Genomic DNA, 57,412 nt, shown 5'->3' with positions numbered 1-57,412 from the left:
AATACATTTGAATATTTTGGTATATCCATGGTACAAACATGTAGTTACATTGATTCAATATAATGCATTTCGGTCAATATAATGCATTTCGTTACGTACACTTTGGTACACACATTTGAATATCGACTTTTAGGAACATTAATTCAATTATTATATTTCGGTAAATACATTTAGGTACATACATTTTCGGTATTGACATTTAGGTACATACATTTTCGGTATTGACATTTAGGTACATACATTTCGGTATTGACATTTAAGTACATTAATTCAATATAATACATTTCGGTACATACATTTAGGTTCATTATAATATATTTCGGTACAATCATGTAGGTACAAATATTTCGGTACAAAAAAGTCAATTTTATATATTTGGCACAATCATTTCTGAACACTTATGTATTTAAATATTTTTGTATCACAAATTTTTTTTAATATTTTCTCATTTACATTCATTTCTAATTAAAAAAAAACTAAATATGTGCATATTAATAAAATTAAAATTTAATATGGAGAGATTAAATAAAAATACACATTAAATAAAAAAAAAATGTAAATTTTGATAAAAGTACACTCAAAGGATTAAATTGAATATTTAATCTAGCACCAGGTTTTTTTTTAAATTTTAATCTTTTGCAAGGATTAATGTTTATATTTTGCCATATGACCTTTTGGTCCTCGGTTGGAGATGATTTTTTGTGACAAGGCTAAAACGAGCCTTATAGCCCTTTGACCCTCGATTGGAGATGGTAAGAAATATAGTCATGCACAGTTCATTAAAATATTAATTTCTTAAAGGGCCAGAAGGCTAAAACGATCCCTCTGGCCAGTCTTGGATTGGAGATGACCTTACTGAGTGACACTACGATTCACTCAAAACTCATCTAAATCTTTTATCATTATTTTATATTTAAGATTCTCATCATTATTTTTCTTACTAATTAATATACAATCAATTAAATGGTTAACTTTTTATTATTTTCCCCTTTTTTCTTCCCAAATATTCCATCCGTTTGTGTTTTGCTGGACTCTTCACTTCTTTCTCTCTGCCCTTTTTTTTTGTTCATTTCCCCATCTTTATTCACTAGCTGAAGTAAGGCGGCTTAAAGTGTAGGGATATTCACACTTTGTTCAGTTGCTAAATGAGGATTTCTACGTATCACGCTATCAGATGCTACTGCTTTAAACTGCGCAGGCCATGCTTTCCTTAACGTGCAGAGCTCTTGAACCAACCAAGAGAGGGGGAATTGGGACTAATGGGTAACATATGAACCCTAATATTAGACTAACATATTAACTAAAACAAATAAAAAATTAACCCTAATATGCCTGTATATATATATATGGGTTACTTATGTTAAGTTCACATGATCAAATCAACTATTGTATAAGTAAATAAATAAACTTACAGATTCTTAATTGCTTCCTATGATAAAAGTTGGAGAAAGTGATTTTTTTTAGGGTTCAGAATTTCTTTTTAAGAAAAGCCGGAGGAAAAACTGGGAGAGAGGAAGAAGTGGGAGATCAGAGAAAGTGAAGAGTTCAGCAAAACACACACCAGGGAATATTAGGGCAGAAAAAAAAAGGGGAAAACAGGTAAAAGTTAACCGTTAGATTGATCTCATGGTGTATATTAATTAGTGGGAAAAATAATTATGAGTCTTAAATATAAAAAATGATAAAGATTATATTTAAGACTTGCCACTTGGTGAGTTTTGAGTGGATTAGTGTCACTCAGCAAAATTCAGTGGCAAACCAAGCCCCACACAAGTTTTTCTCCTACAACTGTATTGAGATTTGTGTTTATTTTTGGTGCAATTTTAATATTTTTTTTATCAAGAGTATAATTTCATGATTACAAATGCACCAGAAATATAATACAAAACATAACCTCACATAAGCACATTGAACCAAACGGAAAGATACACTTACGAGGACAAAAGCTTGCATTGATAAACTTGCAAAAGACAGCTCATTCGGCAAAGAAGCCCTATTATGAGACATAACGAAGATGTCCTCATAGCCATTTGTCAAGTAAACAGACAACGAAACCACAACAACAACAACAACAACAAAGTTCACTCTCCTGCTATGAGTCACCTCCAACAAACATTGAGCTTCCTCCGCATATTCATTACCAAGCGCATAAATCACGAAATCACCACCTTTGATTTGAACAAAAGTTGTCTCTCTAAAATCCGGGGTTAAGCAGTAAGTCAAAACCGCTACAAAAGCTCTCCTCTCTAAAAGAGAGAGTGACCACAATCATAACCACAAACGCTCTCCTCGACAAAACGAGATAGCCACCTTACTAAAAACATGAAAGAAAAAAGAAGGATCGAGAAAGATTGCCGCCAATCCTAAGAACAAAAGCTGAAATCAACAAAAAAAAAATCTCTCTAACGGCTAGGATTTTTTTTCTTGCCGTTTGAATTATAGAATTTTTATACTTAAGAAAAGGGATATTAGGCCAAACTCAATTTGTTCATAAATGATATGTTAATTTTTTTGTGCTAGGATAATTACATCGGCTAAATTTATGAATAAGATGATATGTTAGTATATGTTCGGATTTGCTCATTTAGTTCATCAAAGTTGGTGAAAAAGTTCGATAGCATAGTAGTATACTTTGTCATGAATACACTATCTATGTTAAAAGAGTTTCTTTTAATGTTAAGGAGGACATTATTTCACAAAAATGGAAACACATCCTTTCTAAAACTATCGTCTAAAAGAGAGAGAGAAAGATAGGAAAGCTGCCAATTACGTGAACAAAGTTGTCGTGTCCGAGTGTCGACCACACAATATGGTACAATGGATCTATCTCGTGTTCCAAATATGTGAAAAAAGTTGGAGGTAGAGGGAGTGAAAAGAGCCGATGAAGAACCTAAAACAACAACACTGGGATTGGAGATAAATACGCAGTGCTAGCTTATTTACTACTAAATAATTTTTGAACTGGCATATGTTCACCAAATTGGTGGTAGTGCGAAGGTGTTCAATCATTCGCAGGGCTACCCTAGAATATGCAGTTTTATTGTTGAAATTGTCTATGTTTTAGTCTTTAGGAGTCACATCTACAAGAAATCATTCAGTTCTAAAACTTGTTAACTTATTTAAAATTCGCAAAACAACAAATGTTGTTAGAGGAAATTTGTAACGAAAAATGTTAATAATCACAATACTCAAAGTCAAAGTAGAACATAAAACCTCAACAAATCTCATTATTATATTATCCTATTACATTCAGTGCCTTTCTTTTTCTTAAATATAGACATCCTAGCTAGTGACGAAGCCTCAATGCTCTAAATATAGCACGGCTCAGCTTTAACTTTATACAAAATGGCAACCACTCAGTGGGTGTGACGATTGATATGAACATGCAAGTTCACTTTCAACACCCCTATAAAAAAGAAATCAATATAAACAAGAGAATCAACAAAAATACATGTTGTAGTTGGATTCAATAATTTTGAGGTGAGCCTAAATTAAAAACATGATAATATTGGTACGTAGCAATGAATGGTACGTAAAATGAAAGATTGATATTCAAAATAAAAAATTAAATAGTTGCGGAAGTCAAATTAACGGCTAACATACCAGTGTCATTGAGTAACTTTTAAAGTTATTCTCTAAAAAAACTTCGGTCGGGACCACGTGTCCAGTCTGCCCACACACATATAAAGCATTCTCACTGCTTATATTATATCTCACTCATTGACTCATGGCTCCAGCCTTTATATTTATTAGTTAATGTGACGGTCGCACCGAATACTCTCTTGTCATTCATTCACCGGCTTAAATAATCACGGTTTGAGTAACGGGGCTTTTGTCATTTTCTTTCCTTTCTACCTAACAATCTGCAACCTGTGACGCTTTCACTTATGAAATCTGTTATTATATTACCAAAAAGAAAACACGGCCCATGGGGTTGATCTTCGCCACTAAACATGTCACACAGCTTTGCCTCAGCAAATCGGTTGAGTCATGACTCATTGCCACGTGGCTGAGCTCGTCTATTGGGTTCAGTTTACTAGAAAGAGATTCTCTTCGGATTTCTTACACTAAGACCACTGGATCAAATGATCCAGATCTTTGAAATTTCATTCAACAACCTATTTGTTTTGATTCTTTAAAAGTTATAATAATTTTTTATCGTTAGATAAGATTTCAAATGTCCGAATCACTTGATCTGGTAACCTTGGTGGAAGAGATCAAAAGAGGATCTCTTTCCTAGTTTACTAACTCTAATAACAATTCCACTCGTTTGAGAATTGCAAGAGTAAGGGGAAAGACAAGGCAATTCTTATTATTCATTTTGAAAAGTAATTGTCATTTGGCACTCTAAATTTTCTATAATTAGAAAAAAAAATACATTTGTAAATAAGTGTAAAATGAGATTTTTGAAGTGTTAATAACAGTTTTCTTAAAAAATATATTTTTTTAATTTTTTTATGCTTTGTTAGCCTTATTCTCCACCTGCATCAAGTAGATGTTTGCACCTATTAAATAAAGATTGTTCGTTTCAGAATGTGCTTTGAATAACGAGTCGTGGTGTAGGGAACAAAGAAATAAACTCATTTTTTTAAATAAAGTAGATGTTTGCACCTATTAAATAGATGTTTGCACCTATTAGATAAAGTTGCGTACCTATTAAGTAGATGTTTGCACCTATTAAATAAAGTTGTGTACTTATTAAATAAATAAATAAACTCATTTTTTTATTTTATATTTTATATTTTTTTAGCTGGATTATTACTGATTGTTGATCTTCATATTCTTTGAAAATCAAATGCATCAAGTGGCACAACGATCAAATTTCAGTATTTGTTTACCGTAGGAAATTCAACGGTCCAACGAGCTTAGTGGAGCCCAGCAATTGCCTTCTGTTTTTTGGGCCGCTAGAGCCACATTTAGTGTGTTTTGGGCAATTTTCTTGTCCCTACCCTTGCCTTTGTCTTCTTTGGATGGATGGAAATTCTTTAAGTGCCTACTCGATTGGCACAACTTGTGTTACGTCTAACAGCTATTGTTTCCAATTTAACTAATATTTTTATATTAGGCAACTTGAATCAACCGTTTGTCAAATTTAATGATTAAACAGATTTAGGTTTGAGCGTGATTTAGATTCATGTCATGATACAATGATTTTACAATAACTTTAATAGTTATATTTAATTTACAACTCCTAAGAGATTAGAAGTCCAGACCTAGGAGATTTGCAATTGAAGTAATGGGTTGTGAATCGGTTGAGTTGTGATCATGGCCATGTGGGTGAGGTGAGCTGAGTTGGTGTTTTGAATTTACTTTTTACTGACTGTATGAGCAATATAAGCATGCCAATCTACGAAGACTCTTCCTACCCAACTGACAGTTTGTGTAACGTTGCTTGAATATTGTCTCAACTTAACCAATATTTGTTTAGTACATGATGCATATATTTACAGTTTTGTTAAATTGTGAACTTAAGCCAATGAACAAGTAGATTTTTATTAGAATGTGTGGTTGGAATTCATAATCTGACACAATAATGCTCCCTAACTTATACAAAGTGGAACTACTATATTTTAAGCCAATTCCTAATAGTAATTGGTTTCGGAATCTTGTGGTCCTTGATTTTTCGGGTGTATTGCTTAATATAGTAATTAGTCATGGTGGATGTGTCACTCACTTAACCTAATTTTTGAAGAATATACTTGATTAGTGTTAGATGTTCTACACTACAGCATTTTGGGTAATTTAATTTAAGTGGGAAGGGGTGGTTTATATCAAAGGATGCAACTGCAGCCAATGGACTAGGCTATGGTGCAATGATACCATAAAGACTTTATATTCCCCCACCCCTTATACAAATTGATAAATAAATATATGTTATGATAAGCCACTTAGACTTCGTTTTGTATGTCAAAATTGTACTAGATATTTTAATCGAATGGACCAATCTATGCATTGGATAGTACTGAGTCTACTGACTACATAGTCAAGCATGACTAATCCTACCTAATATTTGGGGTTGAGACATTGATTGAACAATGGAGACCGCGAGAGGTGAGAGAGGGACGAGGAAAGAGAGGGAAGGAGATTTGCGAACGATGTCCAAGCCAGATTCGCAAGAAAAGGATAGAGAGAGCGAGTGAGCGTGTTTCTATTGGCTTGTTTCCTACCGATTAATTGTACCAATGTTTTGGAGAGGATAAGTAAGTGGGTGTGAGGTGTATTAAATTGATGGGGCCGAATTGTTTTATCCAATTGATGTTTCACACATAAGGGCACCAAACAATCGAGTCCGTATTATTCATACTATCCAGTCCCTTATGCAAGCTGTCAAATGAGGCCCATACCACTAGTATTACAGTCTAGAAGTAGTCACCTTCATTGTTAAGTGACAGGTTGTAGGTTCGACTTTCGTGAATGATAAGTATGATACCAATTTATTCACTTACCTCTTATTGTAAATATATCGTTGTATAAAAAAATTAAAAAAAAAACCATATATGCTGTGATATAGTTTGGACAAATGATGACTTAGACGAGATTCAGCAATTTTGAATTTCGAAACGCTCAATTTTCATTTCGGTTGTAGGTATAAGCAACCTATTGTTAAGGATAAAAAAAGTTAGAAAGATAAAGAGTTCATTACAAATAGGCTCTTACAACTCACTTATGTGTGAACATCCAACAAAAATCCAAAATTCAAATAAACCGCCAAAAAAATTAATTCTTACGTGGCAGTTTACAACTTATGCCACATTCCTTCTAAACTGTTTCTTACCCACACATGAATTGGCTCCAAAGAAGGCATTGAAAGCAAACTAATGATGTTAACGTTTTTTCAGTATTTGTTTTTTAATTTTCCCAACATACTAATGCATTGCCATATACAACATGAAATTTTTTAAAAATGTCATATGAATTTATACATATTTTTTTAATTTGTTATAAGACTAAAATTTTAAGGAAAACTAATGAAAATGGTTTGAAAACTTTGAGTTTTAACGAAAATGACAAAAATGTGTTGTAATTGAATAATACCAAGATTGACTTTTTAGAGTAAAAAATCATTAGTTTGTTATCTCACTCTAACTCTGTTAAGTTTTTCATTCAAAATAAGTCATTTGCAAGGCCCTTGACTTATTTTCATGGTTTATTTTGGACATTTCAACTCCCCTTTTTTTAATGAACATGATTGACCATGTTGAATTCTCAAAGCTTGTAATTAGTTTAACTCCATGTTAGTGATCTTTTTTTTTTGTTTTGTCAAACAATACATTTTGTTATATTAGATGTTAGATTAGTCATCAACGGGGTTTGAACTATCGGCATCATCTAAGGGCTCAACACCCTTCCACCACTATTGTAAAGGGTCACTTGCTCCATGTTAGTGATCTTAATGTAATTTTTTTAGTAGTTCACCATAAGTTTATGAAACGCACATGGCATATTTTTTCCATACCAAAAGATAAGTATAGAACTTATAAAAAGGAAGTCAAAAGTTGAAAACCAATTTATCACCCACCCCAAGTGTACATATATCTTTGTACTAAAATAATAAGAGTATTGTTAAGCCCACCCCGATATCTTATTTCCCCACCCACTTTGAAATTATAATTTTATTGCCAAATTTATCCTAATATAAAATGACCTTCAAAGACTTAAAGACCAACCAATCATGTTTTGGCACATAATTATTAGATATCTTAACAAATAAAAACCTAAAATATCATAAATATGAAAAAGGAAATACATATCATAAACCCCACCTCCACAAGCTTTCCTGGGTAAGGAAGTTCGAAAATTTATCAGGAGGAGGGGGAATTCGAACATGACAGAGCAAAGCCTCGAGACTCACAATAAAGTGCATGTTGTGGAAGATGTGATGAAGCTTCACACGAGGAGGGGTGCAGGGTGTTGGGGTGTGGTGGTGCATTGGCTGGGGATTTGGGGGTGTCGGGGTATTTATGGTTGTGGGATTACTTTGGGGATGGGGTTGCTGGTGGTGGTGATATTTGGAGTTCTTGGTAATGATGTTTTTTTTTTAATTATAATAATTTTTCAAAGCAAGGAAAATTTGAAGAAGAAATACGTAGGGTTATTTTGGAAATAATAGTGGGTGGAAAAAGAGTTTATGTATTTTTTAATTTTTTATGATAGGTGTAAATATAAGGTGGGTGGGGAAATAAGACATTGGGGTGGATATAACACTACTCAATAATAAATAAATAAATGAAAAAACTTGTGAAAAATGAGATCAAAAGTCGAAAATAACATTCTTTTAGATAGAAAACTTAACATAGTTACGGTAAGACAAATTAATGGTGTCAAAAAATTCATACGATAACTACTTAATACTACGATTTAATAGTATTCATCTTCATTCAATATTGTTTAATGGAATCGTTTTTCATATAAATTAATTTACCCACTACAGGAATTTACTTACTCATTATATATGTAAGTAGGTAAACTAAAATAATTTACCTACTCCTTATTATATATGTTCTTACGACTAATCAAATGTCAAGTATATAATATATATATATATATATATAATAATTTGCACAGTTTATTTGTAATGAAAAATTCAACAACAGCTACGATATATCAAAATATAAACACTTAATGAAATTGCATATAAAATCACAAATCACTAACTTGTTCTTTGAAGATAGAGGCTTGCAGAAGCAATCTCCTAAGACAGAAATTCGTCCCTACACCAGTGCAGCAGTTCAATGGACGTTTATCTTGCAGGATACAACTATCTAACCCAAGTTCTTGCACTCGAACTTGGATTCTTGGCGAATTGGTTGTTCTGTGAAGTATGAAAATGAAGCAATGGAATTGTTGTTTGGTTTATGATATGACTGCCATATATAATGGCGTAATGGAGCAGTTAAAGCCGTTCATGTTTATCTTTAAGAACGATTGTAACTGTTCACATTATTAGTTTTATCCTTTCGGAAAAAACTGAATGCAAAAATCAAAAACTTAAAAATGATATTTGTGTTTTTTGTCTATCCGAACCCCAAGATTCATTTAATATAAGGAAAACTAATGAAAATGGCTTGAAAACTTTGAGTTTTAATGATAAGGACAAAATAAAGGGTAAAGTGAATAGTACCAGGATTGACTTTTTAGTGTAAAAATGTGGTTTTTCGTTAAAGTGAACAGCACCAGGAGCTTTTCGTTAAAGTTCCCTTTAATATATGCACCCAATTCCCTCTAAGTCTAAGACGCAAGGTCGATGGCTTTGTATTACAATATTCTATGGAAAAACATCAATGAAATGGTATAGATGTGGAAGGCTAAGAGTAAAATGCATGGGGTAGTTAAAGTAGCCTTACTAATACTAGCTTATTTTTAGGGAACTTTAATGAAAAACTTTCGGTACTGTTCTTTTGAACGAAAAACCACGTTTTTATACTAAAAAGTTAATCTTGGTACTATTCACTTTACCCTTTATTTTGTCCTTATTGTTAAAACTCAAAGTTTTCAAACTCTTTTCATTAGTTTTGCTTAAATTTTATGCGAAGACCAATAGCATTAATACCCATTTTCATTAGTTTTGCTTAAATTTTATGTGAAGACTAGAATCGTTAATTTCATGTTTTTCTTTCATTTTTTTTAAAGGGAGACAACTGGTGGCAAATTACTGTTATCCACCCCTTCCGAGGGGCCATGAAGACTCACAGAGGCATTTCATGTTTCAATTTGCATAGTTTGAAAAATATTTCATGACATTAATTCACATAATATCCATATAATTAATTGTAGATAACAAATAAGTAATTAGGGGTATTTTAGGCATCTAGAAAATACAAATTGTGTAAAGTCCAACTTAATTAAGAAATTTTCCTGGGTGGAGCCTAATCACTGGATATTAGTCAAAAAATTAAAGGCTTAAATGTCAAAATGGCCCATATGTTATAGTTATTTGGCCAATTTTATCCTTGTGTTGGTCTCCTTTAACCAATTAAGAACATTTCATTCAATTGCTCTTAAAAAATTCATAAAAATATTATAACCTATTATAGACAAATATTTTTTAAATTAAAATAGAAAGAAATATAATTTCAAAATGAAATTTAAACAAACCCACCATGACGTCTGCCTTGTTCCTAGATGAAATTGTGAAATTAGCGCGGTGACAAGTGGGGTTGAGGTGGATTTATTATCCCTTCTCTTTATTTAAATTTAAATTTACAGAAAAAACAAATTAATGAGAAATAGCACATATAAGAGATAAACTTTTAATCTGAAAAATTATTAAGGTTGTGACATAGAACATAAAGAGGGGGGGGGGGGCAAGAAAATAGGGAGTGGAGAGAACGTTAGGGAGGGGGTCGGGGAGTTGGGAAGAGACTAATTTTTCTTTTAATTTTTATTTTATTTTATTTTAAAATCAAATAGATAGTTTTTTTGAATAAGTTTATAATGAATTATGAAATTGTTAGTAGAGATTAGATGAAATGTTCTTATTTGGTTAACAGAGATAAACACAATGACCGAATTGACCAAATTGAAACACGGAGACTAAATTGACCTAAGGACTAAAACACAAGGACCATTTTGACATTTAAGCCAAAATCAAATTATGTTGGATTTTAAGTAAAGAAAATTGAATTTCAAGAACTAACGTCTTATTTTCATAAAAATAAAAGCATGACACGTGTTAGGTCTACCTTCTTTACCAATACGTTTGCAGGCAGACGTTACCACATTCATGGAACTCTTAAAATGCTTGTGAATCGCTCATTTCGATTCTTCCTTTGTAACAAACGCGTCTAAAATAGCTCTTTTTTGGGACAATTTGATCACACTTTCTTAAGTTTCGTTGACCTATATTCTGTGATCTTGTTACTAGAAATGGCTTTACCGACTGAGATCAAGTGGAACATCCTGTTGTGCGGAAGCGGCATTCGACTGTAAGTGAATAGCAAGACAGAACAGAATAAAAACAACACCAACAAGAACACCAAGATTTATACTGGTTCGGCAATGCCTACATCCAGTTTGGAGACGACGGAGTATTCCACTATAATCAATGAGAACATACAATAGTGTTTATCACTCAATTTCCCAAAGACCCAAATAACCCCAAGCTCTCACACTTACAATAGGAAGAGAAAACCAAAAATACAAAGCAAGACAATTTGAGAAAATTCTTCTCTATGCCAAATGGCTTCTTGCTATTTTTCTCTCTTCCTTGTTCTTCTCTACTTCTCCATTCTTATGAGCTACACCTTGCTCTCCTTTTATAGCCAAAGAAAAGCTTCTCAAAGACATCAATGGCCAAAGGCCTACCATTAAGTCAAAAAGAATTAGGCACAAATTAGGCATAAGTGCATCCAATTTTGGTTTCCCACATGTAGCATGCCATCCAACAATTTTGACCACAAAAGTAGCCCAAAGATTTGGACTTTGTCTACATGTTTGAGTCAATAATCAACAATCTCCACCTTGACTCAAACCCTCTAAGTAGAACTCCAAATAGTCATCTCCCAATCCCCCATGGGGCAATCAACAAATTTTACAAATGCCAATCAAGTCTAAGCAGTGCTTAAACTTGTGCAACGAAACTGGCTTCGTTAACATATCCGCAGGATTGTCAGCGGTCCCAATCTTCTGAAGAAGAATATCTCCCTCGTCAATAACCTCACGAACAAAATGGAACCTCACGTCAATGTGTTTCGTACGTGCATGATGAACTTGATTCTTTGCTAAATGAATAGCACTCTGACTGTCGCAATAAACATCCACATGGTCTTGTTGAACCCCTAAGTCATCAAGCAACCCTTGAAGCCAGATGGCTTCCTTTATAACTTCTGTCACAGCCATGTATTCTGCCTCAGTAGTCGACAAAGCAACTGTAGATTGCAGAATCGACCTCCAACTTACTGGACCTCCAGCAATAGAGAATACAAAACCAGTAGTGGATCTACGCTTGTCCAAATCACCTGCGTAATCAGAATCCACATATCCAACAACACATTTACCAGTAACTTTATCCTGCTGGAACAATAAACCAATATCCACAGTACCCAGAATATACCGTAGAATCCATTTCACAGCTTGGCAATGCCCTTTTCCTGGATTATGCATATATCTACTACCAATGCCCTTCCCAGCAACCTTAAAACCTTCTGGTTGAGACATATAAATCTCTTCCTCCAAATCACCATGTAAGAATGCAGTCTTGATATCAAGTTGGGCCAACTCAAGGTCAAACTGCACAACCAAAGCTAACAGAATACGAATAGAAGAATGTTTTACTACAGGAGAAAATACCTCATTGTAGTCAATGCCTTCCTTCTGAGCGTAGCCTTTAGCTACCAATCTGGCTTTGAATCTTACATTGTCTTTTCCCAAAGATTCCATCTTTTTGGCATACACCCATTTACAACCAATTGCTTTCTTCCCCTTTGGTAACTGAACCAGCTTCCAAGTTTCATTTTTATGAAGAGATTTCATCTCCTCATCCATAGATTTCTTCCACAACTCGCAGTCTGAACTCATGACAGCTTCTTTGTAGGCGGATGGAATATCATCTTCAATAACGGGAAGTGCATATGCCACAATATCAGTAAATCGAGCAGGCTTTCGGATTTCCCTTCTCGATCTTCTGGTTGCAATATAGTCTTGTTGCTGTGGAGGCTCTTGGGTAGGTGCCTCCTCTTCATCATCCTCGTCCTCATCATCAGAATTAACTGTAGGACTAATGTTTGAAACATCAGACCTTACTGGAACAACTGGAGTCTTCAGTAACTCCACCTGCTTTGAGCTCCTCATGGTTTTGGTCGCTTCAGTTTCACCTTCATGCTTGTTCTGATTAACCATAGCAGCCTCATCAAAAGTCACATCTCTGCTTACAACAAATTTCTTCTCATCTGGACACCAGAGTCGGTATCCCTTCACGCCAGTGCTAAAGCCCATAAATAGAGCTTTCTTTGCTCTTGGATCCAACTTGCTTTCTCTGACATAATAGTAAGCAGAACAACCAAATATGTGTAAAAACTTGTAATCAGTACAAGGTTTACCAGACCATACCTCCATGGGCGTTTTGCCCTCGTTCGCAGCAGCTGGCAATCGATTAATGAGATGGCTTGCATAAGTGAGTGCCTCAGCCCAAAACGCCTTGCCTAATCCAGCATTAGACAACATACACCGAACTTTCTCAAGCAAAGTACGGTTCATGCGCTCTGCCACCCCATTCTGTTGCGGTGTCTCCCTAACCATGAAGTGCCTCACAATACCCTCATCTTGACAAACTTTCAAGAAAGGATCAGACTTATATTCACCCCCATTGTCTGATCTGAGAGTCTTGATCTTTCGACCGCTTTGCGTTTCAATCATCTTTTTCCACTTCAGGAATATCTTCAAGACTTCATCTTTATGCTTCATGGTGTACACCCATATTCTTCTAGAGAAGTCATCAACAAAGGAGACAAAATAATGGCTACCTCCCCAAGATGCATTCTTGGAAGGTCCCCAAACATCAGTGTGAACATAATCAAGAATGCCCTTAGTGTGGTGAATAGCAGTGCCAAATTTTACTCTAGTTTGCTTACCCAACACACAATGCTCACAAAATTCCAATTTGCATGCCTTTGCACCTTTCAATAAGCCTTGCTTCACCAATCCTTGCAACGCTTTTTCACCAGCATGCCCAAGACGCATATGCCATAACCTCGTGGTGTCTGTGCTATCTGCGTCAGCAGCTTCGGTGACAGCTGCTCCACCAATAACTGTACTCCCCTGCAAGAAATACAAGTTATTTCGTCTTGTACCTTTCATCACCACCAGTGCCCCGTACACAGCTTTAAGAACTCCACCCTCCATGGTGATCTTGAGACCCTTGGATTCCAATGCACCTAGTGAGATGAGATTTTTCTTCATATCCGGTACATACCGAACATCACTTAATTCTCTGACTGTTCCATCATGCATCTTCAAACAGATTTTGCCTATCCCTTGTGTTTTGCAGGCATTATTATTACCCATCAAAACAACTCCACCATCCAGCTCCTTGAAATTAGAAAACCATTCTCGAATGGGACACATATGATAGGTGCAACCTGAATCCAAAATCCACTCATTTGAGTGACCATCAGCATATGAACTAGCCAAAGCAAACTCGAAATCATCATCTCCAGATTTTGCAATATTTGCTTCAGAACCCGCTTTCTCCTTCTCTTTGTTCTTCAATTTGGGGCAGTCTTTCTTCCAATGCCCCTTTTGGCGACAAAAAGCACATTCATCTTTAGCAGGAAACTTCCCTCGTGACTTTGAACGAGATTTTCCCCGCTTCCCAGATTTTCTTTCCTCTGTTCGACCCCTTGCAACAAATGCCTCGGTTTGTGAATTGTGAGTCTTCAGTTCCTTCTTACGACACTCATGATTCACCAATGCCGCAGACACCTCATCAAGTTTCACCTCGGATTTTCCATACAACAGAGTAGTTGTCAAATGATCATAATCATCAGGCAATGAATTTAACAAACATAGTGCCTTGTCCTCGTCAGGAATTTTCACATCAAGGTTTGCTAAATCAGCAAGTATTTTATTATAATCATTGAGGTGTTCGTGCATAGAGATACCTGGACGATACTGAAATCGGAAGAGTCGCTTCTTCAAGAAGAGACGATTTTCTGCGCTCTTGGTCATATACTTCTCCTCCAATTTTGTCCATAACTCCTTAGCAGAAGTTTCCTTCATATACGGGTATTTCAACTCCTTATCAAGGAACGATCGAATAGCAGCACAAGCATGAAGATTAATTCGCGTCCACTGCTTGTCATCAATATCTTCTGGTTTATCTTCCAGAACCATATCCAACTCTTGTTGATACAACACATCCATAACTTCACATTGCCACATACCAAAATTATTAGAGCCATTGAATTTATCAACCTCTAACCTTGTAGTAGTGGTTGGATGTCTATTGGATGAAGACGATGTTGACCCCTTCTTTACAGATTCATCTTTATCTCCAGCCATCTACTCAGCACTATTCACAAATACAGCACTGTTCACAGGTACAATACTGTTCACAGATACTGTAGCAGTTCACTGTTCACGGAACTGTAGCGCCAACACTATTCATGGAACTGGGCTCTGGTACCACTTGTTGTGCGGAAGCGGCATTCGACTGTAAGTGAATAGCAAGACAGAACAGAATAAAAACAACACCAACAAGAACACCAAGATTTATACTGGTTCGGCAATGCCTACATCCAGTTTGGAGACGACGGAGTATTCCACTATAATCAATGAGAACATACAATAGTGTTTATCACTCAATTTCCCAAAGACCCAAATAACCCCAAGCTCTCACACTTACAATAGGAAGAGAAAACCAAAAATACAAAGCAAGACAATTTGAGAAAATTCTTCTCTATGCCAAATGGCTTCTTGCTATTTTTCTCTCTTCCTTGTTCTTCTCTACTTCTCCATTCTTATGAGCTACACCTTGCTCTCCTTTTATAGCCAAAGAAAAGCTTCTCAAAGACATCAATGGCCAAAGGCCTACCATTAAGTCAAAAAGAATTAGGCACAAATTAGGCATAAGTGCATCCAATTTTGGTTTCCCACATGTAGCATGCCATCCAACAATTTTGACCACAAAAGTAGCCCAAAGATTTGGACTTTGTCTACATGTTTGAGTCAATAATCAACACATCCTCGCTATACACTAATCCGCATGTAAGATTGTTTATGGACGAGTTTAAGTGAAACACCCTCATCGTACCCACATGTTATAAGAGGGATTGGTTGTTAACCGGTTTAAGTGGAATATCTTCGGTACCCTAATCAACATGTTATAAAATAAAGGAAAAATTAGTATCAGATTCCTAATTTCTAATGTTTATTGACTAAAACCTTATTATTTTTTAGATTTTGATCAAAGTCCTTATCACTAATATATTAATGAATTACATGTAAGTTACATAATTTTTTTATAATAAAAATTAGTAATTGATTTAGAGTTTTAATACTCACACTCTTATTAAACTCCTAATTAATTTTCAATTCAAACATTTCCAAAATATAAAAAAATAAAATTAGAATAAGTTTGTACCCATTAAATTTTTACAAAAAAATTTCAATTTTTTAATCTTATATGTACCCATTCTTAAATATACCAATTTGTTATATGAAAAATGTACCCTTTTTTTTAATATAAAATGCACCCATGTTTTATATAAAATTCATTCAATCTTTTCTCTAGTCCGGTTTTTAAACTTATATGAGTATATTCTATTTCATTGATTTGAAAATGTATCAATGTCAAGTTTAATAAAAGAAATTTAATAATGTTATTAAGCTTAATATTTTTTTTGTGTGTTTTTGAAAAATATACTCATGTTTTGGTACAATAATTGTTTGGTTAATTTTGATGAACGTGCCCATGTGTGTGTATATACACACACACAATACATTGGAGAATATAATTCATCTTTAATATTTTTAATCCCATAAATTACGGTTTTTATTTAAAATCTCATTAATATAAATAATTACAAATTTCATTTTTAATTTAAAAATGTATATAACCTACATAGAAATACATTATTCTATTAATGTTAAGAATTTTGATCAAAAACTAAAAATGTTTAAATCAAAGAATATTGATAATTAAAGAACGCATTCAAATTGGATGGAGACGCCGAAAACAAAAATAGACTGATAACACCACATGTAGTGTTACGGTAACACCCAAAACGTTTCACCATTATATTCCCTCAGATATGTTAAAATGTAAATTCAAATCTTTAATTTACTGCACTATATATAACAACATGGTATTAAAAATTTAAATTTCTGGTTAAAATATTTAGCAGGGCGGAAGAACTTTTTAACTTTTAAAATTTCTATTGTGCTGCTGTACATTAATGATCATATACTTGCATACAAGCACCCTCTATACAAATTGATACGGTTATATTTTCGGTACGTTTCGGTCGAATTAATGCTACTTGAGCTTTGATCTGTATTCATTTTTCCGCTCAGAAACGTAGCCTCGGTGAAAGGGCAGAGAATAGCAGATGCCTAGCACATTAACTGAAGGGCATCACGAATTCGGCCAAGCAGAGTTAACGCCGTTGCTGCTATGTGGTGTCCGGTTAGTCCAGCAATAGCTAGCTGCTCATTTGGGGATGCATGCTCAATGTAGTTGTCCGGTAAAACAATTGGTCGCCACTGGAATGTCGATTTCAGGCAGAGAAAACAAAATGAGGAACAATGTCTGAACATATAATGTGCCATTGACAATCAACATTGAACTGAAAAAAAGAAAGATTACCTTGATGTTTCCATCAAGCTGTCCGTCGAGACAAATGAACTGTGCAACATGGGATCCAAATCCTCCAATAGATCCTTCCTCAACTGTGATCAGATATGAATGGTTCCGACAAAGCTGCCTAAGAAGCTTGACATCTAAGGGCTTGCAGAACCTTGCATCAGCAACTGTTACATCAATGCCCAGCGTTGAAAGAAGAGACCGAGCCTTGAGGCAGTTCTGAACCATTGATCCGTATCCAAGCAATGCCACATCTTTCCCCTCCGCAAGAATTTTCCCTTTTCCAATCTGCTCAGCAGCACAAAGAAGTCAAATTAAACGCATAAGAAATTAAATCCCTCTCTATTAAATGGTACCAAGTTTATATACTTATCCGTAATGATTAATGACGGTAAATACTTATTTTTAAGCAATGAAGCAGAATTACCTCAATGGGGGTTCCACTGCATACGGAATGGTCCATCCCAACAATGGCGCCCCTTGGATATCGGAAGCAAACTGGACGATCATCGATGTAGGCTGCAGTGGCCACCATGTTGGCAAGCTCATCCTCATCAGATGGTGCCATGACGATCATGTTTGGTAAGCATGACATAAATGTTATATCAAACGCTCCACACTGCATGGGACCATCAGATCCTACCAACCCTGCACTTGTAATGACAAAACGCACTGGAATTCTTTGCCGATCTACGTCATGAACTACCTAAACAGGCCATGAGAAGATAAACTTCAGATACATTATCATCGTATTGTTATTATATCATTAAATTATTTATTCCACAATTAATTAAAATATAATTACTACCTGATCATAAGCTCTTTGTAGAAATGCAGACGGGATTATGCAAAATGGCTTTAGTCCTCCACATGCCAAACCAGCAGAAAAAGTAACTGCATGTTGCTCAGCCATTCCCACATCAAAAAATTTGTCAGGAAATCTTTCACGAAACAGTTGAAATGCTGTTTCCATATGCATTCCTGCATGAACAGTCACAATATCTTTGTCCTCCTCTGCCTCCATCACTAAAGCCTCCACAAAGCAGTCGCTATAAGTTCTATGGTGAATTTTGGACGGTAAATCATCAGAATTACTCAAACCTGCAGGTTTGGGAAGTGTAAAATAACATATATGTCAGACCAAATTACACATGGCTTTTCACCCTCTGCCAAATGAGAAATGATCTTTGTAGTCGGCAACTTCTTATACTCGCTAAAGGCCTGAACCAAGGCCAAGCCTCAGATGAGATATATAAAACCAAAGTATATTGGGCTGAGTTTGCCCACTTGCAAGTCAACTCATGAATCCTTAAATTTACGGCAAAATTTTGCACAGAATATTGAATGAACATCAGAGGAGGAGATGAGAGGTAACATACCTTGTACCCCACTCTTTGGGTTGTTTTCAACTTCCCGATTTTCCTCTGTTAGCACATGAACCAAAACAGGACCCATTGAATTCAGAGATGCCACTTCTTGTAGAACGCAAATCAAGTCTTCAATATTGTGTCCATCAACAGGGCCAATGTAATACAATCCGAGCTCTTCGAAAAGAGTTGATCCTGGTGGACCGACCATACCACGTGCATACTCATCAACTTTAGCTGCCAATTCATGCATGCCTCCTCCAATTCTTTTAGTAACGCCCTGAAAAAAAGGGGGAAGAAAAATAAATACTTCATAGAACAAAAGGCACAAGGCACAAAATCTTGATAATGCTCATAGCAACAGAAAATGTTTGATATTCTCCAAATACCCAAAGCCCACTACGTCCTCTCAGATGAATGCCACACAAAACCGAATAAATTTTCTATACTCAGATTGTCTAAAAAATTGCCGAAAGTTATATAAATTCTTCTATAAAGATGTCTCTCATTTAAACAAATCCAGTATATCTAAGTTCTAAGAAAATACTTGAACAAATTTTAATGTCTCGAAATCTTCCAGTCCTAGAGGTAGGATAATAAAAACCACGGAAATACCTTAGCAGCTTCTCTAAACCTGCGAAAGGATTTACTTGACTGGAGCTTGCTTAGGGTACTCGACAGAGCACTAATAGCTGTCTTCGGGCCCTCCTCAGTCTTTGGGTGTAAAGAGTGCCGGCTGTCATTTAAAATAACTACCATATTTGAGTCCAAATAACCTGCATTACCCATCGCCTCATAGACCTGACCGGCCATCGTTGTCCCATTGCTGATGACTGAAACAATACGTTCCCGCTTTCCTTTAATATCCCGTGCAACTGCCATGCCTGTAAATATTATAATAGCAGTCCAGTTAAAAAAGATACTGTTTTAAATCCAATTTAGCTGGCCAAACTTGAATCAATTGCTTTTACATCATAATAAAGAATGCTCAGAGGAAAGACCATATACTATTACTAGCAGCATGCCATCGGCTCTAAAGCAGCATATAAGGTTACAAATATCCAGAGAAGGGTGTTGCAAGTCATGTTGAATAAAAACATGAACTTTTTTCCGAAGACAGTGATTTCATCACAGGAGAAATGAAAAAGAAGCATACTGGAAGTAGACATTACCCAGTCCAGCAGAAACGCTACTGCACCCATGCCCAGGCCCGAATGGATCATATTTACTCTCAGGTCGAGATGAAGGACTAGAAAAACCATTATTTCGTCGAGCTGTATGTACGAGGCCCCGCCTTCCTGTAAGTATTTTATGTGCATATGTCTGCCAGAATATGAGAAATCTTTCAAAATTTATATCATACAATGACAATGTATAAATGTGCAGCGAAACTACCCATGAATGATTTCTTTGAGTTCTGTTTATATGTGTTTATTCTGGTATGAACTATGAACAGCCTAATGTAAACAGTATCAAAAGTTATCCATAACCTCAACCGCCACTCTTAGAATTAACCATTACTTCAAAGAGAAAGGTATGTATTTATGATCTTACTTGTTCTACGACATCCCAAATTATCTTGTCCAAGGGAGCATGAAAAACACGGTGTATTGCAATCGTCAACTCCACCACTGCCAAACTGGCTCTGAAAGACTTTCGTGTTCTCAACATTATAGATGATAACTCTGAACGGATTTCATCAGATAACTGTTTCAGTTCCTGCACTGATCGTTCTGCGATGAGTAAAGAAGTTGGGAACTGAAGTGTAAGCACACAAAGATAAGTATTTAAATGCCTCGGAACTAACTTCAACAGACAAGTTCTTCAGGTGGATAGGATTTTCAACTGAATCAAGAATTGGGGTTAAGACTTCTTCCAAGAACCACTCATCATCATCAGGTAGAGAACATATCCGACTTGCAAATTCCTGCATTGAGAAAACAACACACATTGCTGCCTATGTAACTGCGGACAAAATAAAATTCCATCTTTTTAATAGATTCATCAATTCAGATCAAGCTGTGCATGTGCTTAGTGTGAAAATACGAAATCATATGCCTCATAATCTAGACTTTAAATTAACCTAAAAAGCAGGAGAAATGCTAATGGGACCCTCCATGGAATGTCTGTCACCTCATGTTTTTGGCACAATGATTTATAATGTTAGCACAAGAATTGACGATAAACTGTGAGGTGGCTGAGATCAAAACACTTGATAATAATTGTGATAATAAGATTCAGGTTTTCGGGTAATCAATACTTTAGAATTGCCATTTTAACTCCAAACCATTTCAAACTACTTAGTATTAATCACTACTTTGCCGTATCTGTCTCTCAGCATCCTAGAAACAAGTTCTCATTCACCAATAAACCATTTTCTATTTTCAAAACAAATATTTTCTAAAATTATTGACAAATTAAAAATAATAAAAAAGTCGTAGTCGTACTAGTGCACAAGGTTCCTGCTTTACGCAGGGTCCGCAGGGTCTGGGAGAGTGAATATAAACTTCCACTCACTCAACTCAAGAAAAATCTCTAATTACTAAAATCAATAAATTTACAAGCACCTTACAAATTTACACAAAATTTAACAATTCAACAAATCATAGATTTGCTTATTCTGCAACCACAAATACAGTCTTCAATTTCTAACCTTTTTTCTTCCTGTTTTATCCTCAGTTTCTGCAGCATGTAAACTAGATAAGAAGGGAGGTGACTGAGATTACCTTGGATGCAGGGGCAAAAACGGAACTTGGGTACAATTTATGTCCTGGAAATTCCACATGCAGTGGAAAATTAGAGCCAAAGAACCCCGCTTTGTGAGGAAAAGCCCCAAACTTTCCATGGCAATGGGATGTGATTCCAAAAGGGTACCCAACAGAAGCAGCACCCATCTGAAAAAACGCAAATCCAGTTACCCAAATTCAATGAATTTCAAGAAACGAGCTGAATCCGAGAGCTCACTTGCAGAACAACTCAAACCCAGCTACCCAAATTCAAAGCATCTAAGGGTTGAGTTTGTAAAAAGAAAGGATTTTGAAGGGTAAACATTGTCGGAATGCGTCACATAAGACACGAGAAAAGTTGCAGAAGAACAGGGCGGGGACGGGAGAAGAAGAAGAAGAAGCTGGTGGAATGGAAGTAAAAATCAACAAGAAGTGAACAGAGGATTCGGAGGAGACACAAGAAGCATATGTTTGGAGAGTATCTTTCTGGAAAAGTCCAAAACATATGGAATATTTGTACCACGTGGTGGAAAAGTCCAAAATATAAGGAATAAATATTTATTATTACATGTAAATTTAAATTTTAAGATTTATGTGTTTGTTTTTAAAAATAAAAAAATAAAAATCTTAATTTTAAACTTTTACGTTATAGGCAATAGTATAGTAGCGGCAAAACTACACCACAAAATATAAGTGGGGCCAAAACATAATATCCTAAAAAATTAGAAAGGTTTTTAATTAATAATAATTAATTGGCCCTCCAACAACTTAGGTCATCTCTAACCGATGGCTGGCCAGATGGCTCGTTTTAGCCCTCTGGCCCTCCAAGATTCTCCAATATATTAATATTTTAATGAACAGTACAGGGCCATATTTGCCTCCGTCTCCAACCGAGGGCCAGAGGGCTCGTTTTAGCCCTGTCACAAAAAACCGTCTCCAACCGAGGGCCAAACATAATTTATTATTTAAAAGCTACAACTTAATTTTATTTAAAAATCATGTTGGTTAGTGTTGTATAATTTTTATGTTGGTTAATGTTATTTAATGTTGTTTCATATTGTTTAATGTTGTTTCATGTTACTTAATTTAATTTAATGTTGTATAATGGCTTAGGAAGTTATAGGAAAAAAATAGAATTTAAAAAAAATATGAAACAAATTTTGTGAAATAGAAGTTATAGGAAAAAAATAGAATTTAAAAAAAAATATGAAACAAATTTTGTAAAATAGAAGTTATATGAAAAAAATATGAACCAAATTTTGTAAAATATAAGTTATAGGAAAAAATAGAATTAAAAAAAAATTGAAACAAATTTTGTAAAATAGAAGTTATAGGAAGTTATAGAAAAAAATAAGGAAAAAAAAAAGTTTAAATTCATAAAAAAAAAAAAAGGATTTACAATGGCTAGTGGCGCTAGCCGTTGGAAGTTTGAATTCAAATTGTTATTTCTGTCGGTTATAACTGACAGAAATGAGAAACATTAAAAAAAAAATAGCCAGCCCTCCAGCCCTCTCCGATCCCGTGGGGCCCTCCCAGATTCCCGAGCCCTCTGGCCTAGCCCTCGGTTGGAGACGGTTTTAGGGCTATTTTCGGCCATCTGGCCCTCTGGACCATTCAGTTGGAGATGGCCTTAATCTCATTACTCTGAAGATATCATGATCAAATTTAAAATATAAAATTTAAATTTAAAAGCTGGTACGTTGGTATTGTTAAAGTTTTGTTCTTATATGTCAATTATTTGTTATTATTCTTTTCATAATTATAATAAATAATTTTAGAGCAAAAAACTTAATAAAATGATAAAAAGTGTTTATTAATTCATTAAAAATAGATTTGTAGTTGCTGTCAAATTTGACAGCCACCACCTTTACTGCTAATTTACGTTATACTACATAAGAATTTGTATTTCCGTTGAAAAACACTAATATTGTCCTCTTTTATTGTTATTGCTGATGTAGACGTTGGTTTTATTAATCTAAACACAATTTTTGGGTGTTTTGTCAACTAACTAGGAGTTGGGAATATTTATGTAGGGGTGGCTTGGTATGGGATCCCAACCGAAAATGGATCCCGAATCTCAAACCAAAAATTTTCAGGACGGGAATTTGAAGACCAATCCACCAATCTCGAACCAAAATTTCATTATTCCCAACTTTCAGGATTCCCGAAATGTTTTGGGTATTTCTGGATTGCATTTTGGGTTTTGGGTTTTGGGCTTTTCGGCATAAATTTGAGAGTTTTGGGTTGTGGGATAAAATTTGGGCATTTGGCTTAAATTTTTGTTACCAAACTTCATATCAATTGAAATTTAAGCTTTTTAGCTATTACCAATTTGAAATTTCTTAACAATTGAAATACCAAATCATTCTTTCCAAGTCAAATTGACGTTCTAAAGTTCCAAACTACTTAATTTTATACTTCTATTTTTAATACAGTATACTCTCAAATTACCTAAATTCAACATTTAACACGCATGCAACCAAAATAAATATACACATTGGTTCGGTTCGGGATTCCCGAACCATTGAATATGTAATTCCAATTCCCATACCAAAAGGTTCGGGATCGGTTCAGTATGGATCCAAAATTTTCAGTATTATCGGTTTGAGAATTTTTTGGTATGGGATCACGATTTTTTTTGTTTGGTTTGGGATTTTCGGGAAAAATTTCCAGCCTTATATTTATGTGTTCTTTTGGTTAAATTTGATTGTGAAATTGGGACACAATTATATCAATGATGTTCCATCGTTAGAGGTAAGTACGTTGGGAACAAACCGTTCTTGTTAGTTTTTTGTTCGTTTGTAATAGTGCTTTGTGTTAGATATAAGTCGTTTGATTAGTATGCATGTAATTAATGTAAAATGTCTATTTCAAAGTATTTTATATCTTTCATGGTAGAATGTAAAATTGTGAATTAGAAGGAAGAAGTTTAGAGTTAGGAGACAGCCTTTCTTCATTTAAATGAGTAAGAAGGATTGTATGTGATTGACATCTTATAGAGTCGTGATTAGGAGTTCCATTTTACTTATACAATTTAATCTAACTAAATCTTCAATTGGCTCTTCTCCTTGTGCAAATAAGTAAAAGCTACTATGGTGTCTGGTTGATGAGGTTGGTGGGGAGACACTAATTTTTATTTTCATTTTAAGCTTAAAATATCATGATAAAAAAGAAGCTTAAAAATAGTTGAGATTTGGTATTGATGTGCTTTGAAAAAAAAAACCGATATGCTGTGCTGTAAGAATAAACAGCTGTGAAATAAAGCAGCATAGGGTTTTGTAAATTTTTTTGTAAAAGTGCTTTTGAAAAAAAAACAATATTATAGTGTTTAATAAACTTTTATGTAAAACGGATGTGAAAAAAAAAGCTGGTTTTTCAAAGCTGGGTTTTACAGCTTTGTGTTTTTTGTTTTTTTTTTTCTTCACCAAAAACTAAGAAAAAAATTGAAGCTGAATTTGGAGCTTTTTTTTATAGCCACTTTTTTTTCAGAATCACCTCAGTATCAAACTATGACTTACTTAGAAGCATGCATATGTAAGTATTGACACGAAGAGTAAAAAAATTTGGAATATAAATGATAGCTTTATTAAGATGAACTCACTTAGGTAAATGAGTTTTGGACGAGAACATGATACCAGGAGGATTTTTAAACCAAACTAATTGTTACTAACTAATTAAAAAGGTAAACTTTGCTAAATACTGTCAACAACACCACAAAGACGCGGCATATAACTAAACCTTACGTATCTCACAATTACAGATAGACTCTTGATGTCATAGGCAATTAATCCCAGCAGCGAACCATGCTCAGGACAGCAGCAATTGCTTGCGTAGGATCATGATGAGTAAAAAATTAAGTCCATTTGTTATATCGGGAGAAAATATCTCTATAAATATTTTTACAATACAAGCGTTATTATTAATAAGTGAGGGACATAAAATATGGAGAACTGGAATTGGATTTAGACGCGTACAAATTAGAAAGGAATTAATTAGTAAGTTACGTTTTAATGGGGAAACTTAACGTCGATGTTAACTCCCTTGCAAGGGAAACGTTTCATGTGGAATTCAAATTAATTGCCTTTGCTTGTCGGCAACAAGTATATATGATCATATCACTATTATACATATGTATTTCCGTCCTCCATCTTCTAATTGTATTAGTCGACCAGTTTTGTTAATTTGTCCTGCACTCGATCATTCTTCAGTGCCCTATTCTTCTCGCCGATCACATAATTACCAGGTAATGCTACCACCATCTTTTACATATAGGCATCCTCTTTACGACAGAGATTACAATAAAACCGGTTCACCAGTTCCCCATGACGTCTTTCTCCCTCTCTACAAATCCCTCAATGTTGAGTAAGTAGTGAGTAGGGAATGGATGGCTGAGATTTCTAATTTTCTAGTATTATTTTTATGTGATTGAGAGCCTGAGATTGGGTTCTTGTCTCACCTCTTGGACTCTTCCACAGAAGGTTAACAACTGTAAAGTTAAAATCCTACTTGCTGCACTTTTTTATTTATAATTAATCCCAACCAAACCATTAAACTCCGGTCCTTCTCTGCCCTCCTCAAGTACTATAGCAAACTAATTAGTTGAAACTAATTCGATTTTAATCATTAACTATTCAGTATTTCTTGCTTTCTGCCATTTTTGTTTTTACCAGTGTTTATGCTTTCACTTTCTGCTGTATTTACTTGCTTAATTGGTGTCCTACGCTGAGCTAACAAAAAAACTACACAAACAAATAATTTTCAAACTTTGACTTTGAATGAGTCCTTTCAAATTACTATATAAAAATAATAATTCGTGATTAACTATATGAGAGGATCTCTTTCACTAAGATCACCGGATTAAGTGATCCGGGCCTTTAAAATTTCATCCAACGGTTAAAAATTATTATAGCTTTTAAGGGCCCAAAACAGGGGTCGTTGAATGAAATTTTAAAAGCTCGGATCATTTGATTTGGTGGTTTTGATGAAAGAGATCCGGAAATGATCTCTTTCCCTACCTAAGCAGCATTATTCTCACCAGAACATATAATATTGTTAATTTATAATAATTATGTCTTATATTTAACTAGTCCCCTCACGTTAGTTTTCCTTAATTTATTGAACAGGAATGTCTAAGCCTCAGAGTTCTCTTCCATACCTGCTTCTGTTCTTCTTCTCAGCAGCGCTCATTCATTCCTCTCAAGCTGATGTTGGCACTGCTGCTCAGTACAGGCCCCCTTATTTACGTAAGTTCTGCATGAGTTTTACTATTATACGCTACAAAAGAAACTATACGAAAGAAGGGCAAAATAAGGTCGTCGCACGAACGTTTGCCCGACGACTATTCAAATTCCGTCGGGCAAATAATGTTTATCCGACAGCATATGCAGCCATAATCTGGAATTTTTATATCATCACAATATTTTCCTAAAAAAATGGTTTCCGGAAATCCATAAGTTCATTTGCTCATAATTTTTGAGATATTCTCTTTAGCATTTCATTACTTTCAGAATTTAGACCCTCGACAATTCTATTAGAGTAATGCCATTAACACATGCATATACAAAAGCTTATTCACTCTCTTATACAGTGGATCCTAAATAGAATGCTAAGACACACTATTAGATAGTCTATCAAATTTGTGTGTCTAAATAACAATTTTGTCTCTGTTAACATATCGATATTAATAATTAATACCTTCCATGCATACAGCTACCGCCTGCGGTGGAAGCGACCAGGGACAGTTTCCTCCGGGCAATCTGTTCGCGTCCGTTGGCGAGGGAATTTGGGACAACGGTGCAGCTTGTGGAAGGCAATATCAGGTGAGGTGCATAAGCGCTCCCGTGCGAGGAACCTGCGTTCCAGGGAACACGATTCAGGTAAAGATTGTGGATCGTGCACTCTCTTCGGTGTCCCGACCTTCAAGAAGTGATGCTACCATAGTTCTCTCTACTACTGCATTTGCTGCAATCGCCAACTCTTCCGCTACATTCGTTAACATCGAATTTCAACAGTAAGTAGTGAATACATCTAATGATCTTATTTTCTTTTCTGCCTTTTTCTTTGTACCACCATTGACATTTAACTTTATGACTTTCGTTTGGGGTCGTGAGCTTGTTTTGAACACGTAATTATGATAATTAGACAGGGGATTAATTAGTAGGGAAACGAGTAGGTGGTCTGTTGAGGATCTAATTAATTGTTGCAGAAGGCACAAGAATATAAAGCTCAGTCCTAATGCATGCATGATATGTAGTATCTTTTGCATCTTAGTTTGTCCAGTACGTATATAGATCGAGTCACCAAGTTCTAAGTCAATGTAGGTGCCAATACCTTACTTCTAGTAATATAAAATTGGGTTAGTTATAACAAATCTGGAGTTCTTAACCCTAATCAAATTGCAGTCAAATTGATATATCGATTCACAAAACTAACAAACTGAGAATTATAATTGTGATCCGCTGCCATGGAAGAGAGAGAGAGAGAGAGAGAGAGAGAGAGAGAGAGAGAAGTGGGACTTTGGGTTTGAATTTCTTGGTGAAAGTTAACGATCAATTCAAAATTTTCCATTTGGACGGAATCCCTTGATTTTCTAGAAGAGGATGGAAGGTCATTTGGTTTGTTTGCTTTGCGTGTGGGTACACTTTTCATCTTGTGGTTAGTGTGTAGTTGAACTTTACTTCTAATGGTGTCTTTCTAGAGAGTCTGAAGACTTGGATAATTTTGTCATATACAAATTGGAGAAAATGATAATTATCATTAGATCCTTCTATTATTTGCTTTGCGCCTACTCTCAGGTTAATTAATTAGATATTACATAATTCAAATGTAACAAGATGTCCGCGTTGTAACAACCAACATTATTAGTGTAATAAAAATCGCATAATCAATATTTAAGTAATAATTTAATTATCAACAATCAAGTCATATGATTTACAAAATTTGATTTAAATAGTTGGTATCTCTAGTATTACTCATAGGAAAACTAGCAGGTGATTTTAAAGCTGCTGTCATTTATATATCACTTTTCAATTTTCTATCCCTTAGCAATTTTGCCATTTTTCTCTTGTCATTTAGTTTGGTTTTGTGTTTATTCATGACAGTAATTAATGATCAAAGCGTAATTTTTCCATTGCAGGATTTAACTGAAAGGGAAATTCTACGGTATCTTAAAAAAAACAAAAGCATTGATGCCATTTATTGTAATAAAATTATCAGTAGATGCCATGAAATTATCTGTTAATGATTTATTTTGCGCTCTTTACCTTCATGTTAAATGGTATTACATTATGACGTTGACATGTAGGACCTAAATTACAAGAAAAAGAGAGGTAACACTATAATCGTCAGAAGCTATCTCCAATCTAACATGCAAAAGTTAACCGTTATAAAGTTATTTGACTCCGAATGTGGTGGTGTATGTTTTAACATTTCCAACGCAAACAAAATCAAATTTGATTTTTAACTTTTAACTCTTATATACTATAGATGGATTACGTCAATTTAGAGGATCTCCAATAAAAGATAAAATGCCTTGAAAACTTGAGATGTGTATTTTACATTTTTAGTTGGTCGAAAAACTTCCAATGAAGGAATGTAAAATATTCATCTTAAACATCAAATTTACATTTTTTAAACAAATCCTTTGGTAGTATGTTTCACTACGCTATTGATTATCGTTTGATTTAATTTATCTAATATATAAATCTCAAAATTTAAAATTATTTAACGATATTTAATTACTTGGGGGGCAACAAAATTGCAATCTATAATTTATATGCATCGGTCGCGCTGGGGTTAGAATCCGATCATCACTGGATTTTTTTGTGAGAATTTCAAAAATTCGTAAATCATGTCCGTTTATCGTACATTTTGTAATAAGATATTATTTTAAATATTTTTATTTAAAATTAAATACAAACAATACTTGACAAAAACGAACAATACGATGTACAATAAAAAAACACAATTCACAAATTCTCATTATCTCATAAAAAAAAAATAGAGAAGATCCTGTTGGCTGGGGATACTAGTGGATATTTTGAAACTCGAATTAACCAACGTAACATAACTTCCAAAAGACAAAAAGACCCAATCCAAATCCAAATCCAAATCCAAATACAATCAAGCTAAAGAACCATTAAGCGAAGTGGTTTTTTCCGTAATTAACAAAAATTCGGCGGGTATTTAAGCGGCAACGCCTACCTATTCTCCCTCTCAAAACCAAGAAAGATTCGACCTTTCTGGACGCCCCTCTGCAAATTCTCTCTGCGGTTGCGTTTCGCCGAGTCGAAAGCAAAACTTTGGCGATTTTCTCAGTTGGATTCAATTTTCCCGAGAAAATGTCGGGTAAAGGAGCAAAGGGTTTGATAATGGGAAAAGGCCCCGCAGCAATCAACAAGGATAAAGACAAGGACAAGAAGAAACCCATCTCTCGTTCCTCTCGTGCTGGCCTTCAGGTGCGTTTTCACCTCGATTTCTTTCGTTTTTTTCGTTTTTTTCTTCGTGGCTAAATTTCCTTTTATCGAATTTTAGGGGGTACGGTTCTTTATTTTCGGTGAATTTTAAATCTTTCTGCGTTTTGATTCATGGGGTTTGCTTGTAAAGACCAATATTTTTTTATTTTTGGATTGTTACTTTAGGGGCGTTTGATAGCCATTTTGTTTCAGTCCTTAGAATTTAAATTTTGGATCGGAAAATCTAAATTAATTGAGATTTTATATGTGGGTCATGGAGATTTTCGTAATTTTAGAGCTCACTAGTTCAAAGACCTCTCTGCTAAGTGCGCTTGATGGGATATATGGTTAATGTGATCAAATTGATTTGTTTGTTTGGTGTTAAAGTAATTGTTGTTTCTATAGTTTAGAATACACCGACTATGTAGGCAGATAAACATCAAATGTTCTCCGTTCTTCATAATCCACGTTGTTACGTGGAATGAGCTATGCAGTCTTTTGGTATAACGATTTAAGATATATGCTGTCTTCTTCGGAATATGGATTGTCTGTCTCAAGCTTGTTTTTCGTTCGATCGTTTTGTGCGTTGAGATGTCTCACGGACAATTTACAGTACTATTTCTTGGAGTGAGTTAGTTTAGTTTTCTGTTAAGCAACAGGGCATGGCATGCAATGCAGTTGTTTCAGAAATTTGCAGTCCTACAATGAGTTCAAGATAGGTTCTTCCGACTTGATCTCTACAATTGGAACATTGGTCCATTGTGTTGTTTCTTACTTTCCTGTAATTTGCTTTGACGTCGTAATATGCTGGTGAGGCATGACAACAGGCAGAGCTGTTGGCATAATACCCCCAATGGAACAGAACCTAATAAATTGTGACTACTTGCTTGGAATCTGCCTTTAAAGGTCTGCCTAAATAATTATGTCAAAGGAAGAGTCCCATAAATTGTTTTTGCGAACGATTCCAATCTTATTTTGCTGAGGTTATTAGTGTGGTAATAGATAGTTTCAGACCCTGGTTGAGATGCATAAATAGTCAGTTGAGATGGCTGTTCGTTCTCCTTGTTCTCCAATGGCAGATGGCAGTTTGCATTCTTTCACTTAATAATTAATGACTGCAATATGATTAGATGATAATTTGGGTTCAAGTATAGGCTCGTGAAATTCTTCGAGGCGTGAGTATATCATGGACGTTTGCCCACATGTTGATGATTTATGTTGTTTTTTAGATGTTTTTGTAGTTCTTAAAGTGTTCCGGTTGACAGTGGATTTTATTTGGTTTCTTGGTATACATATACCCATTGTATTCCTGTTGCTCATTCATGAATGCATATTCCTGCAGTTCCCTGTTGGTCGAATTCACCGTCTCTTGAAGACAAGGGTTCAAGCGAATGGAAGAGTTGGTGCAACAGCTGCTGTGTACTCTGCCGCTATCTTGGAATATCTAACCGCAGAAGTCTTGGAGCTGGCAGGCAATGCAAGCAAAGATTTAAAGGTGAAGCGTATTACACCCAGGCACTTGCAGCTTGCAATTCGGGGTGATGAAGAACTCGACACCCTGATCAAAGGTACAATAGCCGGTGGTGGCGTGATCCCTCACATTCACAAGTCTCTCATAAACAAGTCCACCAAGGATTAGTATCCTTGTGGGTTTGCGCTTTCGTCAACTGCTCGCAGAAAAAATGGAACTCCTGTACATTTCGAGATTCATTTTGTTCATTGATAATGTCCTTTGCGGATTGACAGATTGTTCGATTTGGAACAATCAGAGAATGTATTTTTTCCATTCTTTTCTTCTGTAGTGGAACCACTCTGAACTGTAATGGCGAGTGTCCTTAAGTTGAGGTTCTGAGCTTTTGTAAACCGGCTTCAACTTAACTTTTTTCCTAATGTTTTTTATGAGGCATTTCATCGAGCAGATCTATACCATTGTGTGTTTAAGCGTATATCTCCCTAATTAGTGTTTTTTTAGCTATGTTTTAGGTCAATATTGTTGTACTGAATCAAACAAAGAGTTAAATCATGTATATATGGCTTGGAGCTCAAATTTATAAGACGATTGGAATGAGGGAGAGTTAATGGGGCTTTTATTATTTTAAGAAAATAAATAAATAAACTCTACATTTGTGTCATTTTGCCAAAAACATTCGCGTTTTCCTTTTGTGGTATTGGATGAGGATCGTGTGATAGAGTTGTACCGAAGAGATGTCGATGCTGTTTAGCTTTTGTTGAACTCATCTGCTTCAAAAAAATGAATTGAAAAAAAGATATTATGAAGGTAATTTTGTCAAATTACTTAAAACGATTACAAACCCAAAGCTCCATTAATTAAGGACACAAGCACATTAGTTAAGTCAACGATCCCACTGTAAATCACCAGTCTAACAGCATCCATCTCATAACTAAAGCCAAACACTTCACTACAACAAAAACCATACTAGAGAAAACATGATGAAATACATAGAAAACGATTTGGAACAAGAAAACCAACTACCCTAACAGATTTCTTGAGGAACAGGGAAAAGTCGACGGGAATCAGATAGCTGAGACCTTTGGAACATCCACCGGGAACTGGTGGATCTCATCCATCCATGGATTCTTCTCCTTTGCTGGATTCACAGTTCTCAAAGCCTTCCAAACTGCACTGTTGCACTTGAACCCGGACCCGAACGCTATCTGCCAAGTTCGGTCTCCTTTCTTCATCCTCCCCTTGGCTTCTGTATAAGCAAGTTCGTACCAAAGAGAGCTACTTGAAGTGTTGCCAAATCTGTAAAGTGTCATTCTCGAAGGCTCCATGTGGTGGTCCGAAAGCTGCAAGTTTTTCTCCAATTCATCTAGCACAGCTCTTCCTCCCGCATGAATGCAGAAATGCTCAAAAGCCAACTTGAAATCCGGGATGTAAGGCTTCACTTTCATCTTCAAAAGTTTTCTCCCAACAAGCGTGGCAAAGAAGAGCAACTGTTCGGACATAGGTAATACAAGAGGACCCAAGGTAGTGATGTTGGTCTTCAAAGCATCCCCAGCAACCGCCATGAGATCCTTTGACAAAGAAACTCCAATTTTCCCGGCGAAATCCTCTTGTTGGGTAACACAAGAGAAGCACTTGTCATCCGAACCTTTGTGGGTCCGAACAGTGTGCACCAACTGATACTTGGATCGACGTCTGTCTGACCATTTGTTCGAAAGCAAAATTGCAGCTCCTCCCATTCTAAACAAGCAGTTTGAGACAAGCATCGATCTATCATTCCCGAAATACCAATTCAATGTGATGTTTTCCATGCTAATGACCAAAGCATAGGTATTCGGGTGGACTCGAAGAAGATCTTTAGCAAGATCAATTGAGATCAAACCGGCACTACATCCCATCCCACCAAGGTTATAACTAATAATATTCCCTCGCAGCCTGTAATGATTGATAATCATAGCTGACAAAGACGGTGTTGGATTAAACAAGCTACAATTCACAATCAAAATACCAATATCTTTCGGTTTAATGCGAGTTTTTTCAAATAGCTGATCAAGGGCACCAAACATTACCATCTCAGCTTCTTTTCTCGCCTCTGCCATACATGGATTGGGAGGCACCTGTATAACAGCTTCAGGGAGGTAGGTTGACTCCCCAAGACCCGACCTCTCAAGAATTTTGCGTTGAAACGCGAGGTTTTCCTCAGTGAATGTTCCTATCGAATGGGAACAGTTCATGAATATCTGCCTCGTGACCTTTCGCGCATCCTCCGGCTTGTAGCACGAGAAATCAACAAGATAAACAGGCCGTGGACGAGTAAAGAAAAAAAGGGTCAATAAGAAGACCAAAAGAGTCGAGCAAAGGACAACGGATATGAGATTGAACCTGAGGTGATCCCAAAGGTCATGGAGGTCTTGGAGTGAGAATGTAGACAGCTGTGCCACGGTGAGAACAAAAAGAGGGGATAAAAACAGGTACATTCCATGGGTGATAAGGTAATGGTATCCGAGCTTTACATACTTCAATTTCACGGACTGTTTGAAATCGGGAAGCTTCAATGAGGCCGAGGACACCGATGATGAAGGGATTAAAGGTGCGTTTAGATTGGAAGGTGACATTTTTCCAAAAATTCGAAGAGATATGGGACCCCTGATCTCAATGGAACAGTAGCTTTAAAGAAGTATGAATCCTCTTTCCTCAAAACCGAATTCAAACAACATTTCGGGTAGAGGAGTCAAAGATTCTAGGGACTGGATATTCCTAGGGACATTCTGGTATATTTGGGGGTTTCAGGAATTAGATTTTCTCAGGATTATCAATCTTACAAGAAATTTAACGACAGAAAACAGCAAATGCAGCTCAAAGGACTTAAAAACCCCTGCAAAATAACCAGAAAGCACACACCTTTTTTATGATTCTGTACAAAAAGCAGGCATTTTTTACAATTTATACAAAAGATGAAGCTAAAAACGAATAGATTGAAAGCATTGCATGCGACCCAGATGAGAAAATTGAATTCTGAGAAAACCCAGATGAGAAAACTGACCTGAAATTGCAAATCTGATGAGAAGTGTTGGATTTTTGCCTGAGAAAACCAAATGGTTTCTTCTGCTTTCGGAGTCACGTGAGTTTATGAGCGAGGAGGAGGCAGAGTCGGGACAAAGAAAATGATTTTTAAATGTTGTTGCGTGTCTTGTGTTTGGGTTGACTCGTTGGTTTGCAACTAAAATAATATGATTCAGAATCACACAGTTAAAAACTTAAATGTTTCTTCAAAACTTAAAATTTTAAATAAAATTAAATAATAATAATAATAAATAAATAAATAAATATAAAAAACAAGAAGTAGATTGAGACTTTAAACAAACAAACAAACAATATGATAGGTTACCAAATGCAAATAGGTTACCAAATGCAAACTACTTCGAAGGCTTGACCTGTTTAACATTTGCGAAGAACTAGGCCTGCTCACAAGAAAGGTCACATCACGTGATAATATGTGTTCGAGCATGATTAAATATGCGGTCAAAGATATAATGAATTAAGTTTATTGATAAAAGATCTTGGTGCATAGTATGACTATATACACCAATACACTGATATATATTAAAATATCATTTATAAGTTTTCGAACATGTTTGTCTCACTGCAACGTGTTGTTACGAATTCATATTTTTGTTATAAAAAAATTATGGTGTATAATATATTACAAGTCAGACACAACTGATATGTTAATGACATAAATTATGATATTAAATAAATAAATACATGTGCTATGATTGTCTGGCTAAATTGAGTCATTATTTTGCTAAAACATAAATACACGTTAATACATAATAAATTGATAATGTTGATGTACAAAACCGGAGGGTCTTGGAACAACGTAAATCCAACCGTGAATCTGCAAGAAAGTAAAGAACACAAAATGTATCGTGATTCATTCCAATGTTTGGGCTACGTCCACACTGATGTTGATTGTATTTCTCTGTAACTGTATTTATGTATTACAAGTGTGAGGGGGAGTCCCCTAGAGAAATAGAGAGTTTGAGAAAGCTTTACTCTGAATATGAAAGCCTCTGTTTGGGGATGTGAGGTTTGATGATTGTGAGGGTGAGGAGTCCTTTTTTATAGACTAAGGGCTCCTCCCCTTTTACATAGATCATGGGCTTAATGTCTGGAAGCTCAAGTAACGAGGCCCAATATAATATGGTACTAACAATAGTCCCCCAAGTCTTCAATCAAAATAGTCTTTTAGCTGGAGACTTGAAATTCAATCCATGTGTGGGCCGAAGTAACTAGATGTCGTCTAGAACTGATACTCGATATGAGGCGGTGTTCAATGTGAAATGATGCTCAACTAGAAGTAACACATGTTGCGAGGCTGCTCGGCTTGTGGCTTATGTTGCCTTGGTTGGCTTGACTTGTGGCGTTGAAGGTGAGGGAGTTCATTTTATATAATAAGGGTTTGCTCCTCAATACATGAATGATGGGCTAGAGTTGATGCTCTCGGCGAGGCGGTTGCTTAGCAGGCGGCGATACTCTCTAATGATGGTGATGGAGTCCCTTTTGTAGAATAAGGGCTCGCTCCTCAGTACATAAATAATGGGCTAAGTCCCCCAAGTATTTTTTATGAGTGCTCTCTAATAAAAGTGAGGGAGTCTTTTTTATAGAATAAGGGTTCGCTCCTCAGTACATAAATAATGGGCTAAGTCCCCCAAGTATTTTTCATGAGGCCCAGTTGCGGAAGCCCAATATTTGGTACACAGTGTAGTCCCCTAAGTCTTTAGTCAATAGAGTATATTGGCTGAAGACTTCAAATTCAATCCATGTATGGGCTGAAGTGGCGGTTGTTCGAAGGCGGTCTTTGTATACCATGCATTGAAGCTTTGTACGTGAAGCTTTCGAAGCTGGAGCCCTGTAAATGAAGCTTTCAAAGCTGATTGACATGAGTGATGCTCGTGGATGTTGACATGAGTGATGCTCATGAATGTTGACATGAATGATACTCATGCATGTTGACATGAGAGATGTTCATGAATGTTTATGTATGATTGACATGAGTAATGCTCATGAATGTTTATGCATGATTGACATGAGTGATGCTCATGTATAATTTTGGAGTACTGGACGTACTTTTGATCACCTAGTGGGTGATAATTGTGGCAGGCTGCCGAATAATTTTGGAGTACTGGACGTACTGTTGATCACCTGGTTGGTGATAATAGCGGCAGGCTGCCGAATAATTTTTTAGTACTAGATGTACTTTTGATTATCTGGTTGGTGGTAATAGAGGGTGAACCTTAAGTGGAGGGATGAAGTTTGGAATTTAAAGCCATAGGGTATGGCTCTTTTGGGCATATGGGCCTACGCCCTCCACATAACAATCCAGTCCATTAATTTGGGCTTGACCTTTTTTTTTTTATTGGCATGCTGCCTTCTTTCTTTATTTATGATTACACTCTGGTGGATTTATACAAATGTCTACAAAAGATAAGAAAGGTAAATCACAACATTCAAAAAAGCTGCTGCAAAAGGTGGGTATGACAGATGGTTAGATAAAGGTAAATCACAACATTCAAAAAAGCTGCTGCAGAAGGTGGGTATGGCAGATGGTTGGATAGTGGGATAGCATCTGCACAATTAAAGGGAATTTAAGCTTTTGCTTTTGCTTTTACTTTCTCTTTTCCACCGCACCTCTCTCTATCTCTCCACCTCCAGACATACTCACTTGTAGACTTGCTTTTGATTTTTGTTTTCACTTTTGTAGGAGTGGTTGAGCTGTTTGAGGGCCTTTCTTTTTATTTTGTTGGACAAATGCGACAACCTGGAGAATAAATGCATGATTGAGAATGGGATTTAGCTTCCATTGGTCTTACCCCTTATCAGCCTCTCCGTGTCAGTAAACGCCACGTAAGACGGCATCGTCCGGTTGATCGATTTGCGACCGCATCGAAGAGCGAGCTTCGTATATTTATGCAGTGCAGGAACTATAGCACGTCACCGTCTGCGCCATATTTCACCGTTTGCTAGAATGAGACCAGTCCCCCTGACAAATTCTAGAATTTCAGCCAAGATTCCTTTTGAATAAGCCTTTGAATTCTCCCTTAATATATGTTTGGCAATCGCCAGATCAGAAACTATCAAAAAGGACTTTGGTCCAAATTTCAGCCTATAAATTCCACCATATGTGAGGTAAAGCTCAAATAGTGGGATGAAAAAGGCCTCACTTCGAATGGCACTGATAGCTCCTTTTGCCTCTGGAATTTTTTTTGTATAGTTTTCAAGTGCATTAGCCCAACTGAACAAGAAATCTAATATCCCCGTAGGAACACCAACCTTCGACAAACCGCTCTTCAATTGAGATGGAAAACTAGATTTCTCCACAGTGAATTCTCCTGAGGCAATCCCAGTAAAAATCTCGACGCGCCGCTTCTCTTCCAGCAAACACTCCACGCTCTTCACACCGATGTCGACAGACTCAGGCTCTCTGCCATTAGAAGAGGAGCATGTAATCGTAGACAGCCCAAACCTTCCTTTCTGTTTGATGGGTCGGAGTCTGTTGGAGTGGAGCTTGGCTTGGAAGGTTTTGGCAAGGACGAATTGCAGCAAAGGAATAGTGGCGGCAGCGGCCATTGACGGTGTCCCTTCAGCAGTCGAGATTGGAGGAGGAGGAAGAGAGGAATGGAGGAGGAGGAAGAAGAAGATGATAATACAGAGGCCAAACGTGGCCGTCTTCAAGCGCAACAAGAAGTTGGCAAGAGAGTATTTTTTCGAATTCTCTAGAAAGGGATAGTGGCTGATGAGAGAGAGATATGCGAAGGTTTTTCTGGAACAACCCAATGGGGGAGGTTCTGGGTTTCTGCAGATTCACGGTGGATATTGTGGTGAGGTTTCACGGTGGTGAGATGAAAAAAATGAAAGAGAGCCGACATAGCTTTTCGTGTTGATTCCCACAGACGGCGCCAAATGTTAATGCACAAAACCGGAGGGTCTTGGAATAACGTAAATCCAACCGTGAATCTGCAAGAAAGTAAAGAACACAAAATGTATCGTGGTTCACCCCAATGTTTGGGCTACGTCCACACTGATGTTGATTGTATTTCTCTGTAACTGTATGTATGGATTACAAGTGTGATGGGAGTCCCCCAGAGAAAGAGAGAGTTTGAGAGAGCTTTGCTCTGAATATGAGAGCCTCTGTTTGGGGATGTGAGGCTTGAGGATTGTGAGGGTGAGGAGTCCCTTTTATAGACTAAGGGCTCCTCCCCTTTTACATAGATCATGACTCAATGTCTAGAAGCCTAAGTAACGAGACCCAATATAATATGGTACTAACAGATAACATCACGTGATCTTGTACTTTAGTCCTATCAAAAAATTAATTGTCACTTGATAAAATCACAAAACTAATTTTGCTTTTATTTATATTCTAAAGTACAATAAATAGGTAAGAGAGATTTTAGGTGTTTTGAATTATGAAAAACAATTTCTCCCTTGTTTTTTTATGATTTTTTTTTGGTAGTAATTCTCTTGTTCTTAGAGATTCACATAACACAGGGATTGTTACTAAATTATGATCAAAATCTGTCCCCTTTTCTTGGAATTTTTTCGTGTTTTTAACCAAATTCCTTGTTGTATGGTAGATCGAAGCAAAACCCGAATTTGACCAAGAAAAAAAACAAAACCAAACCCTGGTTATTACTTCATGAAAAGTTACTCGCATGTGAACTGGTAAAAGTCTCTGTCATCGAATGATTGTTGTACTTTTTACGATATACAACGACCACCTTGCTTTTTTACCACACGTCCACGGTACACTAGTAGCATAACGTTTTGTTACATGCAAGTCTCTTTCCAAAAGCAAGAACGTATTCAAAGGAAAATATGAACATGTCCAAAGTACGAATTCTTTCAAGGCTTTTTGACTCATGATCGACTCTTGAAATTTAGTTGCTTAAATGATCCATTTTTAGCATGTTACCATTATGTCGTTGATATATGGACAATATGTCATTGATATCTCAATATTTGATTTCGTTCATCTCAGCAACCAAATGTCAAAGTGAATTATTTAGCTAATTGCCCTACTTTCAAACTTTTACAAATTAACTTACAATAAAAAATAACAAACACTAAGGGCGGAGTTAAGAATTTTCACATAAACGGTAAAAATTATTTTCTTCCTCGTGTCTAATGTGACGGGCATAACCAATTTTTAGGGTGAGCCGGTGAGGTGAGGTGAATTTTAAAACAATTGGCAACAAATTTCACCCATCTCTCATCCGAACCGTTGATACAGGTGACGAGTGCCGAGTGACAAGTGCCGAGGGCCGAGTGACGAGTGCCGAGTGCCAGACGGTTCAATTCTAATTTCCTAGATAGCAACTGTAGAACTGAGTACCATCCAGATCAAAAGTATATACAGGAGGTTGCTGCAGAACCTGTGACTAGAAGCTCAACGAGTTTGACAGCCGTTCCCGCAATTTCTCCGATTGCAATCCCCTGTTGTCGAGGGCTATACTGCGGCGGACTTCTGTGTTGCTCTTATGATGATTGGTCAGAATTGTTGATGAATGCCAACTCAGAAGCCAATGCAATATGATCACTACCCCATTTCTGCAAAACCGTCCCGAAAAATTATGCCTCAGAAATATGTCTCTCAAGTTCTTTCATTCAACCAGGATTAATCAATGTCGTTTATCATACATTGCTTCAGTGAAAAGTCTACTCTCATAATCATAATTTAATTCATTCCATTTTGCTTTCCCTAAACTAGTAAATAGATATCGCTCTCTGTTCAGTAGAAAACCCGTACCTTGGTTGGGAACCCTGAAGTCCACTGCATAGCTTGCTTCGGAATAGGAGCAAGCACCCTGACAGTCTGCAGACCTTCGGAACACCTGATATTTAAGAAAGAAAATTACAAGAAGCATTAATAGGTCTCGACCTATTCCGCAGGCTCAGAATAAGAAAATAAATTATCAGACAAGAGAGTGGCAGACGAACTTTATTAAAACAGATGTGTAATTACTAAATGAGTTCTCAACTTAAAATCTGATAAGCAGAATAGGATGACAGGAAATGCACAAGGAAAATCAGAACCATAGAAAATTTACCAGATGTAATCAACCGTGCCCAAGAATAATTTATTATAACTGGTCACCAGGGGCTCCCCACTTGAATCTCTGGTGCCAGAACAATCCTGCAAAGATGAAACCAAAATGAGTAAACCCCCAATTTGCAGATCAAACAGCAATGCTCTAGATAACCTTCGATAAGGATATTAGACGATATGACTACCTCAACTTCAGTATATGTGCTCTTAAGCTTCAGAGGATGTTCTAAAAGAGTGTGTTCCGCATTGCCTGTGGCAGTTTCTATTTCCATTGGAGTCCATAGTGATGGATCATAATAGGTTCTCTCCGCATTGGGTGATGCTGAAAATGCTGAGTTGGGAGGAGTAACAGAAGTAAAATCAGATGGAAAGGCATCTTCCGTATCGTGTAATGCAGATATAAACGTTTTATCATCTTCAGCTATATTTTCATCTGCCGGAATGGCTTCATCTAGCACACTAAGAGATAACTTTTCCATATTTTTCTGCAATTCAAGGTCAGCACTAGCAGATGGACATGATATGTCCACTTGATATGAGGCTGAAGGCCTTTCCTCCTCGACACCAGAAACTGGATTGGAAGACATATGCCCTAAGTTTTCCAATGAAGAGCCTTTAGTAGCATCGGTAATGGAAGCCTGGTTAGATAGCTTAGATAAAGGAACTTCTGAGTCGATAGGAACCACAGAATCTGGATCAATCCCTTCCCTAATAGAATCATTGTCCCTCGTAGAGAGATGTTTATGGATATCACAGTTCATCCTTTCTTTCTCTAGGGAAACATCTGAATTCAAATGTCTGCTTGATAATCCAAGATTTGAATTAGAGGTGAAATTCACTTTTTCTTTGTATCCCATCTCAGTCACATGGAATGCTGATCCAGTTTCAACCTCAGAGACATCTAAAGAGTTCTGCTTAGTTTCTTGGTTCACATCAACATCTTTGGAACCGTCATCTTTTCCAAAATGCACATTGGGGCAAGACTTATCAAAAACGTCTGAGATGTCAGTACTTTGAGGCTGAGACAAGTTGTTCACTAATGGAACACTCTCTGCACTACTTTCTGGATTATTTGGGTTCTGGATATCCAATGACTGATTGCCCGAGTTCAGTCCAGCTTCCCTCCCATCTACAATTGGTGGACCTTGAGCTATATGACTAGCAGGCCCAGCCCTACAATATTTTGTCACGTTTTCAAATCAAAATACAAGCAGTACTCTCAAATATAATTGTACCCGCTAGTCAACTCCTACAAACCTTACCCATAATTATGATCATATAACCTTGGTGCATAAATTTGAGCTGAAGCTTGTCCAGATACCTTATCTCTGTCAACTCCAGACAAATCTAACTGCAAAGTATGATGCAAGATATATTTGTAATTTACAACTGCAAGGAGGTCCAAAATTGAGAAGAAATGAGCTTACCTTCTGTTCTGAAATAAAGTTGTATAACGGACTCTGACAAAAAATAAATAAATAAAAAAGTGTTACTGCCACGATAAAACAAAAAAGAGAACTCCAACAGTGCAATAAATATCCTTCAAGTGGTAAATGCAAACCTTAGGTGTACAATTGAAATCCCCACAAAGAACAATTGGAGCATCATTCCAGATTTTGGAAACAGAATGAGCCCTATCCAAAAGAACCCTGACCTGTTCAAAGGAAAGATACAGGAAAACGGCTGAATGAAAACTTTAGCATCACAGAAGTTAAAGTTTGTGATGGATTCCACACCACTCAGGCAGTTAGTTCTATATATCGGCCAAACACTTTTTATCACCGGTCCTTATATACAGGGAGAGGGGGAGAGAGAGAGAGAGAGAGTACAATGGTCCACTACCTGGCCAAGCTTAATTTCTCCCCGTCTAGGATTGTAAAGCACATGAATGTTACAAATGACAACTTTATTAGTACCTGTTGAGCTACAGATATGAAAGCAATTCAGTTATAAAATCTTCATAGAAAAGACAGAACTGTCTTCTACTGTTAAAACTAGTACGTTCATCCAAATATTAATCAAACCTGTATGAGGCATCCTAATGACAGCATGCGTGCGGGGTGTGTGTGTGTATGATGAATGAAGGTAAGTTCTTTAAAGATTCTTACTTTACCTTGTTGGTAGAGCTGCAACATTTTTGGTGCTATTCTGACGCATTGACTGTTAACAAAGAAACTAATAATATTTGTACGAAAGCATATCAAACAAAAGAAAAAATGACAAACCGATTTTGAACAATCAGAATTAGTGCTGGTTATTACATGGAAGTTTCAAGATATAAATATTCAGAGTACCTCCAGCACGCATATTTGAGCAACATTATCCCGAAGTCCAAGCTTATTGAACTCGATGGATTCCTCATGGACCAACTTGAATCTATAAAGGTAATTAAGGTAGACATCAGTACCAAATCAATTTGCTCAACACATAAGATACCAGCAGGTTAAGTCTGAAAAGATGAATACATGTTAAAACAAATTAGTAACAAAGAAATCCCGAACAAAATACTTAAAGTAGTGCAAAAAGGGGTTAAATCAAAGAATGGGGTAAGATAAGAACTGAAATATCAGCGCAAACTACTTTTTATTTTTAGCTAGTACAGACGCATATTCACCTATACAGATGATATTCATAGTAAGTAAATAAACTTCTTCCCGAGCATAAGCAGCATAGTAAAGGGGTGTGCTATCCACACACCCTTTGATAATTTATGCACGTTGATCTTTTTCAATTCATCCGATCCAACGGCCCAAAATTAAAAAGGTGTGTGAGAAGTAAAATGGGGTGTTTGGGTATCACACCCCCATAGTAAATTGGATGAATGACTGCTCAGTGTTCATAAATCAAGGATATCTAAAACGTAAAAACTAGACATATTCTACCTTGATGATCGCCAAAAAATTGCACATCCATCAACTGGATTACCAGTCCTCATCTGTATAAACCAAAACATTGTTACCGTTCCACCATCCATGAACAAGTATTTTTTTCTTTTGGCAAATAAACAACTTGATGAACTGACATTATCAAACAGAGAACTTTTTGAGTTGCTGAAAGTTGGCCCAACTAATCTCATTTCCTGGCCTTTACTAGTATAGCAAACCTATCTGCATGCAATGAGAAAACGAAAAAATGGCATCCTTCCCCTAATAACATGCACCCTCTCTTATTTGGTAGAATTAAGGGTAACACGCATCCTCTTACAGTTACTGTTTATGAGCTAATTTGAAGTAATAACAGTTAACGGTATTTCTCGCACAATATAACCACCCATTGGATGTTATCCATCTACCAATCTCCTTAAGACCCTGTCTTTTTTCTGGACAGTTCATGTTCTTTAATCTTTGTTTCTATCCTATCTAGTCAACTGCACTAAAAATATTTTCTATTGATGCTCAAAAAGGTGTCGGTTACACAATCGAGCCTCTATATAATACCAAAACATGTAAACAGGGAAATATTAACATATGATGTGAATGTTCTTGCGTTAGCAAAACAGCAACATAAGCATTTCTTAGCACACCTTCCAAATGCCGATGTACCCTTTAAGCTTAAACTCCTCCTCAAGGTCCTCAAATTTATCAACTTCCTGCAATCAAAAGGTCGGTCAAGCGCATAAAAAAGCAAGGCACAAAATAAAGACATTTCAAACACAACCGCCCCAACATTCGATATCCTCCCTGAACTATACAAAATTAACAGAATGTTACTGCATATTGCACATAAAAATCAAGACCTGAAGGCACATTATGTCGGGTGACCACAACCCGAGCTCGAAAATCAAATTTCGCTTTCTCCACTGCCAGTCCATCATATGATGAGGTATGTGATAGTATAGCTTACTCCGGTGATCGTTTGCCAAGTAATCAGCCAGTATATTATATGACAACACCGTAAACCTCTCTGCCAACACGAAAACCATAAATTCAAATACTAAGCTTAAACCAAATAACCTCCGATTAATTTGTGAATATGGTCGATTACCACAAGTAGGGGACGGCGTCGCTTTGGCAAATTCCCAGTTCCGATAGTCCAAGGGTTTCGGCCGAGGCCGGAATTGCTGAGGCGGCCGAAACTGATGGGGAGGCCGAAATTGCTGATTCGGCCGGTACGGTTGATTGTGATCGAGCTGCGGAGGACCGCGGAAGTAGTTGAGATCGAAAGACGGCGGCGGAGTCCGACGATAGGAGGTTTGGTTGGGGAAGGGTCCGGAATCGCCTTGCCGGGACCCTAGATTGGCGTCGCGGACTGATCGGAAGTGGGAGTCTCCGGTAACGTAGTTGCTTCTACCGCCGCCTGAGTAGGGGCGGTTGGAGAAGCCTCTCTGCCACGGGTTTCGACCACCTCGGTACTGTGAAAGAGAGAGCAATGGTTAGTTGAAAGTTTCAGAGCCATTTTTTAAATTAAAGAGAGGGAGAGAGAGAGAGTACAGGAGGGCGCGAAGACATGGCGGTGACGGCGGAGTTGGTGGCGGCAGCGGCGAGGAATTGGAGGGAAGGAGGAGGAGCGTGTCTCATTTTGTCGGGAAGGAAGGTAACGGTTTCCCGGATGGCAGTCACCGGGTCCCTAGTCACAAACATCGGCGTGACCCACACGTGGCTAGGGAAAAAATTGGATTAGAAATTTCAATTCGAATCGAAATTTTTTGTTCGAGTCCGAACAATTTCGAAGGCCTTGGGTGTAAATTGTAATGCACCATTCGATTGAAATTTTTATTAAATTTGTTTTCTCATGTTTATTGTTATATTTAAATATAATTTTATTTCATTTTTTCTATATTTAATCATACTATTTGTATTTAAAATGTTGTCTAATAAAGCTTTAGGATAATGCGAAGGAAATTAAATATTTTAAACTAAATTTGTAAATTAAATAATATGATTGTTGATATTTAGATTACTTAAACGTTGATTAACGTGCTTATTTTATATTGGTGACCCATTATTTGATTAGCAAATTTGGTTTAAGATTTTGGTTTTCCTAGCATTACCCATAAGTTTATGTCATACACTCAAGTAAGATCCTACAAATATCACAAAATTCCAATAAAATATTGAATGGTAAAAACATAAAAGTTTAAAAGTTTTCAAAGTCTTGCAAAATGTAGTAGATCCAAAGTATGCTCATAAAAATTTTGAGATAAAACCGATTTAGAAATTTTCGATAAATTACAATAATCCAAAATTTCTAAATTGAAACTAATAATTTATTCCAAAACCTTTTTGAATTGGCATTGGAATGCTTGTTTCCGATCCGATCTGACCGAAAATCGCTCTTACCTTTGCTCATCCATTCCTACTTAATTGAATTTTGTTCTGATTTCATTAATTACCTTTTTTTTTAGCTTAGAATGTGATTCATCATTGAGAAATGGGCTTTATTGGACATGAATTGTAGGCCATGACAGACCAACCCAATACTCGTATATTTGTGAATTGTTTTTTAAGACGAAAATAAAAGTAACAAGGAGAAGACGCAAGGGCAACAAAAGAAAGCCAAGCCCCAAAGCCATCAAGATCTCGCCTGAGATGGAAAACAACAATGGAACCATAGCTGATTGTCAGGAACCGAATGCCCTGCCACCGCCAAAGCTTCTGTTGAATTTTTGATGTGTATTTCATATCAAAACAATTACAAGATGAAACATTATATAGGAAAAGAAAGATAACATAAGCCTAACTTGCCTAACTTGCCTAATTTCCTAACTTGCCTAACTTGCCTAATTTACACAAAGAAGGTTGACTAGCCTAACTTCACTAGTCATCCAACATGTTTATTTCATGCATGCATTTTAACAAAAGATATGACTTGCATGCATTCCAACAGCTTCCGCAATAACGTTTGCTTCACGGAAGATGTGGCGGAAGGAAAGTGTTGTGGAAAGCATAAGCAAGCTTCTAAAAATTAGACACCAATGTTACTAGCATTCTAAAATATGTTACAATGCACTTCCTCTTATACTTATTTTTCGTATCATAAATGAGTCAATGATAATTTTTTTAGAGTGTTAATGATAGTTCATCGGACATTCCAAAAAAGAAATGTCATAATCAAGCCGTTGGGTACGGTTCCCTGACTTCTTTAGAAATATTCCCATCTCTAATCTTTTTCCGCATCTTTGCTGTTTGCGATTTTGAAAGAACTAAATTCATTCCGTCTTCATTAACAATATCACAAATTTTAGCACCTTCTTGAAGATCGAAAGAATTAGGAGAGGAATGCTGGCAAACATTAGTAACCAAATCGCCATAATTAACTTCAAAACGTTGAGAAGGAGGGGTGATAGCCCCGTCAGACTCCGAATCATCCCCAACTACATTTTTGTGTTGCTTATTCTGCATTTCTCTTCCAGTTGGCTCACTCATCAAAAAGCACCTTCAGTTGGCTTAGTCACTTCCATTGGCTTCTGAGTCAATTGTTTCATTTGCTATAACTGTGAGTTGATTGTCCGGCTGCTGAACACTCCATTGGGGAGGTTGAAGGGACACGATTTACATCCAAGTTCAAACTCTATTGCCTGCCTTCTATACCAGTGAAGTTAAATTCATTATTAGATAAAAAGATTTTCGCTGATTTATCTCCTCAACTTGTATTACTTTGCCAATTTTCACCCTTAATTTTTTTTTCAACATTACATTCACAATTCTATTCAAATTGGTCAAGTGCGTTAGCCCATTTCTCCCTCAATCAAGGGTAAATATGACTTTTTACCTCTCTAACATCCATTTCTTTGGGCAAGTTTTTATCTATAAACCTCCGCATAACAACTACTCATGTAAGTATTTTTTAGTTATTTAATTATTTTGGTTTTTGGCGTAGCCTATATGAATTAAATTTTATTAGGTTTTCCGTTCTATAAATATAGTTTGTAATTTAGTAAGAAAGATAAGTCAGGGGAATGAGACCTCAAGTAGTCTCTATAGGCCCACTTCACCATGGCAAGGAACACTTAAAAGCCATTGAAGAGCACAAAATAATGTACCTGCGAGATTTTCTAAGCCGGACCGAGGCAAGCTTCTATGATTATATATAAATGATAAATAGCAAGGGAAACGAAGACAGTTTTACTGGAAGCAGCGGCCTTAGTTACTTGAAACTTCCTCTTTTTTTTTTCTTTTTTTTTTTTTTTTTTTTTTTTGTTTAACAAGCGAAATCAATAGCAAGAGAAAAGACGACAATTTTGATGGAAACATAAATTTAAACGACGATAGCATCGATTACCTAGGTACACCAGGGAGATAAAGATTGGGTCGAAACCGTATCATGTGTAAAAGAGTGAAAAAACTCATACAGTCCAGAATTTCAAGGCAGACTTTAGGCTGAAGAAAGAAAGAAAAGTGACTTCTACGCATCCCTTTTCTTTCATTGCCTGTTTATGTTTATTATTCTAATCTTTGGACGAATCAGAAGAGGAGAAACAAAATTAAAAAAAAAATGTGCAGAAAAAAAAAAAGTTCCAAAATCATTTATATAAAAAATATATATATTTATGTATTGGAGGTCCACATGATAATAGTTTTCCATGTTCAGATACTGCATTAAAGTCATGCATTACTTTTCTGCTGCAAATATGTTTATAGCCATGGAAAAATATAAGGTCAGACAGAAAAAATTAATTCAATTTGACTAAACGCTCTCCTCATAAATATATAAAACAAAATCTACTTGTTTATTTTTTACTTCTTATATACCAACCTACATCTTTTTGGTTTTTGTCTTTTCAATTTATGTATTTTTCATTTCTTGAAGATTTTAGTTTTTTATTAGCAAGAGTGCCCGCGCGATGCTACGGAGAAACTGTATAAAATATGTCGCAAATTATATATATATATATATATATATATATATGATAATCCATACTACGTTTATATATGTGGAAATCTAATTACAACCCTATCTACAATAAGAAACAATGAGTAGAGTTGAACTTCCTTTAATCTAATGGGTTTGTTTCTTCACTTTGTTCCTCCTTCTTTCTTCTCACATGGAGCTTTTTCATTTATCTGTTATAAATTGGAAAAATAGAAGTTAATGTGAACAAATGACAGTTGGATTTATTAGAAGGATCCTCTTGCTAAACATCAGAACAATAAAAGGAGTAACAGAAAGTTAGAAAAATGACTCACGCAGTTGAAAACTGTTGGCGCACCAAGTCCTACATTGACGAAAACATTAGGCATTATTAATCAAACATGTAAAGTTTATGTCAAATTTTATATTATTTGTGGTTTGAACTATGGATGATAACAATGAGATAACTGAACATATGTGTGGTTTGAGTTGTGTGGCCTTAAACCTAAAATACCATATGAATCCAAGTTTTACAAATTATTTATATTCAAACCAATCAATTGAATTATGCTTAAACAAATTTGGTCTAAAGTGGTTAAAAAGTGAAATATAAACCCTCATTTTGCAGAATTGTTAACTTGAAAAAACAAATGCATAAATGGACAAACGGTGTTTCAAATAAAAGTTTCTCTATCTAAAATTGAGAACAAAACAACAGAGTCATTAGGCTTAGAAAAATGGATTCAAGTAGATAACAGATTAAAATTGAGAACAAAACAACAAAGTTGGAGTCAGTCGTTGGAAAATGAAAGTTGATTCCATTGTTCCTCTACGTTCCTATTATAAAAAGTAACAACCCTTTTTTGTGATCAGTCCCAAATTTTAGATAATGGACATTGCTTATCAAATTCGTATATATAGATAGCTTGCACGTTGTCGTGGGAATGTGGAATGGATTATAAGTATTGTATATAAATATTAGAATAAGGGACTAAATGTGTTGTAAGCTTTGTGCATATATATGTAAAAATATTTACACAAAACATGTACAACTCAGAAATGCTGATTGTGAAAACATGATTACCTATAGGACAAACAAATATGACATCGAATGCGTAAAAAAAAAGAATCACATACTTATTCTCAATATACTCAGAGAGCTTGACCTGAAATCCAAAACCAAATCTTCAATTGCAATGAAACAAAGGGCTTATGAGTCATTTGAAAGCTCTTCTGTAAAAAGCACTTATACATTTAAGCGTTTTTGCTAGAAATGTTTTTATTTAAAACATGTTTGAAGTTTTTATCAAAGTCCAAATGCTCCCTTAAAAAAATATAGAAGTGCTTCTTTAAGTGACACACCCCGTCCCGAAGGAGGGCATGCTGGCCGTCACGTGAGAGTGACGTGACCATTTGCACAGTACGGAAGCTTTAAGATACAATTTATAAGTTGATACACCCGAAGGTGAGTCCTAATTTTGTCCAATCTGTCAGAACACCGCTGAATTCCTCGTAGCCACCACACCTTTGTGATTCCTGAACCTGGAGGGGCGCAAAACCAAAATTGAGTGGGTCAGTAAAACAATTCTTTTTCCAAATCCAAACATTTCTCAAAACGTTGTAACCCCTCTCCGTAAAACCTGTATACTTTCCCAGAAATGTAAAATATAAATATACATATATATTCTCAAACTTCATTTTTACTATCTCAACATTTTTCTTTATCAATCATGCCATGCCATGTCTAATTCAACAGTTAAGTATGGATGCATCAACAATAATCATATCAGGTGCAAGAAAGTAATCAACCGGAGGCCCTCTAATAGCCATGTACGGTTGAACCTAGAGCTCAAAATCTATCACTCTCACTCTGCCGGAGTCACCTCTGTGACCTGTCCGGCCTTCTGCACACAAGTTACGCTCTAGTGCTTTCTCATCAATCATCTGTGCACATAATCTAAGGTCACCCACCAGTCGAAATCTCACTAACACTCTTCGACTGGCCCGTCGCACCCACTCCGCGTGGACTGTGCGACCAGCATCTACTTGGATCCAAGGCGAGCGTGCGATGCGGTGAATACTATAAGCACTAAACCATGGTGCAGGATTTGAGCTCAATATACATTAACATCATCATATCAGTATTTAAATACTCACCTGATACTCACCTGTGCGTCCGCCGCACCATTCATTCATATGCATCATATCTCAATTTCATACTTTTCATATCATTTCATGCATGGCAATTCGATTCACATTTCTATATACTTTTCATATACTTTTATGCATGGCATCTCAATTCACATTTCAATATACTTTTCATATAATTTTATACATTGCATTTAAAGCATACTTTCATTCAATTTCAATTTCTGGGAAAACGTCAAGTATATATATATACGGAAAACAAAACTGCCCACTCACCTGGAGTTCGCCCTACAACTCCCTAGCACAATACGCCAAGGCGTCATGACGATCGGCGCCTAAAACAATAATCAATTCCAACCTCATAATTCATATCGATAGAATATATAACTTATATAAAATACGTCACTACGTAGATCGATCCGGAAGAGCTGCCACTCAGATTTTAAATCCATAACTTCCAGAGGTCCACAATATATCTCTAGGACAACATCCTAAAATTTCATCACCATCCAACGGTCGGATCTCCGTCAATTTCCAAAATTAAGTGACGGTTAACATTTTATTTTATGAACTTACAACTCCAATTCCAGAAGATCCGTAACTCGGATTCCCAATCCGTAAGTTCCAATAATCCTCAAACATTACGTATTGCAACGTATTAAAGTTTGGTAACGATCCAACGGTCGGATCATCAATTCACATTTTCACCTAATGCGAAAACTATAAAACGTTATTCGAACACCTAACCAACAATCCTTAATAACTTTCTTATACGGTGCTCAATTTGGGTATATGAATATACCACAGTGATCTACTCGACGTCACGGACGTCGAAATATTTTTAAAATAATTTTTTACTGTAGCACGCGCCCCCACGCGCCAAGGAAGGCACGGGTCCACGCGCGCCCACGCGCACCTTCTTCCTCGCGGGTTCGCCGGACTGGTTTTTTCCGGTGGCCGGAAAACTGGGGAATTTTCAAATGCTTCGTTCTCCTTCGTTTCTCAACCATTTTCTTCGTATAATATATCAATTTAAAGCCCTCAACATGTAGAATCACAATATACTACTTTAAAGCTCTAAAAACCAGGAAATCTCACCGGAAAAATTCCAAGAAAACCGGCCAAAGATGAACCACGTGATCCCGGCGTCCAAATCCTTCAAACGAAGTACTCCGAGCTTCGTGGGAACCTCCTAGAGCTCCCTGTGAGCTTAGATTTCCCTAAAACACAACATATTCAAAGATCATGAACAGTGCTCTTCACGGGAACTTTAAAAACTACGTTTTCCGAAGTAGAACTTACCTGAAATGGGTACCATTGTGTTCGTGTGGTCTTCAGGAGCACGATGGTGGTTTCAAATTGAACGATGGTAGAAGTTTTATATGGTTTTGGAGCTTGCCCGTGTGAGTTCGAAGGAGAGAGAGACAGAACTGAGAGAAATCGTGAGGGAGGAGAGAGAGAGGGACAATGTTACGGGTTATGGGGAGGGTTTTGAGGTGTGGGGATCCCACATGTCCAACCCAATCCCAATTTCATAAATTCCAACATAAAAATCCAAACTTAAGCCTAGTTTAAGTTCCTAAAACCAAATAACTTAGGAACTTTAAGTAAAACCAATTGTTAAATTTTCGCCCCTTAGTCCCGTTTAAGGGCATTTTCGTCTTTTCATGTCCTCGGAATTAAAATTCCTGGACGGGATGTGACATTAAGCATCTAACATGAACAAACACAAACTGAAAAAATGAAAAGCAAGTGACTTGTACATGAAATTATTTTCACTCCAAAAACTACACTTTTCAACTTTAAAACGCAAGAAAAATGAATATCTTGATAGAAATTTCAAAGAGGATAATTAAACCACAAAATATAAGTACAATGCATGCATCCGTACCTGTCAATCAAGAAGGCAAGAAAAAAGTTGTTGCAAAGTAGGTAATTGACTTAGTAAATCTGTGCTAGCAACACACAAAAATCAAATCATACTATACTTTTTTGTGCATTCATCGGTTCATTGTTAAAAAAAAATTTGCAGAGAAGATAGATTTTTACCTAATTGTTCAGAAATGATGGCAGAGCTGCAACTACTGCAATCTTATTTTGTGGAGTTTTTCATGTTATAATCTCGAGTAGAATAAACTTACATACAGTTGTTATAAAACAACACTTGTATAACACTCATACCAAAATTTACTCACATTCTTAGTTGTAACTTAAGTTATTTATTTGGTAAAAGTTGATGACTCATATGTATTGATACATTCATAGTTTTTTAATCAATTTTTACATACAATTAATAATATAAGTTGTAGATTGACACTCGTTGTTATTTCCTAAATTTCTGCGCTCAGTTTTTTATTTATTATTAATTCACCCAAATATTTTTTTTTTAAATAATATTAAGGCCGAGAATGTAGTAAATAACATATTCACCGGCATAGGAAAACTAAAATCAAATAAGCTACTCAATGCATCAACAAATATAGAAAAGCTAATTATCTATGAGTTCCAAAAAAACTGAAGCATGTAATAATGTTGAAAAGCATACTATGCATTTAATCAGTCTCACAATATCATGAGCGCATAAACACATACAATTATCAAGAAGAATACAAAACCATTAACCCACTCCTCCACCGCCTTGACCCCTTTGATCTACAAAACCAAATAACAATTTTCAACAAAAAAACTAATTTAACAAAGCAAATACAGTATACAAAAACAGATATTCAATTTAGCTTTATTTAGATTATAGGAAGTCCATTCAAAAGACCTAAAGGACATAAATACAAATATTCAAGAAGCAACCTTTTTCAAAGATCACTCATGATATTTTAAGGTTTTTCTTATTCTTGGAAAAAAAAACTATGGTTAAGAGTAAATTCATTATATTTTAATTTTCATTTAATTCATGTAACCGTCTTCAGCTTTTTGGTTTGAACGTTGGGAGATGAGAAAGAGTGACAGTGTTGGGAAATTGGAGAGTCCGAGTTGGGTAGAGAGAGAAGTGAACGTTGAGTGAATGAGGCGTGGGAGGGAGGTGTGTAATGGTGAGTCAGATAGATTGGATGGGTGATAGAAACCAAAGGAAAATTCCAGAGATCCAGTTGGAGGGCATGCACGACTAAAGCAAAAGGAAAACTAGACGCGTGGAATGAAAGGGTAAAATGGTAAAAAAAAAATCAGAGTACAAAAGAATCAAAGGGTATTTCTTGTTGAAAATTGTTAGTGTAAGGATAAATTGGTAAAAAAAAATCAGAACACTAAGGAATAGAAGGGCATTTCCGCCCGTGCACTGTTAATGAACAATGTTTTTTTGCTTGGGTTTTAGTATAGAGATAATGTTTGAATGGTCGTTGGAAATTGGAATTTATAATGAAAGGTATATTAGATGGTTAGAGTAATGCTAGAGAGATTAAATTTGCAGACAAAATTTCAGAAACTAAAAAACATGAAAGTTGATGATTGATTTATTACTTTTTTTTTTAACAAACGATATTATTTACACTAAGGGGGAGGGATGAGTTTAGCCTCACAATGGACTAGCAATAATGTGGTTTAAATTGGCTTTTGGCGAGAATCGAACCTAAGGCCTCTCATTTATAAGTGAAGAGGAATACCACTAGACCGTAGTACCAAATGACAATTGGTTTATTACTTAAGCGTTGATAAACGTACTCATTCTTATTGATGACATTATTTAATTTGCAAATTTAGTCTTCAAATTTAGTCTTCCTAAGACCATCTCAAAAAGAAATGTCAAATTGCAATTGAGGGCTAATGTAGCAATATGAAGCCTTATGTCAATTTTTGTACATTTCCAACTGAATTGTGAAATATTATTTTATTATTTAAATAGAACTTTAAATGATTGTAATTATTAAAAAAATATTGACGCAAAATTTGTATTGGTTGAATGCTAATGGAATAAGGGACCCATCATTAAACTAAATTTGACATTGGTGTCACATTTGACTCCAAATCACAAAGTCTTCAAATTTAGTCAGCAAATAACATTTTGGTTGGAGAGACTTTTGACGTCAAATGTGAACGGTGACATTCCACCTAAGATTTTGACATCTCCTTTAAAGATGCTCTAACATTACCTGTTATTTTAACTTTCAGTAGAATTTTATTTTGTCTATTGCATATTTTGATTGGAAGCTTCAAATCTAAGAAGGAGCACACATAGCCGTTCTCTCCCTTCATTATCAAAACCCTAGATTTAAAAACTCCATAGCCGCCCGCTTATCTCTTGTTTCGACTTACATGAAATATATAATGTCGTAAATCTATATACTCGACATCCTGTAGAGAAGTTAAAACATGTGGCAGGGTCATAAATACAAAAACTATATTTACATTTTATTTTTCTATATTTTCATTTCATTTTTTACAGTTTCGGAAATGTAAGTGTGAGTTCTACTCAAGGAAAGAAGTTTGGATCCCACTAAAGATGATCTCACATGGGGTGCGGGATTTTTTTTTCTTTTCAGATGAGACACTGGATCTAAAATCTTTAGAATTACAAATAATGGAAGGTCTCCGTGGGGTCTTTATGTACACAAATAATGTGGAGACTCTTCCAAATCCACTTTCTGTCACTACATCCTACATTGTTTGTCTGGTTGTTCTACAGTGGGATATGTTTGTGTTGTAGATATTTGTAAACCATGTCGCTACTAAGAGCTGTACGGTTTGTTTTATGATTTGTGCATGCATGTCTATCCAACTATATTGATTGCCCTGGTCTCTGCTTGATTTCTTGGGAGTATAATGTCAAAAGAGTTGTTTAAATTTCACTGCAGGTAGCCCATTGCAAAAGACAACTGTATATGTGGACAAACTTTTCTCATAAGTATATATAACACGAAAGGTTTCTTAATTTTCCGACGTGAGGTTAACACTCTACCTAGTTACCAAAACATAGTCGAGTTTTATCGCACATCTCTTCATTTCATTTGTATATGTAATTGGGATATGCAGAGGGGCACCTGAAAGATTGAGTTATCAAATTTTTAGTGAGTGAAAACCACCTCTCTGAAAACAAAGTGGTTTAGTTAGGGCTAATTTGGTATTGTTGTGTTTAAAATAAAAAAAAAAATTTGATTCTGATGTGCTATGAGAAAAAACAGTTGTAAAATAAAGTTGTTGGGTATTTGATAAACTTTTTTTTTGTAAAAGTGCTTTAAAAAAAAAAACAATGTCTTAGTATTTGGTAAACTTTTATATAAAATGTTGTTAATACGTTAAATGGCTTAAAAAGATATGGTACTTAGAGCATCTCCAATGGAAATCCCAAATGGAGTCCCTACAACCGTATAGTCCCTAAATATAGGGTCATTCCAATGGGGCGAAATTGAAGTCCTCAAAGTATCTCAATATATAGGGACTCGCTAGATACCTTCAAAGAATTCTCAAATATGAGAACTACATATAAGGACTCAAATAATGGACCCTATATTAATTTTGAGTGGGAATGGTGTTGTTTTTAATATTTTTTACCTTGTTTTTTGAACTCACCCAAGTGGGGCAACTTCTCATTTGCCTTTTTTTTTAATTCTTGAAAAATCAATGGTAGAGATGGTTTTTTATTTTTATCAATGGTTACAAAATTTCAATGAAATGAATAATAATTTGTTAATATTTTAGTCCCTATATTTAGGGATTATACTATAAGGAATTTTCATTGTAGAAAATATTCTTTTAGGAACTCGAATATTCCTCTAAAGCTCCTAAATGAGTCCTCAAGGGTATTGGTGGGAGTTCCTACTTAGGAACTCCCATTGGAGATGCTCTTAATGTGATATAATAATTGCCAAAGACAATAATGTATTTGCAAATATTGCAATTTTGTAAAATATGTGGGGGTCTCCTTGTCATTTGAAAAGTTTATTAAATGAGCACTGATTACTATGTTTAGAAAAATGATTAATTGGATAAAAGCGCTCCAATTCTACATCTTATTAATTAAACATTTGTGGGTTTTCAACTTTTTATTAAAACGCTTTGTATTTTGATTAAGGTGCTTCCATCTTTATCCATGTCATTTTTTAATTTCCAACTCATCATTTTAAGTAAATTTTAAAGAAAACAAAAAAAATGAAAATAAGAGTTATTTATATTGAAACTGATCAAATATAAAATCCCTAAATTCGTGGAAAGAAAATAAGTTTGAAAATTTTGATTGAGTCATTATCCTAATAATTAATTGTTAAGAATTTGATATAAGTAATTTTCAGTACAAAGTTTTAATATGAAAAATTCTCTATTTTTTTAAGGGTCATAACGTACCACTAGATTGTACGTACCAAAGTTAGGTTAACACATTGTATCAATACCTTGGTACATACTAAAACAAGAATCACATAACGTACCAAAATTAGTCATCTGCAATGTACCAAAATATTAATACGTACCAAACTTAAGATTATATAATGTACCAGTTATGTACCAAGTTATTGGTACGTTATGTTTAATACATATGTGCATTTATATATCATGTCCATAATTGGTACGTTATGTTTAATAGGATGTTAGTTGTATTTTTATAATTTTAATGATCTTTTTTATTTGAGTAATGAAAAGTATCGTTTGAAATGAATTATCGGATAATATATCTCCTAGATTTTAGGATTTAGGTGATATTGATTTGTCATTTGATTGGTAAACCAAATATATGTAATTTTGGTATTAAAAATTAGATAATAATGTTTGATTAAAAGTCTAAAAGATATGGATGTTAAATCTAAGAATTTCAAAACTGAGATGCCTATATTAAAACACCCATTTGAAGAAAAAATTTTTTTTAGAATCATGGTAGATCCTGTTTTTGCTTTTATATGATTTTCTACTATCATTGAAAGTATTTTTTCATAAAAAACAATATATAAAAAAAATATATATATATATATATTTTAATTTTACCAAGCACATGATGTTTCAAAATTTTTAATAAGCTACTTTTTTTTTTAAAGCATAACAATTCCAAACAAGTAAACATTCATTAATACAAATACTATTTTATACACATGCATTTGTCTTATAAGTTTCA

The 57,412-nt window shown here is 35.7% G+C and overlaps 6 protein-coding genes and 1 long non-coding RNA gene across 8 annotated transcripts; 2 read left to right on the top strand and 5 right to left on the bottom strand.

The window, feature by feature from the left end:
* Positions 1-16,833: 16,833 nt before the first annotated feature.
* Positions 16,834-21,892, bottom strand: LOC103456158 (probable 1-deoxy-D-xylulose-5-phosphate synthase, chloroplastic). Its single transcript, XM_008395807.4, has 10 exons — positions 21,393-21,892; positions 20,474-20,593; positions 20,221-20,385; positions 19,839-19,989; positions 19,282-19,550; positions 18,679-18,946; positions 18,108-18,400; positions 17,727-18,005; positions 17,303-17,587; positions 16,834-17,199 (listed from the first exon to the last, which is right to left on the bottom strand). The coding sequence occupies exons 1-10, from the start codon at positions 21,558-21,560 to the stop codon at positions 17,050-17,052; spliced, it is 2,148 nt and encodes a 715-aa protein (XP_008394029.1). The 5' UTR covers positions 21,561-21,892; the 3' UTR covers positions 16,834-17,049.
* Positions 21,893-25,523: 3,631 nt separating this feature from the next.
* On the top strand, positions 25,524-28,797 carry LOC103415498 (EG45-like domain containing protein). Of its 2 annotated transcripts, none has more exons than XM_070813816.1 (4): positions 25,524-25,635; positions 26,516-26,635; positions 27,102-27,402; positions 28,528-28,797. In XM_070813816.1, exons 2-4 carry the CDS (start codon positions 26,518-26,520, stop codon positions 28,532-28,534), a joined length of 426 nt encoding a protein of 141 aa, XP_070669917.1. In that variant the 5' UTR covers positions 25,524-25,635; positions 26,516-26,517; the 3' UTR covers positions 28,535-28,797. The 2 variants fall into 2 exon arrangements, with proteins under 2 accessions (XP_070669917.1, XP_070669916.1); XM_070813815.1 differs by having other exon boundaries at positions 25,582-25,754.
* Positions 28,798-29,499: 702 nt separating this feature from the next.
* Positions 29,500-31,769, top strand: LOC139192213 (probable histone H2A variant 3). The gene is made up of 2 exons (XM_070813817.1): positions 29,500-29,848; positions 31,188-31,769. Exons 1-2 carry the CDS (start codon positions 29,732-29,734, stop codon positions 31,482-31,484), a joined length of 414 nt encoding a protein of 137 aa, XP_070669918.1. The 5' UTR covers positions 29,500-29,731; the 3' UTR covers positions 31,485-31,769.
* Positions 31,770-32,150: 381 nt separating this feature from the next.
* LOC103415500 (3-ketoacyl-CoA synthase 11-like) lies at positions 32,151-34,518 on the bottom strand. The gene is made up of 2 exons (XM_070813814.1): positions 34,357-34,518; positions 32,151-34,188 (listed from the first exon to the last, which is right to left on the bottom strand). Exon 2 carries the CDS (start codon positions 33,926-33,928, stop codon positions 32,381-32,383), a length of 1,548 nt encoding a protein of 515 aa, XP_070669915.1. The 5' UTR covers positions 33,929-34,188; positions 34,357-34,518; the 3' UTR covers positions 32,151-32,380.
* A 2,789-nt stretch (positions 34,519-37,307) lies between these two features.
* Positions 37,308-37,943, bottom strand: LOC139191662 (protein LUTEIN DEFICIENT 5, chloroplastic-like). The gene has a single exon (XM_070812652.1). It carries the CDS (start codon positions 37,941-37,943, stop codon positions 37,308-37,310), a length of 636 nt encoding a protein of 211 aa, XP_070668753.1.
* A 1,505-nt stretch (positions 37,944-39,448) lies between these two features.
* On the bottom strand, positions 39,449-45,111 carry LOC103456157 (carbon catabolite repressor protein 4 homolog 6). The gene is made up of 15 exons (XM_008395806.4): positions 44,853-45,111; positions 44,407-44,773; positions 44,159-44,325; positions 43,946-44,011; positions 43,305-43,357; positions 42,717-42,798; positions 42,536-42,582; positions 42,265-42,346; positions 41,984-42,076; positions 41,850-41,882; positions 41,685-41,773; positions 40,608-41,595; positions 40,424-40,509; positions 40,123-40,207; positions 39,449-39,923 (listed from the first exon to the last, which is right to left on the bottom strand). Exons 1-15 carry the CDS (start codon positions 45,000-45,002, stop codon positions 39,852-39,854), a joined length of 2,460 nt encoding a protein of 819 aa, XP_008394028.3. The 5' UTR covers positions 45,003-45,111; the 3' UTR covers positions 39,449-39,851.
* A 4,269-nt stretch (positions 45,112-49,380) lies between these two features.
* LOC139192514 (uncharacterized) lies at positions 49,381-51,869 on the bottom strand. The gene is made up of 4 exons (XR_011576717.1): positions 51,664-51,869; positions 51,460-51,581; positions 50,638-50,696; positions 49,381-49,755 (listed from the first exon to the last, which is right to left on the bottom strand). It is a non-coding gene; the product is annotated as an uncharacterized lncRNA (long non-coding RNA).
* Positions 51,870-57,412: the final 5,543 nt, after the last annotated feature.

This window comes from Malus domestica, chromosome 15 (assembly GCF_042453785.1).
Source record: "Malus domestica chromosome 15, GDT2T_hap1".
NCBI classification, from domain to species: domain Eukaryota; kingdom Viridiplantae; phylum Streptophyta; class Magnoliopsida; order Rosales; family Rosaceae; genus Malus; species Malus domestica.
Note: the sequence above shows the minus strand (reverse complement) of the source record. Positions and strands in the feature narration are given on the sequence as shown.

Excerpts from the sequence above, each read along its gene's own strand:
- LOC103456158 (XM_008395807.4), bottom strand. The coding sequence starts at position 21,560 with ATGGGTGCTGCTTCTGTTGGGTACCCTTTTGGAATCACATCCCATTGC. Across the intron at positions 20,386-20,473 it reads TGAAGAACTTGTCTGTTGAA|GAACTGAAACAGTTATCTGA; the intron begins GTTAGTTCCGAG and ends CGATCAGTGCAG. Across the intron at positions 17,200-17,302 it reads AGCTTGATGGAAACATCAAG|TGGCGACCAATTGTTTTACC; the intron begins GTAATCTTTCTT and ends TCGACATTCCAG.
- LOC103415498 (XM_070813815.1), top strand. The coding sequence starts at position 25,715 with ATGACGTCTTTCTCCCTCTCTACAAATCCCTCAATGTTGA. Across the intron at positions 25,755-26,515 it reads TACAAATCCCTCAATGTTGA|GAATGTCTAAGCCTCAGAGT; the intron begins GTAAGTAGTGAG and ends TTTATTGAACAG. Across the intron at positions 26,636-27,101 it reads GTACAGGCCCCCTTATTTAC|CTACCGCCTGCGGTGGAAGC; the intron begins GTAAGTTCTGCA and ends CCATGCATACAG.
- LOC139192213 (XM_070813817.1), top strand. The coding sequence starts at position 29,732 with ATGTCGGGTAAAGGAGCAAAGGGTTTGATAATGGGAAAAGGCCCCGCA. Across the intron at positions 29,849-31,187 it reads CCTCTCGTGCTGGCCTTCAG|TTCCCTGTTGGTCGAATTCA; the intron begins GTGCGTTTTCAC and ends ATATTCCTGCAG.
- LOC103415500 (XM_070813814.1), bottom strand. The coding sequence starts at position 33,928 with ATGTCACCTTCCAATCTAAACGCACCTTTAATCCCTTCATCATCGGTG.
- LOC139191662 (XM_070812652.1), bottom strand. The coding sequence starts at position 37,943 with ATGGCCGCTGCCGCCACTATTCCTTTGCTGCAATTCGTCCTTGCCAAA.
- LOC103456157 (XM_008395806.4), bottom strand. The coding sequence starts at position 45,002 with ATGTTTGTGACTAGGGACCCGGTGACTGCCATCCGGGAAACCGTTACC. Across the intron at positions 44,012-44,158 it reads CCGACATAATGTGCCTTCAG|GAAGTTGATAAATTTGAGGA; the intron begins GTCTTGATTTTT and ends TTTTGATTGCAG. Across the intron at positions 42,583-42,716 it reads CTCAAATATGCGTGCTGGAG|TCAATGCGTCAGAATAGCAC; the intron begins GTACTCTGAATA and ends CTTTGTTAACAG.